At 38.1% G+C, this 72,089-nt stretch overlaps 1 protein-coding gene across 1 annotated transcript; it reads right to left on the bottom strand.

Moving 5' to 3' along the window:
• Window positions 1-53,131: 53,131 nt before the first annotated feature.
• On the bottom strand, window positions 53,132-60,391 carry ADCYAP1 (adenylate cyclase activating polypeptide 1). Its single transcript, XM_070942357.1, has 4 exons — window positions 60,276-60,391; window positions 55,888-56,022; window positions 55,192-55,287; window positions 53,132-53,315 (listed from the first exon to the last, which is right to left on the bottom strand). The coding sequence occupies exons 1-4, from the start codon at window positions 60,389-60,391 to the stop codon at window positions 53,132-53,134; spliced, it is 531 nt and encodes a 176-aa protein (XP_070798458.1).
• Between the last annotated feature and the right edge of the window lie 11,698 nt (window positions 60,392-72,089).

Raw genomic sequence — 72,089 nt, 5'->3', positions numbered from 1 at the left:
AAATAAAATGTTTACTGCTTTCTTTTGGTTTTGTAAAAATGTAAGAAAGGTGGACACCTCACTTGGTCTACAGATAATGGAGTTTATGTGTTTGTATATGTGTTAGATGATAGAGAGAGACAGAGAGACAGACACACATATAGATTTGATTTTTCTCCTTACATTCAGTTTTCTGTGAAGTTAATACAATTTAATATTTATATTAGCATTTTATTTTTTAAAAAATTACATTTTATTCCATGCCTTTCATTATCTGCCATGCATTTTAGCCCTTAATTGTCACCAGTATCCACTGCATCTTCCACTGCTTTTGGGATGTTATTTCTAACAACATTTACAATCCCCAAAAGAAAAGAAACAAATTTTTAAAGCAGCAGAATGCTACAGCTACAGCCATGAAATAATAAAAATATTTTTTAATACAATGAGAATCTTTGTTTAAACTAAAAGCCTGGATCATTGTAGTTTCTCCCCCCCCCCTTTTTTTTTTTTAATTAACTGATATTTTTAATGAGCAGTTAACCTTGTGGGTCCTGCAATTGGTGCTACATTCGGAAGGAATTATATTTTTTTAAAAGAAATCAAGGTGCCAATTAGTGATGGCCTTGGGCAAAGTGGCTGAAGTCAGCTGGGGTTCAGAAATCAACCACCAATTATGTTCGTTGTTGTTCTAGGTGCACAGCATAGGCACAGTAGTCAGGAATCAGAAGAAAGGGATAAAGTCCAGGCAATCACAACACAACCAATAGAAGCCACCAGATTGCTAATGCAAAAGACATCATGGCAAGCTATCCCTCCATTTACATAATATGTCCCATATTATCTGCCTGAAGCAACTCAACCATAATAAGAAAAGGTGACTTGGGTAACAGATCAGCTAAGCCACCCCTGAACTGAACTTAAGGTACAGGCAAGGGCAAGTGCTAACAGAAAGCCTCATACTGGGGCTTGAAGGTGGTGTAGATGTGTCCTGATACTGTAATCCTAGTTTAATAAGTAGGGAAGAAGTTGCTCTGTTGCTACACTTAAGGAATAAGATCCCCCGTAGGCTTTCTTCTGAGTGAAACCTGCTGAAGACATTGCGCTCCACATCTTTCATGTTTGTTGGGAAAACAGTATCTGAAAATAATTGCAAGTACTTAGATTTAATAGAGGAAAGCTATCGGTACTTTCCTTTATTGTTTAATTTGGGTTTATTAGCCAACTTTGAGCCATGATAAAATAAGATTTGCATTTTTATCTGTGCTGCTTAAATGAAATAATTAAATGAAAAATCATTCCGATTGTTGTTTCATAATATGACCATATACCATGAGCTACTTTAAGAGTTTTATTGATCTGGGGAAAGTACACTCTATTACTGGTATAAACATAGAATATTTTTTTAATTAAAAAAGCCACTATTGGCTATTATTTAGTACAGACTTAATGTACAGAATGAATAACCTTAGTTTCTTAGCTCGTGTTAAGGACTATAACACGTGAACACACACACAGTCAGAGCATCTGGTGAATGTTTGAACATGGACAAAGTAGAACTGAGCCAGGAGTTTATACAATTTTTGACAAAAATTAGAGCATAGAATTATTGGAGGACAATAAGTCCTATAGAAACTGATACTCTCTCAAAATTGCATCTGATAAAACAAATAAAACTTCAACTAAAGTCCTCGTGGACTGTACAATTTACAAATTACGTTGTGGCCCTACTGCTTATTATCCAACTGTCTCTAGACAGAGTCTTAGATGTACAAAAGTTCAAAGATATATAATTATCCTCAATAAGGCCATAGGTGAGCCACTACAAATACACTTTTTTAAAAAAAAAAATTAGTTTATAATATAAAATACAAAAATACAAAAGAAAATGGTGGGAAAATAAGGGAGGGAGAAGGGAAGGGAAAAGTGTAGGACAAAGGGAAAAAAGAAAGAAAAGGCATTGACTTCCAACTTCCTTTGGTGCAGCAGGATATACAAACACACCTTTCAAATTGGAAAATATCTAAATATAGAAATGTCCAAGCATCTCAGGAGGGTATTTACTCAAGTGAGATTTAAGAAGCTAGATGCAATGGTTAAATATGGAAGGCTAAACAAACTTCCTTACCATCAATCTACGTGTATTTGTGATGCTCCAGAGAGGACATAGCACATATATTATTTGAATGTTAGTTGTAGGGTAAAGACAGAGATCAATATCTTGGGCCATACATTAGATGAATGGCCCATTAGGATCCATACTTTAACTCAACATTTTATGTGTGGTCAGAAGTCAAATATTATATATTATACCAACTTTTAGCTCAATGATAAAGTACAAGTGAGACCTGCATATATGGATTTGATTGGAATAAATTGTAGGGAAGGTACAGAAATATGAAATGTATTTTCTTTTAGTTCTGCCTTTGCTTTGTTATGCATGGTCCTATTGATGTCTTGTGTGTAGTATTCTGCTATGGCAGGGGTGTCAAACTTGATTTCATTGATGGCCACATAGGGCTTGTGTTTGACCTCAGGGGCATGAATGGGTATGGTCAGGATGGGCATGGCCAGGTTGGTTGTGGCCAGCTCGACATCCTGCAGCCCTCTGCCAGCAAAAACAGAGCCTGCAGGTGGCCCTCCTGGGCTCAACTTTTGGCTGTGATGGCTTCCTGTACCCCTCTGCCCTCTACCAGTGAAAATGGAGCCTGCAGGGCTGCCCTGGAAACAGTGAAGGACCAGCCCATGGTGCCTCTGCCAGCAAAAATGGAGCTCAGGAAGACCGCACAAGGTCCTCCCGAGCTCCATTTTCGCTGGCAGAGGCATGTGGGCTGGTCCTTTGCTGTTTCCAGGGCAGCCCTGTGGGCCAGATCTAATCACCCCATGGAGTTTCACACCCCTGTGCTATGGCTTCAAGGCTTACCAATAAACCTTTATTAATATGGTTGGTAACATAGTCAGCCAGATGTTTAGACTGGATTTGGCTTTTTTATACACCATCAAGTCCTTTCAAAGGATCTGGGATAAACATATATTGTTGTCTGATAATGTTAAAGATATCATTGCATGTTCCAAATAAAGCTGCCTTTTAAAAAGATACTTATTACTACTACACAAAAATGTGTAGTAGTACTACTACACTACAAAATGTGAAATCAGAGCTGCCAGTTATTTAGCTGGTATTGGTCTTCATATGCATTGAGTTTTTCCCAAGAACCAAGGATGTTATAATGTATCAATTAGTGCAGATCCAAACAATGTGGACTTTTATCATTGGCAGATGGAAATTTTATCAATGTGCATATTTTCTAAGTGCCATCCAAGATTTTTTTGGTATAGCACTCAGGGTGCCAATAACCACTGGGACTAGCACAGCTGGTTTATACTATAATCTTTCAATTTTAATTTTCAGATCTTGATAGTTCTCCAGTTCTTAGTCTTTTATTCCACTATGTCTTGGCATTGCCACATCAATTATTCACACTTTTTATTCTTCTTTTTAACCATATTTAAATCTGGTGTGTTACAAGTCAAGACTATCAATTTGTATCTGGAAATCCTACAATATTTTAACTGGCTCATTCCCAACTATTTTTTCAATTCTATGTTCCCACCCATTTTTCATTACTGGCACATGATAATTTTTAAGGATGATCCAGTGAATCATTTTGGCGACCATAATGTTGTGCATTCTCTTGCATGAGCTGAGTGATCTACTGTTTCTTTTGTATCTTTGCATAATCTGCACTTTGAATCATTTGATGATTTTTTTTTCCAATTCTGGCCCTGATTGCATTAGTTTGAATAGCTTACTCTTAAGTTGCCAGAATCAAATCTTATGGCAAATCTTCTGGTTTCCTTTTTTAATGTTCCAGCTGTAAGCCATTGCCAGGTTTTATCTTTATCCACTTTCTCCTTGATTGTTTGTAGAAATTGACCATGTAATGTTGGGTTGTATTATTTCAATATTTATGTTTTGTTTCCTGCACATTCAGTAAGTTCCAATTTTAATTATTTTATGATTACTATGGTTGGTCGCACAGTCAGATGTTTAGACTGGATCTGGCATTTTTATTCACTTATCAGGTCCTTTTACTATTATATTTTTCTTAATTAACAGTTATAAAATATTTCCTTTTGGTACTGAAATATTTGTTACATGTTTTTGCTGGCTCCTTCCTTCCTTCCTTCCTTCCTTCCTTCCTTCCTTCCTTCCTTCCTTCTCATATTCAATTAAATTAAATATACCGGTAATTAGTAAAAAAAAAAAAAAGAAAAAAAACCAGCCATGCATTTGCATTCCAGTTTCAAACTGAGATAAAGGAGAGCTGAGGTAAGACATGGTGAACTACCTTGTAAAAACCTCACAAATAAAATTAATCATGTATGCTGTGGACTTCAGGCCACATTATCAATTTCTGTGGTATTAACAGAGAAATATTATGTTTACTTATATCAATAAAAAATCTATAAACCAAATTTAAATCCTATTTCTCCTTAGAAGTTCAATAACTTTTTTGCCAATGGTAGAACAGAGCCAACTATTGAATTGGCAAAGTTCCTATTCACAGATTTGACATACTACATTCCTAACTGCTATACATTTGCATACTTGGGACACTTGCCAAAGGAGTATTAAAAAAGAATGGGTTTTCAGAAAAAGGAAAATGCCTTCAGTTGTGGAATTCAGCTCATGAAAGAAAAAAGACACTATATCTATGTAATAAAAATAAAAAATGTTTATATTGATATTCAAGAAAAGTAGACATCATATGGGCAAAACTATGGGTATACAGAATGGCACCAAGAAGTTGTCTTCTCATTGATTATATTTTTTTCCTTTTTCAGAAAACTATTGTACATATACAAATAATAATGAATAGAGTTTGATTACAGGTATTTTTTCTTACATAGGCTGATTGTTGGGCAACTTTAATATGCAAATTAGCACCAAAAGAGTTTAATGTTAAGTATACATTATTTATTATTTCTTTTTAAAATTAATTTTTAAAACATATTAAAAATAGTAAAATACAATCCAGTGTATTTAGCATGCTCATACACACACACACCTAGTAAATAGAATGAAAAGCAGAACAGAGATATTCTATGAGGCTCCTTACCAACTAATAAAGTAAATCTTTTAAAGACAGCTGGCTACAGCCTGATTTAAGATCCAGCCCTGATCCATGATCCTTTATTGAAAATAACTATTTGATTTCCAGCTCTTGTGTGACATTCATTTGAACTCTGCTTGAAGAATACTGACCTCTGAACTGCCTGACAACTCTGACTTTACTCTCAGAATCTTGAACTGGATTTTGACTATTCTTCTGCACACCCCTAATAAAAGCAACCATTCAGTCCAGCTCTTTTCAGAAGCTGTTTTAGTTTGCATTCCTTGTCTGCTGTTGTTTCTATGATGTTGAGTAAACTGCTAATCACCATGACACTGTGACAACTGTGTGTGTGCATTTAAAATCAAAAATAGGATAATGGCTTGGTGGATCAAATAATTCTAAAATTTAGGTGTTAAAATACTGCACCATTGGGCAAAAATGGCCAAATGAAATTATTAAGCAAAGCAACCATGGCCTTGTTTAAGAGGGCTCAACACTAAAAAAATTCAAAGTTTCAAACTAGTTACTAGCATTTATAGAGCAAAAGCCATGAGTGTCTAGAAAAAGATTTTAAAATGCCAAAATGTATCAACAACGATCAGAATCATGCAAGTCATGGTATTCCTTCTGACACTCCATGGAAGCAAAAGTTAGACTTTAAAGAAGCAGGATAGTAAGAGTATTGGCAGCTTTGAACTTTGGTGTTGGAGAAGACCTGGGAATACCATAGACAGGCAAGAAAAAAAGCTGATGGATCATCAAATAGATGAAGTCCTACTCAAGACACAATTGGCTAAGCTCAAATTATTCTATTTCAGCATATTATGCAAAGATCTGGCTCTCTGGAAAAGCATGTGGTGCTGGGAAGAATGGAAAGAGAACAAGAGGATCACCAACAGCAAGGTGGAATGGATTCCATTACAGTGTCAATATCTCAACTGTTGAGAGTCCTGAAATAACAAGTTAGGCATAGCTAGATAATCATAAAGAAGATACAGAGAAGAACTAGGGATGACATGATAGCAGTCTTTTAATATTTGAGGAACTGTCAGAGTGGTTGGGTCAACCTATTCTCCAAAGCACTTGAGGGCAAGACAAGAACTAATGATGGAAGCTTAAGAAAGAGAGGTCCAACCCAGAATTAAGGACAAATTTCCTCTCAGTTACAACAATTAAACAGTGGAAAGCTTTCTCCAGAAGTTATGGGTGCTCCATCACTGGACGTTTTAAGAAGATATTGGACAGCTATTTGTTTGGAATAGTATAGGGCAGGGGTGTCAAATTTGCAGCCCGCAGGCCAGATACATCACATACTGACTATACCCACCTCCAGTTTAGCAAAGGTGGGGGGGAGTCAAATGATTACAACGTGACGTTGCGAATTTGACACTCCTGGTATAGAGTCTTCTGCTTGAGCAGAAGGTTGGACTAGAAGATCTCTGAGATCTCTTCGAACTCTGTTACCATGTTATTTTGTAATTTATCTATATAGCTGATAATAGTCAAAAACTACTTGATTGAACAATCAAATTTGTATTCTATAATATTTTTAAAAGTGAGATACGGACTCAAATCCTTCTTGCAAGCTATTCAATTCCTGTTTTTATATTTCCAGTCATACTTCCATCATTATCTCAGTAGCTGATCTGACTTCTAGAGGGTGCCTTGGATGTTCTAATTCAAGAACTTGCACCTCTTTTTTTCAAGCCAAGGGCTATAAACAGATTTTGAGTGATGTGCCAAGTCAAAATTTTCCCCCAAATAAACCATGCTCCCAGAAAGGAGAGCATGGAGCTAGGAAAGAATTAAAAATTGATGGAATTAAATTTAAATGCAGTCAATATGATTACTCCCAGTATATTTAATAGTTTCCCCCTTCTGTCACACTAAAAATCATTATTTGGTAATGACCTTAGGGAGAATCTTTGTTGCATAACTAAAGATTTGGGTAGCATATGGTCCTAGAGCCTCACACACCTTGAATCCATTGATCATTTACCTTGTTACTCATTTATGAAAACATGTTTGCTGCTTGAATATGGCAAACAAAATTTGTATTTGCTGTGATATATTGGATAACGCAGCCCAATATCTTATTATGTATTTCTCCTTGAAGAAACAAGTTAACTTTCCATCAAGTATTTTAAATATTATAAGTTTTTATAATAAGTTTTTTTCTATTCTGATCCAATCAAAGTTGGAGATGTCAGGATAGTTCCCTAGAGTGATTATCCCACTCACTTAGAGCCACCCACAAAAACGTTCTGAGTGCCATCCCTGCAAACATTCAATAACAGCTGTGTGTAGGCTTCTGCATCTGCCCTACTTTACCAACTCCCACTAGTCAAGCATATGTAGGAATACATAGTTCACTTTTAGAAGCTAGGATTGCATGTTTTCATGACCTCCATGATTTTTAAAGAGTGAACTTAACATACATTGAGGTACATAAAAATAAACTAACATACCTTAGTTTCTAACTTATAGCAAATTTCAGATTTGCTTCCATTGAGATAATGCATTCATCACTTGCTGAGACTCACCATGTCTACTTGTGAGTTAAAATTTAACAGCTGCTCACAAATGCATGGCAAGATGGCATACTGTGACAATCTTGACAAAAAATAGCCCCAATTATAACAAATAAAAATTGGATCATGAATTCAAGGCTTTGGGCAAGCAGCATTAATCTCTTAACTTTCCTAAAGAGTTGAGTTGCATCGTGCCTCAAGCTCCATTATATGGAGTATAAAGATCATTATGAATGTAATAAATATTTAGGTAAATAAACAAATCTCTCCAGATATTCTTCCGGTAGTTGTTGCCGACTATAGGAGGCAGTGGTCATATCCATTTCAAGGGCTGTTGAGCCAGCACTTTCTGAAGACATTTCCACAGTCATGTGGCTATCATGATGTCACAGAATGCTGTTACTTTCCCACCAAAGTGTTACCATGCTTTCAAACTGCTAGGTTGGCTGGAGCTGGGGCAAGTAACAGAAACTCATCCTGTTGCACGACACTTGGGTCTTTTCAGCCAATAAGCCCAGCATCTTAACTACTGAGTTCTCATAAATACTGCAAAAACCTAAGCACCTCTCTACCAGTAATCAGTACCCACAGTAACTCCAAGATTAACATCAGACCAACAATCAAATAAAGAAAACCCCAATCAAGAAACTGGCAAACAAGCCAACAGTAGACAGTCCAACCAAAGAATCCATAAGACCATCCCCACCAACACTGACAGGGCAAGCCACTAGAACATAAACTGAGTCCAAAGCCCACTCCTTACTAGCACTGATGATGTTACCTAGTTTGGGTAATGAAATGTCGGCAAGAAAACAATCAAACTCAGAGACAATCAAAGACCTCTCTTTTCAACTCTGAGTTACAACTATTCTCCTTATTGGTACTGTTTATGTTTCGGCTCCCATGAGATGTATTTCATTCATAGTTCTTTAGCAGTTTAGGACATGTTTTACATTGCACTGGAGTTAAGAGCTGAGCTCTTAATATCTAATCTGAATATCTCTATTCAAGCTTTTAAAATCAGCATTGTAGGACCTTGATTATCTTCTCTTCACTCATTTTGAAGGCAAAATTTTACCCTCCCCTTACACAGTGTTAAAATTATCTGTGCCTTCTTGCTCCTAGACTGGGGACTAAATCCATTTGCAGCCTGAGTGTTTAGTGCTTTAAAGTCAGAAGAAAGAAAAATGCTACTATCATGTTGATTTTCCTTGCAACAATGCAATCAATATTTCATACGCAAAAAAGGTCAAGAGATTAATAAGCAATAAAAAAAATAAGAGTTAAATAGATTCTTGGAGTGAGAAGGAAAGAAATAAACGTTATCTTATTGAATTATGTTCTGACCTGAAACAAATTTTCATCCAGGAAGTGAGGACTGAATAGGATTGTAGTAATTTCAGAAACTCTTATTTAGAACTAGGTTTAAAACAAACTGATGCCAGAGAAAACCCCTACTATTTTCACCTTTACAGGGACATCTAAATTTCATTGTGTAAACTTCATTCCATAAAATAAGATTATGGACATTTTTTTGCAAGAAAGTTGAGGATTTTTCCCCCCAAATTGATCATTCTCCCATTTCAAGAAAGATGTAAAATCAAACTTTAAGGCTATGATTACCACCATTATTTCAGTCAAGCTACTTTTTGTCTGCTTTGGCTTTGTGCCAGCACAGCTGTGGGGGGAGGGAATTCTCTTTCAAATATTCTATGTTGAAATTTAAGAGACTGACATAACATTCCTGAGGTATGAAAAGATCTTTTCTGAGGACCTTATTTTGACCTCATACATTTATTAAAGATTATCAAACAATATCAGTTTTTTCTTTTAAAAAAACAATGTACTTCTTAAGAGTACAGACATCATGCTACAGTATTGCCTTACAATAGTTTATTAAATAAATCTCAATATCTCATAAATTCATAAGATGGGGAGTTCTGGGAATTGAATTCCCAAGTCTTAAAGTTGCCAAGGTTGGAAAAACCTACCCTAAACCATGATTCACAAACTATGGGATCTGGTTTTACAAAACACATTAAGCAGAATTAAACAAACTATAATACAGGTTAGCATGAACCAAACCAAACTAAACCAAGTCAAACTTATTCACAATTCCTTTCTGTATCTCAATCTCTAAATGTACAAAATGTTGTTTAATTTTCCTTTAAATTGATTGATCATCTGCTCAAAATATTATCAGAGATAATACTACACTTTCTACTACAAGTGGCTGTTTTTGTGTTGCTTCACAATAGCTGTAACAAGCAAACAAATCACCCAGAGAAGTCAAAAGGCACTCTCTGTTATTTGGCAGATCTAACTGTTGGTGTTAGAGAGATATCTTCTTGCATGTTTTAATTAGCAGTTGAATTTCATCCAGTATAAACAGTCAAGACTACTCGAGGAAAGGAAGTGTAAAAGTACATCTTGAAAATAGCTATGATAGTTACATCCTTCCTTCCTGATGCCAGAATTCATCTTGCATTCAAAGCACTTAGCAAACATGGCCTAAGAAGCATAACTGAAAACATTTAAAATAAATTAATCGAAATATTGAAAGGTACATTTGTCCACAGTACAACTCTATTGCAAAGCCAATATCATTATGTGCCATGTCCTGTGACTCATTGAATCATGGTTTAAATTTAGGGTACCAAAATATAAATCATTCTCATGATTAATATGTTCTAATCAAACCCCATTAAGTATTTACCGAAAAGGAAATAGTTGTATTAGGGGTTGTGGGAGTGAATTGTGCTTGGTTAATGCTAAAAAGTCAAGCTTCCACTTATAATTAATAGCATGGTGCCAGGCTAGAAATTATTTAAGAAATGAAATATTACCTTGCAGTAAAATGCCATGGTGCAATGAAAGCTTCACCAAGAAATGTAAGAACAATTGGTATCTACTGTGATTGGTGCTCAGATTCAGTAAATATATATATATATATATATATATATATATATATATATATATATATATATATATATATATTGTTCAGTATCAATAAGGCTATGTAGGTTTATCAGGAAACCAAGAATTGTGACTTATTAGGTTCATCGCAAAAACAAGATTATGGCATTGTCTAGCTTTAAGAGCAACTTGTATACCTCAAGACTCAATGAGTCCCAACAACTTATTTCTAGAGTTTCTTCGCTCCTTACATGGAAAATTCAATATACTTGGGTTTTGTACATCCAATCCATAAAAGTTGGAAGTAGGGGTAATAGCTGTTGTTTAATTTATTTTCTGCCTTTTATCCAGGAGCTGGCATTCATGACACACACATACCCCTTCCATCTTTTCTCCACTAACAATCCTAAAAAGTAAGTTGGGCTGAAAGATACAGTGTGGCCCAAAGCAATGGAGTGAGTTTTCATGACTGGGAAATGTCTTAAACCTCAGTCTCCCTACCTTAAGGATTGTATCACACAGTGAGTCTCCTTGGTATATTGATATCTATTCACCAGTTAATGTGCCATTTTTCTATCTCTTCAATATGTAGTCAGTAATGTGTTGGTTTGGCAAACAAGGGCAAATATGCATGCAAATGATTTCCCTGAAAACTTTCAGCCATATAAAAATCAGTTTGAAATGATCAGGGACCATGATGTATATTCAAATGGACAGAGCATTTAGCAGAGCTGAAAACTGAAAATCCCAAGAAGGTCTTCAGAATGAGGTGATTTGACAATATATTAAAATTGGCATTACCTTCCACTTTGCATTCTGATTGCTATTTTAAAAACTCAGGGAGATGTATTGCCATATATTTAGCCTTCAATAAGCCAACAGGATTAGAAGTACAAATTGGAAATAAAATCTGTCTAAATCATAATGCAATCCTTCGAATCAAAAATCATTTTGTGCATCCTTTTATTAAGCAAAAGCTAACATTCTAGATACGAAGTCTGAGTGTTTCTGTGTAATATTTAATTAATCATGGTTCAAGTTAAATATTCTGCAATAACCAATGATTCAACCCCATAAAATTTGGCTGCTTGCTTTATTGCATGTACTGTATGTATTCAGCCATAAATTAACCCATTCTATTAGAATTATTCTAATTATTCTGTAGAAGTAAATACTGGTTTTATTTAAATTAATAGCTATTCTATTCTCACAGTATGGCACTGGCTATCTATACAAGTTCATTGCAACCATCGAACAGTCTTAAAAGGCTTATTACCAACCCACTTTATGTCACTTTCTATAGCAAACAGAAACTAATTTAACAGAGAATTCTTTGTCTTTTTGTTAATTAAAAAAAAGCATGGGAGAAAGGAAAGACGCCTATCAATTCGTTCCTTTGGTGGTTTGGTAAAAGATACCAAGGGACGCGGTGGCTCAGTGGCTAAGATGCTTAGCTTGTCGATCGAAAGGTCAGCAGTTCAGCGGTTCGAATCCCTAGTGCTGCATAATTGGGTGAGCTCCCACTTCTTGTCCCAGCTTCTGCCAACCTAGCAGTTTGAAAGCAGATAAAAAATGCAAGTAGAAAAATAGGGACCAACTTTGGTGGGAAGGTGGCAGTGTTCCGTGTGCCTTTGACATTTAGTCATGCCGGCCATATGACCACAGAGACGTCTTTGGACAGTGCTGGCTCTTCGGCTTTGAAACGGAGATGAGCACCGCCCCCTAGAGTTGTGAACAACTAACACATATGTGTAAAGGGAACCTTTACCTTTACCTTTTATCCCACCAAGAACTATTTCCTCTGCCAGATGCTCAGATAAAAATCCTGTAAGAAAACAGGGAGCAACATTTTATGCTGGCAAGTCTAAAAAAAGAAACTTGGGGTGGGGGAAGGCAGACAGACTCCAGCCCCCAGTGTCTTTTTTCCTGCATGCATTAGGAAATATGTCTGACATACTAGTTAAACATCTGGACCTGTCCTAAATAAGATGAACCTTGCTCAGGCTTCTCAGAAGGTCTTGAAGAACTACAGCCCAGGTGTCAAACTTGCAGCTTCATGTTGCCATCACGTGACACATTGCAACGTTTTTTCCCTTCATGGAGCTGGGATGGGCATGGTCTGTGTGTGATGCATCCGGCCTGCTTGCCAGTTTGATACCCCTGATACTACAGCAAAGAAATGCAGATGATACAACTGGCACACACATATTTTATGCATCAGTATTAACAGAAGGAACCATGCAGGTTGTTTTCCTTTTCTTCAATATAGTCATGAAAAAATCCAGAGCTATGATTTTCATTTAAGAATAAAATATTTTAAACATTGTCAGAATCCCAAACTACACTTAATTTTAATTACATTTTTATTTTAATTACCTTTTAACACTTAGGTTATTTAATTCTGATTTCAAGTTGGTTGGTTCCAACATGTTGTAAATCAGAGGTCCAGGCTTTTGCTCTGTTTCAAGATGTCTCCAAGATGTCTCTAAGATGTCTCTCCCAACTTCGTAGAGAGCTTTATTTTTATACAGTTTTACACAAGCAGACAAAAGGTAGAACAGTAACAGTATTCTGATTGGATAGAAGTTATTCACCCCACTCTCAAGTTGCCATCTTCTCTAGGTAGTATATTAGATCATCCACATCCGAGCCAATAATGAGGTAATGAAGTAAACAGGAAAGACCCACAGAGCACAAACCGGCAGTGTGCTGCTACAGCCTGGCACTGAAACCTTTGACCTATTGACCTACACAACAAACTTTAGTTAAAAGTAACAAACGTGTCAGGATTCTTTGGAAAGCTTTCAGACTGCTCTAATTATAACCACAATGTTTACAGCAGTGAGAACAATAAAGAACTCAACAAGACAAGAAAAGAAAAGGAAGAGATTGCTGCAGCTACTCATATCCTACTTAAGGAGCATGGTGTATTGTCTATGCCAAAGTGCCCATCATGGAAGAAGAGGTCACCAGCAAGGCACAAAAGCCATCCTCTCTCTGCTTCTCTGTAGCACTTGGATGCGAATAGACATAGCTCATTAAGTATGAGCTAAATGGTCACCAAAAATAAGGAGACATGGTCCTGTTGCCAGATTTATTGTCTACAGATGACATAGTTTCTTGAGAAGGAAGGAAGAGGGCATGTCATCAAAACTGAAAATGAGTCATCAGAAACTAAAGAGAATGGAATGTGAATAAAGATGAAACAGTATAGACAATTCCAAAGCAAAAATCTCATGAAAAAAAATTGATGAATTGGATCATAGAAAATTTAGTTTTATAAAACATCCCTTATTACATAGTACAAGGGAAATATTTGTCTAACAGCTCTTTGAAAACACATTTTCAATGTTTTGATCCATACATGCTAAATAAGCAATACTTAACTAAAGATTGCTACTTTAACTCTTTGCAATTAATCAACAGTAGTTTTAACTGTAACCCATCAGAAATTACAGAGATAATCAATGAATATATCCTCATCATCGCTATCATAATCAAAATGAATAATGAATGCATCCAAATATTAGAAAAACAAATCCAGAGAGACCAAATCTCTAATTAACAGTGCAGAATTTCATTATACTAATTAAAGAAGATATAAATTATTGAAATAGGAATTAAAAAGACCCCTTTCTAATAGAAATGGCATGAATAGCTAGTCTTAAATTAAGTATTTGATTAATATAAATGGAACATTGTGGTAATTAAGATTGAAAACACATGATTATGAATTATTTGTATTTAAGATTCTCATAATCTGAAACCTAAACATATGACATATAAACAGATTAAATGAATTACATTAATGGGAATAATAACTGCATAGTGATTCCCATGCTTCTAAATCATTTCTAGGAGTTGCTTTGATCTATTCATACTTGAACCTGATCAAACTGAATTTCATGCAAGAATATTTATTTCAGAATAACTTGCCTTGACTGCAAGGGCCTAAAAGAGATCTGGTGAATTTGCAATTCTCAATATGCAAAATGGCCAATGGCCAGTTGAACAGGCATCTGGTTGCTTGAAATGAATATGCGCTAAATCCAAATCCAAGGAGAATATATCTGTTGGATTCAGTAGGTTGGAAATTGTTCTAGGATTATCAACAGTTTTCTCTACCATTGTACAAGTCATGTGGCTATCTCCCTGTTGTTAATAGAGCTTAAGTGCTGGGTAATTTGCCTCTTCTTTGGCCTGTCTCTTTTTTCATCTTCCTTTTTGATCTTCTATTCTGCCTTTTCTGGTAGAAATAAACAGGGAGAAAGAAAAGTTAAGAGGAACAGAATGGAGAAAAGAGAAAAGGCCACCAACTGCTCTGCCATGTATCCTTCCCCTCCCACTGATATGAAGAATTATTCTGTCCAACTTTAGATTTCTAGTTTATTCACTGGGATTTATTATTCCATAATTTTACCAGCAAGAAAGCCAGACACTGTCATGAACATTCATACTGTTGTTTGTAGAGATGTTCTTTTGATTTCAGCAGGACATATTGGTACCCAATTCTATACAGGATCGTAGTCTAGACTTTAGAATCATGTAGTCTAACAAATCAGCTGTAACCTTTTGAAAAGGAAACAGAAAACAGTTTCAGGAATATGCTCTCCCTCACTCAGTAAGGAGCTTCACAGTCACCACTGCACAGGCTAAGAAACAGCAAGATTTTATTTTTTCTATTCATTTCCAATAAAGAAAACAAAAGCAAGGAACATGAATAAATACATTCATGAGACAATGCAGTGATATTTTCGTCAGCATAGACTGTGAAATTGCTGATTTAGCAACACTAGCCCTAAAAAATGGCTCAGTAGACAGAAATCATTACAATGAGAAGAAAGGATTTCAAACAAAACGATGACTTTAGACAACTCATGATCACCTTCGAAAATGTATCAATGTATATTCCACTGTATGAATTCTGGCCCAGAAACTGCTTTAGCCAGTGGGTTGAATCCTTTGGTAAGGCTCTTATTTTAAGACAGAGAACTTTTCCTGTATTTCTTCCATCACACTATCTGCTCTAGGTTGCAGAAGACTCTGAGAACATCTCAATAAGCATTTTCATCTCAGACAAATCAATAACAGGACCCTAAGTGGGTAAATGCTTTCATTGAGCTCCACAGAACAATTACTGATCCTAGCTTTCACCATTTCCTTTGCCCTCATGAACCTAAGCAAAATCACCCACCATTCTCTCTATCCATGCAAAGGGACAAACTTCCCACTGTGCCTATTGCAAACAGAAAGTGCAAAGAAATAATTCTGCCAAGAAAAAAGACGAAGGAAGAGGACTCCTCCTATGTCTCCTGTATTTGCTTGTTTTGTGTTTGCATACCCAAACATTTAAACATATGAATGTTTAATCAGAAATATATGTCTCTTGATTCCAATTTATTATTATAATTGCTAAATATTTTCTGAACTACTGTGCTCTCTCCCAAGCAAAACTGTTGATAGAAGGAAATGGTTATGACATATAAACCAATCGAAATATCCCAAAAGGTTTTCCTGCAGAGATTGCAGGCATCCAGGTCATGACATTAACAATCCTGCCCATTGTCATCTGTATTGTACTGTCGAGAGAAATCTTCTTTAACCTAACATACTATAGATGGGTTGAACTATCACCCCAAGGAATAATGGCTATTTTTTTTAAAAAAAAAATTTATATGGTTGCCCATCTCACATACAAGACTTTGGGTGGCTATAGGACATCCTAACTAGAAATTTTAACGTAACATATTCAGAAGACACTAGATTAGAGAAGGCAAGGCAGTGGCACCTACCAATTGCCCAGACATTTTGCTGCACCAGCAAGTTAATGATGAACAGCAAAGAAGTAAAAAATGGGGGACAGGGCATGTTGTCTATTGCAGTTTTGATCATTGGTTTATACTAGTTGATGAAAGTGATTTTAGATGATGAAAGTGATTTGAGTGTGTCTGTGTATCTGGACATTGCACCTGTTGTGTTAAAACTTCTTCACTGAGCCAAGTTAAGAAAAATCAACGTTAATTGTTGTTACAACAAAGGCTGCTTTTGAGTATTGATTACTTTCTGTGCTTTCAAATTATCACTGCTTGCTTGAGAAAGTGGGTTTGTTTTCACCATTGACTTACTGCAAAGAACACAATGTGATATTTCACATGCAGAATAGAAGTTTCTCTTATGTGCTACCGGATCATTGTAAACTTTTAAAAGTGAGAGAGTTGGGATAGCTGGAGGATGAAATAGCTTCATGCATTCAAGTTTATGTCTTTAATTACGCTTTCACAGTTATGCACTCCATCATATAATTACAGGCCACTCTCTTTTGATCACATCAGTCTCTAACAGCGTCTTTACTTTTTGCTTTAATCCAGTGCACCTAAAATTATTACATTAGATTTCAGACCAGTGAACTCAAAAGAGCTTTTGCTGTTTCCAAAAATATAAACAACAATGGAGCTGCCTAACAAAGAAACTAATATTGGAAGTTATTTTTTAGTGCTCCTTATGCTGTTTTCCAGGGCAACAGCAACCTGGAACTACCCATAAATTTCCAAAGAACCAGGGTAAGCAATACAATATAAAAATGGAAAGGCATTGAAAATCTTAGATATTTTTCAATATATAAATTAATCATAAAACATTTTCTAATTGCTTCTTTCAAAACAATCACATTGTAATTGTTTATGACACTTTACTAGTTATGTTCAGGATCACTAGAACTACTGGACAGTTTCCTACATCACTCACTCTTCTCCTTATGCTACTATAATCCCATTATAGCTGACAGTAGTTGCTATGAAGAAGTTAACATCCTGTAATCTGGTGCTCACAATTTGCAACCTTTCTTGCTGGTTTTGAGAGGGGGGATGGCAAAAACGCCCATTAGGAAAGCTGTATTCACTTACTGACCATATGTTTTGCTCAATGACCACCATAAAAATTGTTGTAAAATATATCCAAATTGACTCTAACGGAAATTCCAGTCCCAACTGTGGTCCTAAATTGAAGACTATTTTTAAGAATCAATATATAGTAGTGGCCAAAATTGTGGAAACCTTTTGGGAAAAGTGTATCTTCTAAAACTAGCTAATACCACCACTTTATTTTTTAGTAGTACCATAAAATTATATATCAATGGAAAGATAATTTAATCAAGAATGTAATGCAATAACTTTTATGAAGGATTTGCTATTAGAATAGCAGTTACAGTATAAAGAAGAAAAGTGAAATATGTAGAAAAAAATGAGATATACAAAAATTATCACCATGTCAGTTAATACTTAGTTGGGTAACCTTTAGCATGAATTATGGCCTAACAACATCTTCCCATGGAGTGAACCAAGTCTTTTAGTTCTGCAGCTGTTCTAATGTGAAACCAAGATTGAATTATTGCTTCTATTAACTGGATTTGATTGCTGGGTCGCTTCTGATTAACAAGTTTCTTTAGTTGGCTCCATTTTCAATTGGGTTAAGGTCTAGGCCCGTGATGGCGAACCTATGGAATGCATGCCAGAGGTGGCATGCAGAGCCCTCTCTGCTGGCACGCATGCCGTCGCCCCAGGTCAGATCTCCCTGGTGTTTCTTTCATGAGCTTCTGTTTCCCTGCAAACAACAAAACAGAAGCTCACAAAAGAAAAAGATCTTACCTCTTGCTGCGCTGCCAGTGTTGGGATGCCCTGCCTCTCATCAGCCAGCTAGTCTTTGGGTCTTTGCTGTGTGTCTGTGCATGTCCATGCATGTCCGTGCATGTCCATGCATGTGCTCACGCATGTTTGCACATGTGAACGTTCTCATGCATGCACCTTTCAATTTGGACATGCGCTCATGCGCAGTTTGGGCACTCAGTGTCTAAAAGGTTCGCCATCCCCAGTCTAGACTATTCCCAGGCCATTCCAGCAGTGGAATATGATTATCTTGAAATTCCAAAAAAAGTGGTGTTATTAGCCATCAAACCTCAAAAATACACTTTTTCCAAAAGTCTTCCACAATTTTGGCCACTACTGTATATTAATATATAGACCTATACATATATATTCATATAAATATAAATATATATTTCATCAAGAGTTGACTTCTGTCAAATATCACTGTTAAGGAAAAGCTGTATTTGGGCACTCATACTGTATTGATATTCAGCATAATAAGGGCATGGTTTGAGAAGTGTCTCCTCTAAAAATGCCATTTCAGATTTTATTCAACTATGAATGTGGCTCTTTCTTTTATAGTTACATATGTAGTCTTTGGTTCCGAAAAGAAATAGGGTGAAATATAATTTTTCATGCTTGAACTTTGTCAGTTTTCTAAGATTAATTTTCTGTCTTTCATTATTTGCAAGGAAGGTCTATTAAGCTGCACAAACAAGTGTCTGGATGATATATAGATATTAGTCTATCTCATTCACCTAGTGCTATTTCTGCCTTAGCAGATGTCTCCTGCCTACCCTGTTAGTTACAACAAGTCATTCGGGATAAGTTTGATTCAGCACCCTGTGTGGTAAATAACACTGCTCAGCAGAGTCAGTGAAACTGCAGCTATAGTTAGAAGAACACATCCTGAAATTTAAATAGGATGTTTAATTTGCTTTTTCCTTGGGAGTTCTTGTAATCCATAATGATTATTTAGCCTTTTGCACTTTTTAATAACTTTTAATGCTTTATGATAACAATTTTCCAGGGTTTATGTTTGTAAGGATAATATGTTTATATTAGTTTTAATTAATCTGTTCTATATTTATTCTTTATTCTTAGCCACTGGAAATGCTCTTTTACTTGTGAAAGGCAAGATATCAATCCAATTAATAATGATCATAATACCACTTAATTCATTGTCCTATTTAATTGTTTTATCATTAGCACTTTAGCAAGCAGATTTACTGAGTTAGCCAGAAATAGATATGAAAAAAATAATGTGTGTTTAAAAAAAAAGCCATAGGGAGTGATGTCTCTTCCTAAAATGCGAGAAACATAATAGACTGCTTTTCTGTCCATTTTGAACAAGAGCACTTCAAATTCAGTGTTTCATTGCTAAGCAGCATATGGTACCAATGTAATTCATGACAAAGTTCAATCATATTCCAGTCTGTCACACCAACCTCTAACCTTCTGAGACTTGTCTGTGACAACTTGTAATTATGAACGAGGTCAGCTTATGCAAATCATGTCAGTCAGTGGCATCATGCCAGTTTACACCATCTGTGCGCACCGCGCAGGCCTAATCCTATGGCCTTCCATAATTGTCAGAAATATGATATTGAAGTGCTGTAAATTGCAAAGATGTAGACATTTTGATACTATATTTTTAACATATTATTATAGGTTAAACCTGGGAAATATACCAACTTCAGCTGAGTCCAGTGATCTGAAAAGCCTAATAAAAGGCTCGGCTGCCTCTCCATTTATGTTTAGCATTGCCAAAACAGAAGGGTAAAGTCAACAAAGACACATCCCCACAGTGTGATATAAATTGAAAAGACTAAAACTGCGTGAAAAGGAAAGGCATTTCTTGTGCTAAGAAGTTTTCCTTGACTTTACTCAAGTGTTTCTATTGTGTCCAATGCCTGCTCATGTCTCTTTGTTGTTGGCCAGCATTCTGCCCCATAGAGTGCCACTGGGAGAGCAACTGTATGGTAGATATTCAATTTAAGGCACAGTGGAATCTTCTCAACTACTATATGAGACAGATTTCATAGCTTGCATTATAGTATGCATTATAAGTATACCAACCATCAAACTTAAACTTCTGCTCCAGATCTGGACCTCTTAAACTAGATTTTCATTCACTGTGCATGGAGAATGTTGTCCTATAATGGAGAATGTTGTCCTATAATTACAATTAGTTCTTGATTTACAACAAATGGTCATTTAGTGACCATTCGAAGTTACAACAGCCCTGGAAAAAATGACTTATGACTGTTTTTCACATGTACAACTGTTGCAGCACCCCATGGTCACATGATTAAAATTCAGGTGCATGGCAACTGATTCATATTTATGAGAATTATAGTGTCCCGGGGTCATGTGATCACTTTTGGTATCCTTTTGACAAGCAAAGTCAACGGGGAAGCCAGATTCACTTGTGTCACTAACTTGACAACTGCAGAGATTCACTTTAAAACTATGACAAGAAAGGTCGTAAAATGGGGCAAAATTCATTTAACAACTATCTTACTTAGCAACAAAAATTTTGTGCTCAATTATAGTCATAAATTGAGGATTATCTGTATGTTAATTCATTTGCTGGCCTGAATTTTCTTTAGTCAGCAAAATTATTTGGGCTGGTCCTGATAAAATATTTCAATTCAGAGCAGGGGTGAAATGCTCTGAAGTCTGCTATCGGTTCACTTCACTGCCGGTTTGCTTTGCGCATGCATGCGTGGTGTGTGCCAAATGCACACGAAGCATGCTGGCACAACACAGGAGCTGCCGCACAGCGCTGAAAAAGGAGGATTAACAAGTCTTTTCTGAGTCTGCAAAGGTAAGTAGAACAGCAAGGGGGGGGGAACAGCAAAGGGTGGGGGGAATATTGGGGGGGGAATTTTCTGTAAAACTTTTCAATAAAAAAAAAAAAAGAAATATCGGTTTGCTTGAACTGGTAGCATTTTTTCTACTACCGGTCCGCCCAAACTGGTAGCATTTCAGCCCTGATTCAGAAAATCAGACAAATATGTCTCCAATATCAACCTGTTCCTTAGATCTAAGGTAAATGCTGCTCTCTAGCATGGTAGGAATGGTAATTGATTTAGGAGGGACAGGAAAAACCACTACACTAAAAGATTTCTTAAAGATAATCACAACTATGCCTGATTAGCACAACAAGGGGTGAGATGTAGGAACCACATCTTTACTGAGTCAATCAAAACAGAAACCAAAGCTCTAAGGTAGGAGCTTTCTTCCAAGGTAGGAATGGTTGGAAAGTGTTGATAGAAATCTCTTTTTCTCCCATTCCCTTCCAGAGACAAAAAGTAAGGGCACAGATAAGAAGAGAAAAAAGGAGCCATCTACAGAGGATTGAACTTTAAAAACATGTATGATAACAAGTCTGCTATCACACATGTTTTCAGGCTGCGCAGCCATTCAACTGTGCCCTAATAGCATTGCTGGATTGGAGAGAAGGATCCTGGTGTCATTCTTAAAGGTGTAATGCATAAAAGGTGGAATTATCATATGTGATCTCACCTGCTTGCCTTAGATAACTATATATGGTATCTTGTCTTTACAATTTCCACAGCACCAGAATTGAGATTCCTCCATATTTCTGTAATTACAAAAATAGAACTTTATAAAGGATTCTGGGACATGCTATTTATCTGCTTTCATCAAGAACAAGGTTCTCCATGGCTGTTGAATCCTTGTTACTGCAATTGCACTATGATCACCTTATTTTATTACCAATAAATGGATGAATGTATAGCCTGTATGCTGCCTGGTGCTTTTTGAACTAGTTTTTAAAACAAAAACTCTGATATGTTTGCATATTAACGCTATCAAATATATAGTATTTTTTTTCTTTTTACGACCCTGTAAGTCTCTTCATTCGGGGTGGAGTCGGGGTGACTGAATAAAGGTAAGCATTTATTGGCCAGATGACTTTCCTGATGCCCAAGTGGAGTCTGCAACAGATATTTTCTCTTTGCGCCCTAAGGAAGAAACATCAGCTGCTATCTAGGATTGAACTCTCAAACCTTCCAAATGGGAGGTGGGCATCTTCACCAGTAGGCAACCATGCCCCTTCTGTCAAATATCTAGTATATTATAATATAAAGAGATATCCTAGATTATATATGCAAAATGGGCTTCTTTGGCCTACTCAAGCAAGAGTCCTCATTCACTAAGGACAGAGAAAAACAAGGAGGAGACAGAAAGGAGAACTGGTTTTTAAACTTTTTTTAAAAAGTGTGAGGAATGAAAGAAGCATGAAAGAACCTGTTGAGACGAATTAAGCATCCATATTACGGTGACTATTGTACAGTTCAGATAAGTAAAAGAATAAGTAGAATTTATACAAAGGTACAGAATTGTAAGAACAATTGGATAAGAGCAAGAAAAGTAATTGTTTCTATTTCGGTCAAGCCAACCTGATTGAACCATCTTAGCTGAAGAGTCAGAGCAGAGATACAAATAGAAATATATATGTCCTTCTTCCAAGCACTCTGATAAGCAGCAATGCTGAAATCCATTGCCGAGAGGGTCATTGTCAAGGATTGAGCCCATCTCTCAAGCACCTCCTTAGCTTTGTGTATATATTGAAACAAATTTGCAACATTATTTTTCAAATTCTTTGCAAAGCCAGAATAGTTTATCAGATTCTTTAAAAGTGCTCCATCAGTTTGATCCATCAAATTGCTTTGACAACTCCAAATGATCTTGCACATCCCACCTACATGATCAATCTTTTTTTTTTCTTTTACATTGGTAGAATCCATCAGAAGTATTGATTTCACTGGCAATAAAATTCCCCAGGCATAAAGCAGTCACCATACTAAATTGTCCTTTCAAGTTTTTTACCGGTATAATGAAGGAGTTTAACAATAATTGTATTAAGAAAATTACTACTTCAGAGTAGGATTACTCTGTAGCACCATCAGGCAACTTCAGCTTACTTAGAGAGGAGAATCTAAGTTATTTGTACCAACTTGCTGTCTTTTGACTAAATGCCATTTCATGCTATTCCCTGCTGTTTTAACACAGATGGTGCAGCATTTAAATATTTCATTGTTTATGACTTTGCTTTGATTTGCTGTATGTGATACTTGACTAGTTTTATCGAGTTCATGAACAAGTGACAAGAGAATATCTGTGAAGTTTCTTCTCTTTTTTTCTGTGGTAGAATATGAAGTGCTTCACTTTGAAGGCAGGTTTATAGTTTTAAACACAACAAAGTAGTTGTTTGAATTCAATGGAATGGCATGAACAGAGAATTGTAATACTGCAAAGGAAGTAAATGTACTATATAACGTCACAGAGAATACCCAGGGGTAATTTAATAATAGTTATTTGTAGATTACTCATGTACATCTTCATAATAATCTAAATATTCTATTATCTATTTGAATTATTATCATGGATGGATAAACGAATGAAGGAACAGATAAGATACGTAGAGGCAGAATCCTTTTTTCAGACATTATCCTTTCTATCTTCCCTGTGATTATAACTTGACACAAGGGACGGGAATGATTCCATAGAGGAATGAATTAGAATGCTGTATTTATAAATGCACTCAGAATTGTAGAGCTATACTATATCTGAAATTTCTTTCTCGGAGGTATCACAATGGTTTCTTAGCATCTTCTATGGTTAAGGGTGTCCTTGACTCCCTTCCAAATACTAGGCCCATGATGGCAAACCTATGGCACACGTGCCACAGGTGGCACACGGAGCCATATTGGTGGGCACGCGAGCATTGCTCTAGGTCAGCTCCAGTGCACATGCATGCACCGGCCAGCTGATTTTCAGGCCTTCCGGTCCCACTGGAAGTTGGCAAATGGGCCATTTCTGGCCTCCTGAGGGCCTCTGGGGGGGATTGGGGAAAGCCATTTTCGCCCTCCCAAGGCTCTAGAAAGCCTCTGGAGCCTGGGGAGGGGAAAAACAGGCCAACCGGGCCCACCATGCCATCAGGTGCCAAAAGTGTGGGCAGCGTGGGGGGGTCATGCGCACATGTATTGTGGGTAAGGCACATTGAATTATGAGTATGGGCACGCGTGCGCGCAACCCCCCCATGCTCCCCCTGCTTTTGGCACGTAACGGCAAAAAGGTTAGCCATCACTGGTCTAGGCTAATCTCTGTTTTCACATTTTTCACTCTACTGCTGTGTCCTTTTATAATGTGGATAATGCCATATCATATCATTTATAGTCATTCAGTCCCACAAATGTCTTGTTTTTGCTTTCCATTTCCTCTTAAGAAAGAGAGAGAGGGGGGGGAGGGAGAGGGAGAGAGACAGGGCATGGATGCTATCAGCCTGTGGCACTGCTGAGGTGTTATGGAAGACAAGAATGCTTCAATAGTAGCCTTCAGCTCTTCTGCATTGTTCGGTCTCATGTCTCTCATCTTTCTCTTGGCAATGCCCCATAGCTTCTCTATGGGGTTCAGGTCAGGTGAGTTTGCTGGCCAATCAAGCACAGTAATCCCATGGTCATTGAACCAGGTTTTGGTACTTTTGGCAGTGTGGGCAGGTGCCAAGTCCTGCTGGAAAATGAAGTCAGCATCCCCATAAAGCTCGTCTGCGGAAGGAAGCATGAAGTGCTCCAAAATCTCCGGGTAGACGGCTGCATTGACCCTGGGCTTAATGAAGCACAGTAGACCAACACTAGCAGATGACATGGCTCCCCAAATCAACACAGACTGTGGAAACTTCACACTGGACTTCAAGCATCTTGCAGTGTGTGCCTCTCCATTCTTTCTCCAGACTCTGGGTCCTTGGTTTTCAAATGAGATGCAAAATTTGCTCTCATCAGAAAAGAGGACTTTGGACCACTGAGCAACAGACCAGTTCTTTTTGTCTTTAGTCCAGGTAATATGCTTCTGACGTTGTTTGTTGTTCAGGAGCGGCTTGACAAGAGGAATACGACATTTGAAGCCCATGTCCAGGATCCGTCTGTGTGTGGTGGCTCTTGATGCACTGACTCCAGCCTCAGTCCACTCCTTGTGAAAGTCCCCAACACTTTTGAATGGCCTTTTCCTGACAATCCTCTCCAGGCTGCGGTTATCCCTGTTGCTTGTGCATCTTTTGCTTCCACACTTTTCCCTTCCACATAACTTTCTATTAATGTGCTTTGATACAGCACTTTGGGAACTTCCAACTTCTTTTGCAATTACCTTTTGAGGCTTTCCCTCCTTACAGAGGGTGTCAATGATGGTTTTCTGCACAACTGTCAGATCAGCAGTCTTTCCCATGATTGTGATTCCTACTGAACCAGACTGAGAGACCATTTAAAGGCTCAGGAACCCTTTGCAGGTGTTATGGCTTAATTAGCTCATTAGAGTGGGACACTTTGAGCCTAGAATATTGAACCTTTTCACAATATTCTAATTTTCTGAGATTGTGAATTTGGGGTTTTCATGAGCTGTAAGCCATAATCATCAAAATTATGACAAATCAAGGCTTGAACTATCTCATTACACATGTAATGAGTCTATCTCATATATTAGTTTCACCTTTTAAGTTGCATTACTGAAATAAATGAACTTTTGCACAATATTCTAATTTTTTGAGTTTCACCTGTACATATACATATACATCATATACATATGTATACACACACACACACATACACACACACACACATTGAATCCAGAACTTTTCTTCCTTTTCTGCCACAGGAACCCTTCTTCTGTTAGAAAAAAAGGAAAACATGTGAAATAAGTTAAGTGGAGTTGTCCAAATCTTTTAGAGTAATGGAAGGCAGCCATCTCTCCTAAAGGATCATCACAGGAAGGATCTCAAAGAGGCCCAGTGAAAGCCTTCCAGAGGTGCAGCCTTTCCAAGCAGCATATTCAGAAGGTATTTTTGTTCATTTCCTAAAGTGGTTCTCCAAATGAATTCTACTGCGAATTTCAACATTATTGGTATTGTCTATAAGGCTTCATTCTTTTTCCTTTACTTCTCTAAGTTCTCATTCACATCTGTGTTTGCTTGCCCATTTTCTTCCCTCCCTTTTCTGCGAAGCAACCTCTTACTCTTATCCTATCTTTATCCTAGTTTTTCATTTTTTTTCCCTGCTGAAACATGTGTGAACGTATACACTTCTATATGTTTCCCCACTCTATTTAAAATTAGACAGCATTAATATACAGTGCATTCATTCCCAATATTGTCTTAATAAAGTTGTCATATAAAACGTGAACAAAATCCTTCAAGGAATGACACTAAAATAAATGCTACAGAATCCCAAGATCAATGTTACAGGTCTGGGAGGGATACCACTACAAAATCATAACCTTTTCAGGGAATAAAAATAAGGTATTTGTCAACAGAATGATGTACCAAGGAGAATAGAACAATAATGTAATTCTAATTAAATTTAATTGATCTAGTTACTATAACGCAAGCAACTTTCTAATTTTGTTCATAAGATATCAGTGGACATTTTATTAGATCAAATTTTCCTTAACTTGAATATCAGACATCTTTCTTATTTTGGATCAGTGGTGGGTTGCCCCTGGTTTGCACCGGTTCAATAGAAAACCGGTGGGAGGCTCCCCCACGAACCCCGACATCATCAGAACACTTCTATGCATGTGCAGAAGCTTCTGAGCATGTGCAGAAGCTTCTGCACATGCACAGAAGAGTGCAGGCGTGTGAGCGAAGCAAGCGTGCGAGCACGGCCCCGTTGCAAACCAGTAGTAAAGATTAGTAGAACCCATCCCTGTTTTGGATGTGTTGCTCAAGTCCTTTGTAATACACAATGTTGTCCTTCTTACAATTATGATAACATTGCCCTTGCAATTCATTGCAATATGAAATGATAATGAATAGAAGATCTTGCATGCAAATGGGTGAATCTCCCTTATGGCAAAATATATAGTTTCATCTATGAAGAATTATATAAGGGTGGAACTTTTTCTTCATCATCTCCTAACAGATCTTGCCATTTCTGTGTTTAACTCTACTTTCCAGGCTTTTGTTTTTTGTTTTTCTAACATTCTCTCAGAATGGAAGATTTGCTCCACCCTTTTCCTTCAGTCCTAAAACAAAATTTTAAGGCCTTAATTTTTTATCATCTGACACCTTCCAACTGACAAGTTGATGTTTTCTTGGTTTAAAATCCTGGAGACAACATTTGACCAGTTATGATCTTTATGTTGCTTCTAACCACCAACCCAAATTAACTCCGTGGGTAATCCAAGTTTTAGTTTATTATATATTAGACATTTGTAAACTGTCAGCTTGAAAGCATGCTTCCATAGCAACTATAACCAAAGCAGCCGGATTGTTTCATGCCAACTATATTGTAGCAAAATTGAGCTTCTGTTAAATTACAACCCTATTTGGAGACCAGTCACAAAATGCAAACATCACCATAATAAATGCAGAGGTTCTTCATGAAGGTCAATTCCCATGTAGCCTTATTTAGTTGTTTCCAGATGTTTCAGATTTACCCTCTTATTAGACAAAATGATTAAATCATGTCATGAATTTCTACATTCAGGAAACTGCTGTACCTATTCTTGTTGCATTCCATTTTTTTAATGAATTACAGTATTTATTGACCTTTTGTTTTTTTCCCTTCATCCAAGACAATTGTCTGATTGTATATGCAAGCATTTTCTCTGCTACTTAGTTGACTGCTATCAAATGCCAAATAACAGAATGCAGAATAGATTTATGCACCATGAGACAGACACTGCTGGGGTTTTGTATATGTGTGTTTTGATTCCAGTTAAACAATACCCAGAGGGCTGCCATACTAACAAGCTTTATAATGATTGACTTCACCAGCCACTTTGAGACCTTGGCTTCAGTTGAGTAGCTCAAACCCTCAATTAACATGAAATTTATATCTGAGACAGGACGCTTGCTTTGAGCAGTGATGCATGTCTTTGATTTTCCCCCACAATATCTGACTCTTCCTTATTTAGATATACTTTATCTGCAGTATCTACTCCCAGCAATTTCAGACTGCCCAAAAAAAAAAAAGCAATAATTCAGTTAATGTAGTGTGTGAGTCAAGAATTATGTTTAACTTTGTTAGATGATATCTATTCTAAATAGTTTCTTTTCATTGTTTATAATGCTTCACTAGCCATTGTCATATTAAAAGCTGAGATGTTCACTATCTTCTTTACCCTTTATATTTAATAACTTTTTTCTCTCTCCTGAAGCCAGTTCCTGCGATTGGTGGAGCATAAAGCTTTAAAAGCATATCACCACTTCCTGACAAAGTTAGCTCCCCATGCAGGGGTGAAATCCAGAAGGTTCTGACAGGTTCTGGAGAACCAGTAGCGGAAATTTTGAGTAGTTCGAAGAACCGGCAAATACCACCTCTGGCTGGTCCCAGAGCAGGCCACACCACGCCCACCAAGCCACGCCCACAGAACCAGTAGTTCAAAAAAAATTGAATTTCACCACTGTCCCCATGTGATAAGTTTCCCCACCATCATGAATGGATTCCTGGTATTCTTCTTCTCTAAAACACTGACATCCCAGAATAGAACAAAGAGGTGTAGCATTGGCAATTATACTGAGAATAAATCTAATATGGTCACCCTTTTTCTTATAATTGTGTTTTCTTTACAGGTAGTCCTTGACTTACAACAGTTCATTTAGTGACCAATCGAAATTACAGTGAGAGTGAAGAAAATGAGTTATGACAATTTTTCACACTTACAACTGTTGCAGCATCCCCATGCTCATATGATCAAAATTCAGAGCCAAAATTCAGCTTCGCAACTGACTCATATTTATGACAGTTGCAATCTCCTGGGTCATGTGATCACCTTTTGCAACATTCTGATGAGCAAAGTCAATGGGGAAGCAAGATTCACTTAACAACCATGTTACTAATAGCAATAGCGCTTAGATTTATATATCGTTTCACAGTGCTTTACAGCCCTCTCTAAGCTTTACAGAGTTTACAGAGTCAGAATATTGCCCCCAATAGTTTGGGTCCTCATTTTACTGACCTTGGAAGGATGGAAGGCTGAGTCAACCTTGAGCCGGTGAGACCCGAACTGCCAAACTACTAACTTAACAACTGCAGTGATTCACTTAACAATTATGGCAAGAAAGGAGGTCGTAAAATGGGGCAAAATTCACTTAACAAAGGTCTCACTTAACAACTTAAATGTTGGGCTCAATTGTGTCATACATTGAGGACTACCTGTATTTTCAGTTCAAAAAGGCATTTTCCTATGTTCTTGAAACAAAAGTTAAATTGCATGCACAACAGTAGAAAAATGCCTAAACCATTCTTATATGTGGTTTCAATGTGATTCAGCTCTTTCTGTCCATTGTACAAATATGAAGTCTACATCATGTCACAAGAATGTTTATTTCATTTAGTAAATTGCCTTGTTTTACTTGAATACTACATTCATTTATTTTTTTATATGATATATAGGCATTTTTCCTTTCATTAAAGTATTGTGTACAAAAGTAGTTTAAGGTCTACTTATAAAAAAGGCAATAGAATTTAACAATCTTTTCTTCTAGTTGCCTGATATGTTAGAACATAGCACCATTAAGAGACATATATTTTCTTTTCAGATTTCCTGCTTAACAATCAGGATAGTTTGTAACTTAAATATAACCACTGTAATAGAAACAAGGAAAAATGAAGGTAAGAATGAGGAGGAAGAGGAGAAGGAGGAGGAGTGAGGAGGAAGAGGAGGACCAAGTAAGAAGGAAGAATATCAATAAAGTTTTATTTGCTGGTCTAATAATAAAGATACTAATTAATGCCTACTTTTTCACATTTGCATCATAGACAATCCAACTTTTTTTGTAAACATTTTGGCACCATTCAATTTTAAATAGGAGTGTACATTAAAGCAAGTTTCTTTTCACACTGCATTCTGCAGAGGCCTAGGCTTCTATGAGATATTGGTGGAGTTCTGTGAAAGGCTAATAGGGAAAATAGTTTATCTAAACGCAGGTATTTTTTATCATTAGCTCTGTACTCCTTGATCTTAGAATCCAGGCTTTTTTTCCCTTTAACTGATAAGTTCTGCAGACTGAAAAGGCTCGAAAACCCTTGCACTAAATGCACATTGAAAACAATGATTTTTCTAGTCTAAGATATTGAATCTGGATCAGAGGTGGTATTCAGCAGGTTCTGACCAATTCTAGAGAACCGGGAGCGGAAATTTTGAGTAGTTCAGAGAACCGGTAAATACCACCTCTGACTGCCCTGTCCCCATTTATTCTCTGCCTTCTGAGTCCCAGCTGATTGGGAGGAAATGGGGATTTTGCAGTAACCTTTACCTGGAGTGGGATGGGAATGAAGATTTAACAGTATCCTTCCCCTGCCATGCCCACAAAGCAACACCCACAAAGCCATGCCATGTCCACAAAGCCATGCCCACAGAACCAGTAGTAAAAGAATTTGAATCCACCACTGATCTGGATGGTAAGTATGGGAAGGATAAGATCACTTTGAGAATTCCATGTCATATTCAGAAATAAAAACAAAAAGAAGTAACCATCAAAATGGCAGGAAAAAAAAATGAAACTATGAGAAAAATCTTGCTATGTCCCTTTCTCAAGGTTTTTATATAGTATGTGCATTGGAAAACACTTTCTTCTGCTTGCATTATTAATATCCCTTCCAGAATATAATATTGTGAGTGGTCCTGAACACTTTTTGGAGTAACAGTTGGAAACATTAGTGTAAATGCAAGGAAGAAAATAACAGGATTTACATGGTGGTTTGGGAATTGCAGGATGTGTCAGTAGAGAAAAGTGTGACTTTGCAAGCTATTGCTCTCAGCTTCTGTCTCTAAAACAAAAAGCTCTTGAACTCCATTTCTCTCTTTGTCTTTAATTAAAGGGAAACAGAATAAAGTGTTACTTGTTTGAGAAGATACAGAAAAAAACTAGTTCCAATGGTAGATTCACCATGCTTGCATAATCAACTGCAACTCATTCAGTGTTAATTGGGTAAACTTTATTCCAAAGGTTTAATGAAAAATACTCAAACTGTCTTTTGCTTTGGCATAACTCATTTTTTAAACAAGCGGTTAGACAGCAGCATCCAGTCAGCTAGTTTTCTACTTTAATATTAAATCAGAAAGAGAAGGATTGTTTTTTTTTTAATAATAATAATAATAATAATAATAATAATAATAATAATAATAATAATAATAATAATAATAATAATAATGGTTTTTTTGTAGAGTCAAAATGTTCAAGTCCATTTACCGGACTTGAACATTTTGACTCTACAAAAAACCACCTTACGCGGAACAGCTTACATCCTCCAATGATACCTTAACAGTTCCTAGGTCCTTGGTTAGGACTCGAGCTGCTGAGCTATTAACCAGCCTCAAAGGCTGTGAATCTCACTAAAGATTAAATAATAATAATAATAATAATAATAATAATAATAATAATAATAATAATAATACATCTTATTCAACATATGAGCAGCCATACAATCCCTTAGAAAAGGAAATACAGTATTACATAGAGACAAGCAAATAAGTGTACATCACTATCTTCTGCTGTTAACCCCAGTCATGAACATTTATTTCATCTTCCAATTTCACCCTTCCCCATATTACTCATTCAGCTAAACTTGAAAAAAATGAGGAGACACAACTTTCTTATTCTTTGGGTACATGCCAAAACATGGCCATGACTAGGAGAAAAACTAAATATGATTTAACTTATATCTAAATCTAATTGAATTACAATTAATATAATTTCATCTTGTGTAATTAAATTTAGTTAAATAATGTATTCTTTTAGCCTAATGGCTGGCCTGCAGTGAATAATAACAGGGTTAATAATGAGCCAGGACTGAAAAAATCCTCCCCTCCCCTCATAAAATGCTAACATTTTATATTATCTACAACATCAAAACAATAAGCCAAAACACAATTAAAAGTACATCAACAATAAAGATGTCAACAATTAAAATCCAGTAGCAAATTAAGCATAGTTAGTACGAAAGAAAGCTATACAGCAAAAACCGACCCTCAGTCGGTCTTAAGATTGACCTGACCAACTGAAGGAAGGAATTCCAGAATGCTGGAACCAACACCAAACACGCTGTATGTTGATGCCATATAGTCATATTATTGGAAGAAATGTCCATCTGGGTTCAATTCCAAGTGGGGACACTGGAAACATGGAGAGTGCTTGGAAGAATGGTTTTAATGTTGAACAGGAACACATGGTTTGAGGTCCTGGGCAGAAATGAGCACATGGAAGAGAGAGTGTCGAGGAGAAAATAAATCAATGTATCTTAAACCTTTATCTCTATTAAGATCTACTTTAACAAATGAGCCTCTGAAGCAGTTAACAATAAATATTTTTATTTACATAAAAATAAAAACAATATATATTCAAATATTAAATAGTATTTCATTACTTTGCTTAAATATCCTGTCAGATATATATGTGTGTGTGTGTGTGTGTGTGTGTGTGTGTGTGTGTAATTGCTCTAAGCGATGTTAGTTCTGGCTATTCTTCCTCAGAAGAAAAAGTCTTGTAAACCATCAGAACTGCATCAGAACTGCCCTTCTAACTGACTTCCAAACTGCCCACAGTTTTCTAACAGAAGAGTTGAACAGAACTTTCCAAACTGCCAATTGCCTTCTGAAATGACTTCTGAACTGCCAACGGTTTTCTGTCAAGAATCTCCTTTTATACTGTCAACTGTGACAGTTAGGAGAGGGAACATTAAAAGCCCGGGAGATTCAAACCCATTAGCTGCTTTCTGATTGGCTTACCCACTTGTCCATTCCAAAAGCCATTAATAGGCATAGCAATTGAGAAATAACTTTTTTCTCACAGAGAGAGAGGGAGGGAGGGAGGGAGGGAGAGGGAGAGAGAGAGAGAGAGATTTATACCCTCTCTTGGGGTCCGCCTTGGAGCTTCCTGTTCCGGTGAAAGAAATGTATTCTGACTGGTTGTCAGATTCCCATGGGGCCATGCAGGGGTAACTTTGTAGGTTGTCTTGAGTCCCAGGCTTGGTTGAATCTTGCAGGGTGATGTAATCTCCCCAGGTGCCAAGTAGCTAGATGGGTAGAGGGCTAATCCTATCATATCCTGAGGGCCATGTCTTAATCCCATCACCCTGGTGCTGAAGGGGGAGCTAGGAACTGCAGGGAGCTGCTTTGCCTTTAAAACGTGTTTCTCTTTTTCTCATCCAGGGAAATATAATATTCTGCCCTTTTAATATTTCCTAAAATATTTCATTCTTCTAGGAGGGGGGTGGATGCTAACTTTCTTCAATATGCTCAGGGCAACATACACAAAAGACTGCAGGTAGTCTTGGACCACAACTGATCCCAAAATTTCTGTTACTAAGTGAGACATTTCTTAAGTGAGTTTTGCCCCATTTTATGACTTTTCTGGCCACAGTTGTGAAGTGAATCATTGCAATTAAGTTAGTAACGTGGTTGTTAAGTGAACCTGCATTTCCCGTTGACTTTGCTTGTCAGAAGGGCACTAAAGGTGATCACATGACCCTGGGACACTGCAACCGTCATAAATATGAGTCATTTGCCAGGCATCTGAATTTTGATCACATGACCTTGTCCGTTAAGTATGAAAAATGTCACTCCCTTTTTTCAATGCCATTATAACGTTGAATGGTCACTAAATGAACTGTTGTAAGTCAAGGACTACCTGCACAGAGCTGGGCAGCATTGCAGCAAGAAAACCTTACTTCAAGTAAGAGGTGCTTAAATCATGTAGGGATTTACATGTGCTAAGAACAGATTATTGGATTTGGCTCAAAAGGTAACTGGAATGTAACTATAACAGCATGTAAAAAGAGGAGACAAGGGTTCAATTGCAAAGCTTTGGCAAAGATCAAAAAAGTGAAGATCTTTGGCAAAGATCTTCACTTTTTTAAATGTCCTTGCTCTTTTAAACTTACCTGCTCTTAAGAACTTGTGAATGTTCTTAAAAGTAGGTAATAATCCATAGTTACTTGAATAAAAAGGTTTTATTTATGTCAATATAACCATAAAATTGCCTTATGTTTTAATGATTGCCAAACAATAACAAAAAAAAACCGATTATTGTCATACTACAAAGTTCTCTTGCAATCGCAAATTTGAACCATCATCATGACTTGATGATCAATAGGAGAACCAGAGAGTCCCTGGAAACAGCCTTAGGGAAAAAGATCAAATTGATCCAAGTTGAATCACCAAATTCTAAATCATTACACATAGTTCTCATAGGCAGTATCTGTTAAATCAGAAATAATGTCATAACCATTTTCTGTCTTCAAAGGTGGTAATTGATTCCACACTTCATCACGAAAACATTTGAAGCTCATAATTTTTAGCTTTTTATTATTGATTCTCTTCCCCCCAGGTCCCAAACATATAGATTTTTTTTCAAATTTGTGACATGTTGTTGCTATGTGAATCCATTGAGACAGGTAACTGTAAATCTATAAAGGCCCAGTGACTGCCAACAACATCCTTTTGATTCATTTACAACATTTTCTTCTGAAGACAATGCTAATAAGCAGATGAAAATATAAAGTCAAACCTATTCAAGTCTGAATTGTAAATTTTAGAAGGCCCATTAAATTCCAAGAATGTATAAAAAGTGTCCTTTTTCTTATTAGACTTCTCTGGGTATTTAAAGAGCATGTAGACTGTTTTCATGTGCCCCAATTCTGTATATTTTTGTGGAAATAAAAATATATGTGCCCCAATTCTGTATATTTTTGTAGAAATAAAACAGTCCAACAGTGTGCAGAACTCACAAACCTGACAATCTCTTGATGTTCCTAAAGTAAAATTTTCAACACAACTTTTCTAATAACCATTGCTATTGCATGCAAAAAATTTAGTCATCACAATCAAAATAAATGTTTCAATATTCAATATTCCATAGGTGTAAAGAAGCTGACAAAGACTTCTGCTCTATATCTACATGGTAAAAAGTTAAATCTTTCTGCAAGTGTGAATGTATAGGGTCATTTTTGTGAGGGAGATGGGCAATTTCTAAATTAAATGAATAACAAATATTTACTGTTTCTATGCAATGTGTTACAGATTCAGACTAAAATAAAACAGAAAGCAGTGGGTACCCTACCAGTCACCTGTAACACCTCATTTAATAGACATACCTCTAGCACAGGAGTCACCAACCTTTCAGACCTCAGGGACCACTAAATTCATAATTTTAAATCCCATGGACCACTAATATGATCTGCTTAATGACCGGCTGGGTTAGCATGGCTAGGTGGTCATGTGACTTGGTGGGTATGGCCAACTCCTCGCCTCCCCGCCTGGGCTCCTTAGGGCCCCAACAGGAAGCAGTTGTTGGAGCTAAGCAGCCACCATGAGAAAGACTTGGCAAAACAGGTGGCTCAGTTCAAATTGGATCTGACCGAGAAGGAGGCTCAGCAGAAGCACCTCACTGAGGACTATGAGCATAGGCTTTCCAAGCAGAGAGAAGACCTGCGGAAGTCCAAGGCCAGGCAAATTGCAAGCAGCCGGCAGTCAGCCGAAATACCCTGCAGTACTGCATTCTAACCACTGCGCCATCGCGGTTCTTATGGAAGTTTGTGACTAGTTTGTGACTGATAATAATTTTATGAACAGCCAAATCCTGCAAAAAGCTTTCTGTGAGAACATTCACAACATTCTCCCACCCCAAATGAGGTGTTATCATAAGTGCAATTAAAAAAAAAAAAGAGTGGAGTTTGTTGTATGGAGTTATGGGGAATAGCCAATGGTAGGATTCAAATAATTTAACAACCGGTTCTCTGCCCTAATGATTTTTTCCAACAACCAGTTCACCAAACTGCTCAGAAGGTTAACAACCAGTTCTCCCAAAGTGGTGCGAACTGGCTGAATCCCATCACTGGGAATAGCTATACCATCCTATCAGTTCTACAGAACCAAGCTTTCTTACAGTTCTTTCTTCATTGCTAGTTAATCACACAGGAATTCAGATTTGTCCTTTCCTTGATTTCAATCGTTTTCCTAATCAGGATCCCAAATTGTGCCTTCTCTTCCAAAGTGCCTGCATCTGGGATTAGATTTTTTTAAAAATCCTCTCTATACTAGTCTGTAAGATTCAAACAACCCTCCTAAGATGCAAACGGCCCTCTCCATATCACTATTTCAAAAGCCCTGAAAACTGGCTCTTTGCCCAGGGATTAGGGAAGTTTGATTTTTTTTTCTTTTCATGTGGGTTAGTTATCTTTACTATCTTTGCTCTTTTTTGTTGTTTTCTTGTTTTAATTTTTTAAACATTTTGTTAAACCACAGAATTGCTCGAGTCAGCATACAAATTAAATGAAGAAATGAATAAATCTTTGTTGTTTTCTTGTTGTCCTTTTTTAAAATTAAAAATAAAGGCCTAAATTATATTGAGTGCTATATTCTTTGCCCCTTTACTTCTGAACTGTTACATTCCACATCTATTTGGATTCAGCTTGTATTTAATTGGAGACTGAGCTTGAGAGTTACTGCTTTAGGGGTACTCAGAAACAAAGTTTTAAAAAAAATTAGGGAAATGTTATTCATTACTGTGCTATTAAATGCCACCAATTCCTTGAATTAATTTGGTCGGCAACCATTTAACTTAAATTGTTCCATACTGTATTTTTAAGTATATCACCAACAAACCAACCAAATTAACATAAATCCCAGGAATTTATCAATGTGCTTATAGTTGTACTATAGCTAATCATTAATAAGCCCAAACTCTTCAAATCAAACTTCAGCTTGTATTTATTGTCTAGGACATCTTAATTCTTGGAATATACAGTTATAAGAGAACTTTGTATCTGCTATATATTTTCATTCATCCATGCTTGTATTTGTGTGAATTTCATTATAAACATACCTTTTAAACTATTTATTGGCTCTAATTGTCCATATTTTAGCAGTAATTATTGCACTGTAAATAGCCTTTATTTACAAATAAGTATTTTTAACAGGGCATTTTATCCCTTCTGATGTAGCAATAAGATGTCCACTAAAAACTCTTTTTGATCTTTCTTTCTCCTAGAAAATTTGATGTTCCTATCCCATATCTAACAAGCACCAGTGATACAGATTTCTCCATAGGTGAGTTCATTGTTTCTGTATATCTGTTGATGCCTATAAATATGTCAGCTGTGAACCTTCCCTAATCAAGTTTAGATGACAGGAAGATGCTCCTCTCATTTGTTTGTTTGATTATTTATTCAGTATTTTACCCAAGTGGAAAATAATGTAAGATTGATTTCCATGCTTTGCATTACAGACAAGATAATTTTCTCTTTGGTTTTTGTGGTGTTTTTTTTTTTTTTTTGTGGTTTGTTTTTCACATCACACCAATTATGTGCAAGCTGCAAACATATACAGGTCATTTCTCAGATGTGAGTTAGGTCTAAAGTTTTTACAATCAGTGATAATCTCATACATCTTACACATATGCATTTACTATATGTGTAAAGACAATATCTTCTCTGCTTCTCTTATGCTCAGGTTCCAGTTGTTCATGGACTGTAATTCCCATTATCTCTAACCACTGGCCATGACAAAGGCTAATACGGATTGGAATTCAGTAGTACCTGAAGAGCCACACCTTGTCCACCAATATATTAGGATTTGCCGTTCACTTTATGTTTTTGTTGGATTAATGGGAAAAATTATAATACAATGTGTTATATATACATTATTGCATACGTATATCTCCCAACATTATTGCACGGTTTGATGGGAGTAGAGTCACAACAAAAGGCTTGTACTTTACTTTCTGTATAACTTGTAAATTAGCATCTTATTAGTTTCTTCATCATGAGTATGTCAGACGTGCCCCAATAGAAAATTGTACAATTACTTATATTAAGTGTCATTAGACGTCTGACAGTCATGAGTCTGTCAGATACGGGTGTTCTCATTCTTCTTCAGTTCTGAATAAAATCCAATGTTATCCTGAAACTAGCTGTTTTCTTACTGATACCCCCACTATAAGAGATCTCCTTTTGTTTATAAGAGATGGCAAATCTATTTTTATAATTGAAGCAAGGAGATGTAAACACCTTTTGTGAGGCAGACAAACCCACTACCATATTCTAATTTTATCAGATAACTTCCCCCTCCCCAAAAAACACATCAAGAAACTGAAAGTAAGATACTAATGTAAGATATTTTGTCCTTTTCTTAATTCTCTCAATTTAAGACTTACAAGAACAGCCCTGCAACACAGAACAAACTTGGAAATCATAAATTCTGGAGCTAATATTTCTTTTATTATAAGATTATAGCAGCTGAAATTTTGTAAGTCTGAATGCACTTTCCCTTTACCTTCGTGAGAAATAGGGAGGGTCGTGCCTGAAACACTTTCTCAAATAACATTTCTGCTTGGATTCAGATTTCTTTTATTTGACCATAGTCTTGGTTGCAGCTCTTCCTCCTATACCTCATTACATTTACAGAAAAGAATCTAATAGAGCTGGCAGGATGTATTATAGAAAAATCTGAAAATATACTGCCCTATGCACTACATAGATCCAATTCAAAATACTAGCCTGTCAAAATGTTGGTCAAATCCAAGAATGGTAACAGGGATATAATCCTATCGCTGGAATTCATTTAAAAAAAAGTATATCCTAAAAACACCTTTCAATTATCATCATCAAGATTCACAATGCTTTTACACAAACTGCTGAAGCCAGCATGTTTCTTTGTCCAGTTCTTTCTTTCAGGAAATGTGGATTAAACACTGGTTAGAAAGCTCAATAAATACTGTTAATCAGCCAGGGTCATGTGTCCCAGCTAAAACCCAAGAGGAGAAGAAAAGTGGAGATCACAGATCACAGGATGAAAGAATAGAGTTTTTAATAGCATGATGAAATATAGCTGTCACATATGCTATCAGCCCATCACTGAAGACCACAAGCCTGATTGTGCCTGTTCTGAGGTTGCTCCTACAGCAACCAGCAAAAACAGTGGCAATGATTCATTATGATTCATTCATTATCATAAGTGCATGGGACATCCAGATTATCTCATCTTCCAGGAGATTATGACCCTTTCTTTTAAAAACTCTTTTCTGTTTTAACAAAGATCATATATTTTGCTAGAATGACCTGTCTCAGAAATCCAATTCTCCAGAATTATCCCTGTTCCAGACTGCTGTTGCTTTGGTAGTTTCAGTTTATTCAACTACCTTCTCCTGCCTTCCTTCAGGGACCTGTTTTCATACATTTTATTTGTAAAACATTGCACCATATTGGATTTTTTTTTTAAAAAAAAAAACACCAAGTTTGCCATATTAGTATTATCACAGGGTCTTTTCTCTATTTATGCTTTCCACTACCTCATCCAGAACAATCCATCAATCGATCAATCAGAAGAGACCTGGAAAGGACCTTGTAGGCCTTTTAGTCCAACTCCCTGTTCAAGCAGAAGACCTTATACCATTTCGGCTGCCTTGTGACTGACTACATTATTCCTTATGGGAAAAATTTCTGGAACCAATTAATGATGAGTACCTCTGTATGCATATATATAATATGCAACCTGTGGGTGAGAGAGAGGGAGGGAGGGAGGGAGGGAGAGAGAGAGAGAGAGAGTGAGTGAGTGAGTGAGTGAGTGAGTGAGTGAGTGAGTGAATGGGACAGGTATGTCTGAATGCAGCCTGTCATGGTCTGTCCAACTTTGTGATTGGGATGCAGTTGCTGTTTTCACACAAAAAGTCAATCTGCCATCAATTTACAATCTGCCTGCAATTTACAACTCTGGTCAGATGTACTTTTTCCTCCTGTCTTCAGTAGATCTTACCAGCAGATAACAACACTGCTGTCTTCACCTGTTACAGCTTAAAGGGGAGAGGGGAATCAGAAAAGACTATCAGTCCACCAGATATTATCAAAAATGTCTTAAAAATCTAAAATTATCAAAGCAGAGAAGGACTGCAGAGTAGAAAAAGAAACATTTTTGAATCCATAATTTTGAAATGGATCATTATGAAAATTAATTTCAGAGTAAAACATTCCATGGACGAGGATGTAAATCACCTTGCTGTTACACTATGGGAAAGAACAATATTGCAAGATTCAATCTGGGTTGGATCTTGCAACATTATCCTGTGACACTTATATTTGCCTTCGTTCAAGCAGAATATTGAAAATTAAACCCTTGTTATCTTACTCTGGACTATTTTTAGTTGATGTTCTGTTTTAAAAATGTATCTTATGCACTGGTTATAGTAACAGAATGATAGTGTTAATACTGTCAGGGTGAAAGTAGGTTTAGAAGCTTTGATACAGAATACAGGTTGGTAAATTCCAAGTGTCAAAAGGAAATTTTAAATTTTGGCCATTTTAAATTAGCACTTCCTTTCAAACCTATGCTTATCTGTTTATACTTGTTCCATATCCATTATGTTCAATTTGCCTATGGCCACCTAGAATTAACGTAATTAATAATAGAATCCAAACTCAACCTCCATGGCCTCAATTAAATTCACTCCCATAAATTAGATTGAAAGAAAACCTGTCTTCCTATCTCTCTGAGGAAAGAGATAAATAGTAGGCAAGCAAAATGTCAGGATTATAACCTGGAAAAAATGAATACAAAGACCTCCTTCTGGATTAACAAATCTTCTGAAAGATGATGTGTGCCTGCCAAGGCCAAGCCTCCAATTGCTAAGTTACCTCAAGGCAGCAACTCTGGTGTAAGTACTTTGGTCTCTAACAAGGAGCCAGTATAAATCAATCTTCACCTTATGGCACTTCTGAAAAAGTTAAGATTCAGATCAGGATTGTAGACAGAAGCTCTGGATCCTTCGCCTCTCAGACATTTAGCTAGCCATAAAATAATTCTTGGAACATATGTAAAAGGTAAGGAATTTATTCTCCACAGATATGCCTCGAGCAAAACCTTCAATCAGAATGTGACACATTGTTAGAGATTTATACCTATTAAAAACAGCAGCAGCACTTAATAGAATAGTGGTCCTCACATTTTCACAACCAAACCTCCTGGCTTGCCCCATGGATTTCTGAATGCAGCTTTTTCTTCTGCCCCCTTTTCACTTTCTCCCTCCCTTGCTTCTTTCACCTTTATAGAAAATATAGTAATGAGACCATTAGACTGCTTTTGGATCCAATCCGACTGCTTAACAACCAATATACTAAGAAAGGCATAAAGTTACCTGAAAATTCTTTTTTTACTTGCACATAAAATTTTCTGCCTTGTCATCTAATAAATTTTTGTCTATCTGTCTGGGAGACAGACAAACTCTTAACACCTACAAACTCTTTAACACCTACATGTTTCTATGTTGCATTAAATGTATTAATATAAAAACTAAATTTTAAGAGGAAAATGCTATATAAAAATAAGAATTAAAATTTGTTATTGAACCAAACTTTATTCTGCTAATAACGGATTCACTCTGCTGTTCTGGACTTAAATCATCCTTCTCCAAGACTTGTTAAAGAAGGATACCAAGGTGAATTAAATTCTGTCTCTTAGTTTAGCTGTGGCCAGCTTCTAAATATTTTAACTTTTATGAGCACCATTTGGAGAAATGGGTTACAAAGAAAGAAATGAAAAGCAGCTATAAACCATTAGCTTGAATAATCATTAAAAAAGTGAGAACAATATTGCAGCCTGCATCCACATCTTTCATTCTTGATCAGTCCACAACTGATTAAAGCTTTAACCCTTTGGAAGTCCTTCCACTGCAGCCCAATCAACTCAATGGTCATTTTCACTGCTTTTCAGGCACTGGTTGATCAAAATATTAGCCTTCGTAGTTTGAGTATTCCTTTAAACACAGCATTAAGAATTATGTACACATGGCCATCTTTTATATAAGTGTTTATATGCCTTATGTAATATCAGTGCTGTTAACAGAGGCATGAATGAAATATCATGAAACAAGCTCTTTTATTCTCTTCCATGGCTCATATAATCGGAAAGGCTGTTTCTGAGACCAACCTGCAGTTTCATCCCTATGAAAAAGTTTTGATTTTATTTAAATGTGTGTGTTTGTGTCATCCAATATTATCGCTGCTAAAAACAATTCCAAAGTAGATAGCATCGATTACATGTATCCTAAGAACAGATAAAAGCAGCTGGTCTACCCTACTGCAAGGCCAAATTCTAAGAGTTATTGCTAGTAGGTTTATGCCTTTTATCTTCTGGTTTGTTTGAGATAAAACAGTCAAGAAACGAAAGAACAAAAATAGGAATAAACAAATGCCAAGGTTTCATGCTATATAGGAATTGCTCCTTGGCAATGGATTGGGAACTGCATGGCTGCTCTTTACTTCTTTGTGATAAATAGTATTTATGGCAAGAGATACTGAGTAAAATATACCCAACTAATTTAAGTGATTAAGCACTACCATATGCCAGATAAAGAGAAAGGTGGGAACCAGACAACCTTGCACAGAAAAATAATTTCTTCATTTCCAGACCAGAACTAGTGACATCCCCTTTTCAGGTAGGTGTCATCCAGATGTGTTGCAGCACATGGTCATTCTAAATGGGAATGATAGGAGTTATATTGGAGGCCAGTATATCTGGAGGGTTCTGCATTGCTAAGAAAGGGCCTTGGTAGTACAGTTGGTCTAAAGCAGCCTGTTATTAACACAGCTGCCTGCAATTACTGCAGGTTCGAATCTTACCAGGCTCAAGGTTGACTCAGCCTTCCATCCTTTCTAAGGTAGGTTAAATGAGGACCCAGTTTGTGGGGGCAATAAGCTGACTTTGTATAAATATACAAAAGTATGAAGGCTAGTGCTTAACGCATTGTAAGCCGCCCTGAGTCTCCGGAGAAGGGCGGCATATAAATCAAATTTAAAAAAAAATTTAAATAGATACAGGAACTAATAGCAATGTTTATTTACTGAGCCACGAAAAACATTCCATGTTCAACAGGTATGACTCCACAAACATATTCAAATTCTTCCTGACTTTTCTGAGGTACTTCTGGCTGAACCATCATTCACAGTTCCTATATTCAGAAGACTTCCTCTAAGCAGAAAAGAACAAAAGGAAGAGAAACTCTATTGGTAGATCATGAGAAGGTTTATTTTACACTGGCTAATAATTCCAAATATTTTAAGGAGAGCAATAATAAAATTATCTTCCATTCCACACAGTTCCTCTATAAATATATTGTTTTTTGTGGGGGGGGGAGGACCTTAGAATTATCAAGAAATAGGTTTTTCTGTTCAAGTTATGTAGGCTTGAGTTGTTTCCAATATTCAGAAATCCCCTGAATTTCATCTCTACATGTCTCCTGAGCTAGATAAAACTGGAAACCTTTGAATCCACTAAAAAGCAAATTAAATTGCTTTTAATGTTTGCCCACATGGTTCTACATTAGCAAAAGATGACAGTTCCAGGTCTTACTACTGTATCAGCCATTTCTATTTAGAAATTTAGTTCAAAAGTTGCTTGAGGTACAAAAGTCTTAACGTATTTAATTGTGAAAACTATTTTTTAAAAAATCATTTTGGAAAGGTGAAATTTGGAAACAGGAGGCACAGATGCTTAACTTCCATTTCTAAACAACTCATCTCCTTACTGGAATTTTAAATATTTTCTCCTAATACTGTAGAGCAGGGGTCTCCAACCTTGGCAACGTTAAGCCTGGAGGACTTCAACTCCCAGAATTCCCCAACCCTGCTCTATAACAGCAAGTTAAATTAGACATCAGTGTTTGTCTTGCAGTCATCATTAGGACTGTCTATAATTTGATGTTGCTGAATGGAACCAAACTTTTAGCGGCAAAGAGTACACAATCCATCAGTTTAATGCAGGGGTGAAATCCAGCAGGTTCTGACAGGTTCTGGAGAACCTACAAATACCACCTCTGGCTGGTCCCAAAGTGGGGTGGGAATAGAGATTTTGCAATATTCTTTCCCCAGGAATGAGGAGGGAGTGGGGATTTTGCAGTATCTTTCCCCTGGAGCCACGCCCACAGAACCAGTAGTAAAAAAAATTGGATTTCACTACTGGTTTAATTATTATCTGAATACTGCACAAATTATTTTTCAGGACATGTAATCTGCTTCTGATTTTTGCATTCTGTTGGGTATAAAGTCACAATGTAAAATTCACCTAGCACATAACTTCATTAATGTTTTAAAAAGAATCACACATCCTCACTGCAACTTTCTCAATTTTTGTCTATAATGCTGGCATAACTTTGCCATTTAATTTCATCATACTAATCCAAGATCAGTAGAAAGCTTTTATTGTTGGTGAAGCGAGTTCTATGATGCATGCCAGCCAACATTAATTAATGTTACCTGCCAAAGAAAACCCCCATGCAATCAGTCAGCTTCACTTGAGCAAAAATTGGCCCATTTGTTCACTGGGCTTTAATTATGAACTTATTTATTGTTTGTTAGATTTATACCTCACCTTTTCTCTTTTGAACACAAGGCAGCAGCCATAGTTATACCTCCTTCAATTTTTTCATAACTTATGTTGACCTAGGACAGTGATGGCTAACCTTTTTGCCTTCATGTGCCAAAAGTCAGAGGAGTGGGGGGGGGTCATGCGCACGTGTGCCCATACCCATAATTCAATGCGCCCCATCTCCCTACGCATGCCCACATGACCCAACTGAGCTCCCCCGCTTTTGGCACGCGATGGCACGGTGGGTCCAGTAGGCCCATTTTTCGCCCTTCCCAGGCTCCAGAGGCCAGATTTCTTTTTTCGCCTAGGGAGGGCAAAATGGCCTTCCCCACCCCCCAGGAGGCCCTCTGAAGGCCTGTCTGTTTGCTGATTTCCAGTGGGACCTAGAAAGCTTCTGGAGCCTGGGGAGAGCAAAAAACAGGCTTTTCCTCCCCTGGGGGCCCTCCAGAGGCTGGAAACAGCCTGTTTCCCGACCTCCGGAAGGCCCGAAATTCAGCTGGCTGGTGTGTGCATGGGCACCGGAGCTGAGCTAGGGCAATGCTCGCGTGCCCACTGATATGGCTACGCGTGCCATAGGTTCGCCATCACGGACCTAGGAGAAAATTATTGACCCAACATCAATTAGTGAACTTCCATGGCTGAGAATGGACTTGAACCTAGATCTCTCTAACCTAAGATTTTTAACCACTAGATCATACTGGCTCAATGCAACAAGAAGCTTCTGTATACCTATTTATATGGTACATAGTGATATCCAATGTATTTGAGGTGATTCTCCAGGACTTTCTTGATGTTAATGTCAAGTTTCATGGTATGTTCCTGTACAAGATGGGTTCTTCAACTTCAGTATCTCTATCCATAATATGACAGTCACAGGGACTTACATGGCCCTCTAGATCTATATGAAATGATCTGCTCTAGAAATTCAGGAGTCTTCTACTGCAGAGTTAGCACTGGGTTGAGGACTTTAAGGAAGAAAGGGGACAAATTCCACTGCACAAGCAGAAGGCTATTTATACAACTGGATTTCATCTTTTCCAAATGAAAAAAAGGCTTATAAGATGCCATACTCTATTGTAAATTGTGTTACATTTTTATAATTTCTCCCAAAGTCTTAATTCTCAATTCTACTACAAATGTTAATTATCATTCTGAAAAGTATATTTAAGAATGTTAATTATTATGTTGTTTTCTTATTATTTTTTAAAGGTAATTTCATTTGTATTTACTACTTGTTAAGTACAATGTTGTAGACCAGCAACAAAAATCAGGAGGAATCCGATAGTATTTTTTTTTTCAGCTAACACATTTTCATGAATGAAAGTTTATGTCCTTTAATAAAATTTGTTAATCAGAAAAGGTGCTATCTGACTTGGGGTTTTTTATCTCCTTTGAAAAATATTTCATCTTTCTCCCACATAAAATGGTCATTTCACTGTAATCCTCCTGATATATATGGTACAAGAATATATAAAGCTGAAATGTTTGACTTCAGGTGTTATCAGAACATGAAGACCTAAGACCAATGTGTCCATCAAAGGTCATATCAAGTTCTATAAAAAAAAAAAAAAAGAGCAGCTGACTTTTTATCTGGTACTGGCTCTTAGTAGCAAGCCCTATCCCAGTATTGCCTTCTTATAATATAAGCATGTCATGCTTAAAATGATGTGTTACAAAAATAACCTAGCAAACTGGCAATATTCTCCGAACTAGAAAACTAATTATGATAGCACATGTGAACTAAAGTTTTGTTCTTGATAGGACTTTTGTGTGTATATAAAGAGCCCAGTGCAATAAGCATACTGTATAATATTGTGTGGATATTTTTAGAAGAGGACAAATAACTATAATTTATTAATATCCTTAAGATACCAATATGTTTGTCTTTTTCAGCTAAAAGTACAGTTTACAGGTATTGTAGAACTTCCCTTAGGATGTAAATTGCTAATAATTTCAGATTATAGGTATCCTCCCAGCTATAATTCCATAATGTTGTTTCAAAAATACCTCATTACACATACACAATGCCCTATTCTTTCCACAATTAGAGATCAGTCCATCCAATCAAAATTATTTACATACTTGAAATTCATTGTTTATGGGTTAACTGCTTCTTAACTGTAGAGTAAGGAAGATGACTTTGATGGAAATATGCAGAATCTGTTGCCTAGGCAAAAAGGACTGATGCATTTTTTAAAGTCCAGAACACAGTCAAATAACATCCAGAAGTGCTCAGACACAGATCTAATTCACTGAATTGTAAGGAGTAGGTGGTATACAGCAGTCAGACTTGCAAGATTCTGTTATTATAGCCAACTTCAGTAAAAGTAATTATACCCTTCCCATGGAGTTGATGGTTATGGTCTGGTGTACCTTGGTGCACTGACATTAACAACTCTCCTTGGCTCCTGTTTAGTAACTCATGGGATTGAATGGATTTAATTCCTCAAGTCAATTAATCTAAAATTAACAATCACTGGACTTTCTTCCAAGTATTCAGCATCATAGTGTCAAGCCACCATCTCTATGCATAGGTTTAATGATGAATTTGCCTGTAACAGGATAAGGCTGCAGTTCCGTTGCCTATTTTTCACTCCAAGCTTTGTAGCATGCAGTTCTTGGGTGACTTGATTACTCGTTGTCTTGAATATTTCATACAGTATAGTCTTCTTAGGAGAAGAATGGCACAGCTGTCTATTCACTTTTTAATAAAAATTTGTAGGGATTTTAAGAGACTAGTTCAATACAGCTCTTAATCTACTTTAGGAATAGCAATCATAGTCATAATGGAGAACTGGAATGTTTCCAATTATACCTGAAACATTTAACTGCAATTTCCCTTTAGAATACTCTGCTATGAATTCTTATGCTGTCAAATCAACAGGCAGCCACATTTTCCTAAGGAAACTTTTTAATTTTTTGCATACTGATGGCGCTGAAGAGTCACACTGCAAATTTGAGGAGATCCAGTGACAGACCAAAAGGCAGTACAGTCATTGTTTTGTGACTTGAGATAAAATAATCAGGTCTAATTTAAAAGTATTTAAAACATGTTATCACAGTATATCAGAGGCCACAGAATCAAGTGTATCCTTTTTATTATAAAAAGTATTGTGGTTCAGTGCTTTTTATTGAGCAAAGCTGATTTGTTTAAAGCTACGAAGTTCTATTACAGCAATCTTAATTGTGATTATTGTGAAGCAGGATTGTGAGGCTAAAGAAGTGCATACAGGTGAAGTCTGGCTAACCACCTCAGGGATATCTCTGAAATGCCTCCAGAAAGAAAACGGCAAGTTTTACTCTGGAAGCAACCCACTGGTTTCCATTTGTTTTGCTCCAGAATAAGTATGAGCTCATTAGCATGTAATCCATAAAAAGGTCATGCTTAATTCCTGTAGAAGTGCAGGATATTGTTCCTCAGTGCAGCAGTAAGATCATTTTAAATTCTGAATTTAACCATTTAACCAGGTGGCCATTCCCACTGTTCTCTTCTCTGCTGTTTGGACAGTGATGTGCATGACTTCATTCAGAAATGGGATAAACACCTCTACTGCCTTAGCTCCTGCATTCAACCCACATTCCTATCTTGAAGGCATCACTAATCTGGTTTATTCAGAATAAAATCCCCATGAAAGTTATTTTGTTTTAGTGAACTTGCTTAGGATAAACTAATGCCCAGAACAGCTTTCTGACTTGGTAGGCAGATCTAACCACAGTTTCCACAATTCCAAGCCAGATGATCCTGTAAATGGTGAAAGCAATCATCCATCTTTTCTATCACTATTTAAATATAAATTAATATTTTTGAAAATGCATGATAAAATAATGGATTGATCAATAAATATTAATATGTATTTAGATAAATTTAAATTGGTTGTGGATTCTAAAAAAAGGTTGTTTTAAAGGCAGACAGCTGAATATTTATGTCTTTTTTTTTCAAGACAGCTGCAATTAAATATCTGGGCATACTCTCATCTTTATTAGAAACCACAGTTCGGGGACAGTTTTTTTAATGAGTTTTCTGATACCTACATGTTGCAGTGGAACTAAAAGAGGGACAAGAGAAACAGGCTTTTCCATAAGGTCAAAGAAGGACTTGTCACTTGACATGTAAACTTAAAAGCAAGACTTACTTAAATGGCTCTTTTGCACAGCCTCCCCCAAACAGTAGACAAAATTGCATTGTTTACAAAAATTTATTAATACAAACTTTACACACTTTAAAATAACAGTGCTCAAAGTCCCAGCGGAGACCATGAGTGCTTATAATCATTTTTTTTTAATTCTTGCCGCAGTGCTTTTGTGATACTCAAGTTGCTACACAGAAAAAGGGGAGGAAAAAATAGATATATAGATATCGATATAAATATTTCCAAAAGACTGACATCTAACCTCAGTGATCACTGGATTTCCAAAGGGGATCCATTGGATTTAAGGCTTTTGGCGATAGCTATTCTACAAACAGGCGATCACTGGCCCGGATAGAAAAACGTACCCAGGCGGACTGGCTGCAACTAACTAGTTCTCTGACCGGCGGGGCGAAGTTGATCGCCACAAGCAAGTCAAAGGCAGAGCCCGCGAGGTCGCCCTCTCCGCACCAAGCACGTGACGCGCGCGCGCGCGCACAAACACACACTCACACAGCATTTACACACAAACATACATTTAAAAAAAAAAAAAAAAAAAAAAGGACCGCGTGCGGGAGGAGAAGTCCTGCCCGCTGTTTTCGTCAGAGAAGCGGCTCGCGAGAAATTCAACCCAAAAGAGAAAATAGGATGGGAGGGTGGGGGAAAAAAAGGAAGGAAAGAAAGAAAAAAAGAAAGGCAAGCGGATGTCTTGCAGCATTGTAGGGCCACTAAATAGCCATCTGTGATCTCGTGGCGATTTTAAAGGCGAAGGGAAGGCACGGAAAGTTGCGTCCTACGGCACGTGGCCTGAACGGGAGGCGAAACTCCCGAGGGAAGTTGAGCTCAGCCCCCCACCCCACCCCGCTCCGTCCTCGGGTCGAAGGCCCGCGGGCTGCAGACGGCCCCTTTGGGGCCCCGAGGAAAGCTATTCTGGCTTCAGTACTCCGGACCCCGGCTAGGCCCAGGGCAATTCCCTGCTCTAACGGGAAGTGGGGGGGGTTCGAAACCAAGCCTAGACCGGGTTTAGGATCTGCCCTGTTTTTCCAAGCCCCGTTGCACTTGCTCCAGTCCCTTCCCAACGGGTGCCCCAGGAGGGTTGACCGCGTTGATGGGATAAGGATCAGGGCGCCAAGTTCCCAAATTATCAGCCCATGTCCCCGCCGACTGAGCCAGGCAGCTAGCGATTCCTATGGGAAGGGTTATTGGGGTAAAATCAAGCGGAGCGGTCAGTTCAGACTAAAGTTCCACTGGTCATTCAAGATCACCTTTGGAAAGGGAATATTTAAAAAAAAATACATGCAGTTTAAGAGAATTTGTTGTGGTCGCTCGTTTATGCCTTATAACTAGAAGCTGTTACACTCTGAAACAAGGAAGTGATCTCTTGGACTGGAGGAGCCTAAAAGTATTAAGCTGTTTGAAATCATTGTCACTTGCTAGGTAATATATAAATATTGAGGAAATCAGCTGTAAGTGGCTGGATATACAGCCAGTCTTTATCAAGTGTGGAGGGTGGGGAATAGAGCTTATCTTTCCACTAGCTTCCCTCTTACCTCTCCTGTTTTGGGAATAAAATTCTCAAGGTTTCAACCCATTTTTCAGTCATTCAAAAAAAAAAAAAAAGGAATGAGAGTATCAAGTGTTTCATATCCAGTAGGTCATTTCTCATTCTGGCCACCCCAATTCAATCAATTCAAAGCAATCTCACAAAAGTGGATTAACTCCAATAGACCTAGTTTAAAGGGGGGGGGTGGTAATATGTCTAAATAGGATTTTTTTTTTCTCATTGAAATGTCTTAAGAAATTCTCCAGAGAAAGTACAATGGTTTTCCAGAGAGGCGGCCATGTAAATCTATCATTTGAAACCACAAAAGGTCTTGTGACACCTTAAATACTAACAAATGTTGTCGTTGGTGTTGAAGGTGCCTCAACCTTTGTTTATGCTGAAAATAGTGCTGGTATTTAAAAAACCAAGTGTCCTTGATTCCAGTGGAAACCAAATGATTGGTTTACTGCTCATTTTCCTAGTTATTTGGATGACTTCGGTTTATTCATATCTGTGAGTAGCATTGTGCTCAGGCCCACCATAGTCTAGGTAGGTGAATGAACAGGAGTTTAGCTTGGTTCCAATATAGGTAGGGAAAGCAGCTTTAAGCTTTTTGATTGCAGCACTTTTATTGGATTAAATCCAAATTCTGCCAACTGAATCAGGAGATACATTTAGCTGTTCATTCGCCAGAGGAGGGAAGGGGAGAAAATAAGTACCTTCATAGTCAAATTTCTAAATCATTCCACTCCACCCCCACCCCTCACCCACCTCCCCGTCACATTTCCAAATCCCCATCCATACAGAAAGATGATTGATAAATATCAGAAACTGAAGCGCAAATGGACACTACACATTCTAGTATGACAAAAGTTGATTGTATGAAATAAATTTTACTAAGCGGTTAAAGCCATGATGTAGAAAAATACATTTTAAACCTCCAAACTCAATAAATCAACAAGGAACCAAAAGAATTAAAATATATATTTTTAAAAGAACCTTTTCTGTAATAGTGCGTTAAGTATTTAGTAGTAGATATAGAGATATATATAGTCGCTACAACAAGGGGGAGGGGGCCTGAAACGGTCTTACAATCAGAGCTCGCGTCATAACAAAACTCAAAAATGCCTGAGGCGTTCACAATATAATTTGTTCGTTGTTGTTTTCAAGCCAAAACAAACTGAAATGACCCGGATGGAAAACACAACATTGCGAGAGAGGCCATGAGGGGAGGGATGCGTAAAATCTACGGGCAACACCGAAGGCGGAAAAGGTGGCTCCCCCTGGCCAGGCCCGGAGGGGCTATTCCAAAGAGAAAAGGCCGGCCAATAGAGCAAGATGCGAGGGCGCCTGGGCAGCACTGGAGAGGTGCACGGGATCCTTTGTGGCGCGCGGTGGCCCTAAATCTCTGGGGAGGGCTCGAAGATAACACGGTGCGAATTTGGGGGTTTTCCCTCGGATTATTTCGTGCCTTACTAGAAAACGAGTCCAGCAAGGCGAAGCGTCCCGTCTGGATTCCCTCTCCCTGATGAACTGGTTTTCTAGCAGCAGAGCATTTCTTTCTGCCCCTCCTAGCCCTAGTGGAAGTGGCGCTGTCCGCTATATCGCGCTCATTGCGCGGAAGCGAGAGAAGCAATTTATTTGACTTGGAGCCTGGACTGCGTCAATCCAAACTCAGAAGGGTTGAGGAAGAGACATTTCTCCCGTTCTTTAAGGGAAGCTTTCTAACCCCTGTAGTTATTTCTTTAGAAAACGAAAGTATGAAGAGAAACCAACCTACTCTTATGGTTTGGAGGAAGGGCTTCCCCCACCGTATCCTTCCCTGAAAAATGCATATGGGTACATTTTCTCTTACTCACTGAACGGGAGCAGCTGCAGTACTGTACAGTACTGACCCCTAAATCTTTAAGCGAAATGGGTTGGTTCTCCCATAGTTTCTAAGTAGCAGGAAGATCTGCTGAGTGGGAGGAGGAGGTCACACCAAAAAAAATGACTAGAGGGCAGCAGGCTGGTTCATGCTGCATATTGTGCAGCCCCGAGTAAACTTACTCTTCATGGATTGGGGGGGCGGGGGGTGCAGACTGATTCTTAGGAAGTAAGGCAACGCCTTCTCTAGCCCGAGATGGGGAGAGGAGTAATGGCCAAGGGCTTTTCGGGAAAGACTTCCAGGGGCCAGAGATGCTCTCTGCTCAAGAGCATCCTAAACCCCTAGGAACAGAATATATATATATATATTTGTGAATGTACAATAGCAAGTGGAGAACAGCTATTCTTTCAACCCTGTCATAAATAAAAAATACTTTCCTTTATTTTCCATTACAAAAATAGGAATCATATTCAAAGCAATGATTGTCTCCCTCTTACTCTCTATATCTTCTATTTTATATAAAAACATAAGCTTAGAGCCCTCGTTTTTTGTGTGTGTGCAAAGCTAACCACTAAAGGACTATTAATCGGGTCTGTTTACTAATCCAGAGTTTTACCCAAATCACTACCTTTCAAACAGTAAGGTAGCTGTCTGGGGATGAGAGGAGTTGTAATCAAGCACGTTTGAAGGGAATCTGGTTGGGGAAAGCTCTATCACTAATGCATCCTTATTCAGTATTTATTATTTTATATCTATTTATTTAAAGGGTTGGTCCACAAAGTAGATCTGTGCGTTTCTCTAGTGCTTACTCTTAATTTAATTTTTTGTACAAAAGAAAAACAATATTATTATCAAAATAGTCATTTAATGGCTTTACTTCATACATAAATACATGTTTAGATAACATAGGAGAGTGGTGATTGATCAGTCAGTTTGGAAATGACTTTGGGGGTGGGGTGGTCCTCTCTCAGATTTTTTTTCCCGGGGGGGGGGGGGACTCTTGTGTACACAGGAGTGGTTGGGAGCTCATCGCTACAAATAAGCTACTCGCCGTCCTTTGTTTTTAACTCTTTGTTTATACCTTTTACCCAGGACTGCTGCCAAGTATTTCTTGACAGCCATTTGTTTTCGGTAGCGGCTATAACTGTCTGTGAATATGCCATCCGAGTGCCTTTTGGAAAGGGGTTCTGAGTCGTCCTCTAGGCTGCTGGTCCCACTGCAAGACAAAGAAAGAAAAGCAATCCATGGTTGGTGCAACATTGGGATCAACAGACAGCACCAGTAGAAGCAGAAGCGAAATCTCTAGGGAGGGCAAAGAAGAAGAAGAAAAATGTATAGAATGGAAACATCTGACAGTCACTGACAGGCAGTGAAAAGGGCAGTGACTAAGATCCCAATAGCTGGGTTCTGGAGAGGCATTTTTCACACCTGTGTGGATTCTTTAAGCAGTTCTTGAACTCTTAACAAGATCCTTTTAAGCTTTGATAAGCCTGCTTACTTTGCATTTTAGGTTGCAATGCTGAGAGTCAGCATTCCCTCTCTTTCTTCCAGGCCAAATATCCAAACCTCCTCCCAGAAGGTTTGCCTGCCTTGATCGCTCCTGTTCCCTTTTTAAAAAAAAATTCTTTTTAATAACCTAAGGATTTTTTCCCCAATCATTATTTGTCTTCACTCAAACATATCCCAAAGAATTTGGGCTGCGTGGGAATTTGAGTGTTGTTTTTTTTCTTCTTTATGTGGTTGGTTGGTGAACAGCTAAAGCAACACGTAGACTGTGGGGTAGAAGCAAAAGGAATCAGTGGTAGCTTCTTCCTTGAGGAGGAGACAAAGGATTTCTCTGAACATGCTGCGGAAGTTGGAGACTGATCACAATGCAAGCCGACAGTCGGGAGACCAGTTCGCCAAGTTCTGCATTATTCATGAATAAATTGTGTAATTCATTCCCCCCCCCCTTCATTAAAATGTTGCCTTCTGCTGATAGGTACAGTGACACATATGAGCATGATGGGCTCATATCGCCTGGGAGATTTGATTTCAAGCCACTAAAACTGGGAGGTTCTATTCCCAAGTCTTTCTCTTGCCCAATCCATTTAATTTTCACACCACAAAATTCTTGATAACTCTATACCTGGATCAATGGAAATGTGATCTTTTCTTCCTCTGAGACAGAGACCTTTAGCATTGATTCATCACAGAGCAGGTTGGGGCAGCAGGGGCAGGATCCATAAAGGACTGAAGTGTACAGTAACTGAGGCTGTTTTTAATCAGCTGAACTGATGCCAATGGTATCATATTAAACAGCATTTAGGAATAATAGTGGCACAATTCAGAGTTGCAAATCAGAAAACTTAGTCTAACTGATTTTAATGACCCGTCCAGAATATACAACAGATTGCACACTAAGGATATTCAGATTGGTATCCCAAGTGTAACAATAAAAGGTTATGGCATCTGGGGAGGGGTGTTAAATATTGTTCTGAATTTTGCATCCAGATGTAGAGTAGAAAAAGAGCAAGGAGATTATTGGCCAAGGAAGCAATTTTATACAAAGGACCTTATTTTTGCATTCAAATCAATACTCCTGTCAAATTTGTCCAGAAAGAAATTCCACTGAGACCAAATGAGGGAAATTTATTTCCATAAAAATACATTTTGGATTACAATCTTACAGCCCAAGTCTTGCACATTGCACAATAGCATCCAGGATGAATCAAGCTATTGGACCGCAGGCCAGTTAGGAGGCTGGCAACTCAAATCAAAAATTCATTTGTATGAATGAAGGAATGTGTGTAGTGCATAGATTAAGTACTCTGATGCAAAAGGCATTTTTCATTTCTTCCACCAAGGACGAGATTCAAGCACACGCCTAGTGGAAAGGAAGTTCATTTTGTTTAAAGCACACATCTTTAGGAGGAAGAGAGAGGGCGAAATACACTGCTGAGCATCTAATGATATGTTAATGGTGTTGAATACATTTAGCAGTCCTGAGGATGGAGTTGTCATTAAGCCTTGTTTCTTTAAAAGCTGCTTGTTTTGCTCTCTAACACAAACACAAACAAACAAGAATCTACAGACGAGAGATAACATCTTACCCCACCCGCTTGGCCATCAGAGAATGCAAATACTTCCTTGCAGATAGCTGGCCCAGCACTTTTCTGTACGCTTTGTTAAGTATCCCATCTGTACGCCTAAAAGTGGAAAGAACACAGATTAATAAGCAACAAGGGGTGCTGATTACCCAATTCCCATAGACACCATGGACATCCTCTCCTCCCTCCCCCCCCCTGCAAGCCGATAAGCCACCGAAGAGCAGGGAAAGACCCCTGGGAAGGCGCCGGCATCAGTCTGGCCCCTACTTCTCCTTGGTATTCCCCAGGGAGACCCGGCCGCGCCTATCTTGGCAGCGGCGTCTGGCTGTCAAGACCAGCTGCCTCTCCCTCCCCCCCCCCCCAACCTCCGGTTGACTTCAAAGGCTGGACGAAGTAAGCTGATGGCTGCCGACTCCCGATTCTCGCTTTACCAGAGTGTAGGAGAAGCGGTAAGTCTGATTTCGTCTGCCTTACTGTATCGACCACCCCTTCCCCCTTGCTTATTCGCCCGGGCTGCCTCTGGACTCTTCCCGAGGGATGCCAGTTAATTCTGCTCTCTCTCTTGCCCCCTCTTTCCTTCAAGACAAAGCACGGAAGCGCAAGGGAAATCCGCCCGCCACACCCACAGAGATGGGCTGAGATGCGAGTGCCACCACCAGCCCCGGACGTTCAAAATATATAAATGCAACATTAAATCACCTTTTTTCCGGCGGGTAATACAAAGTGTACATGTCGTCCAGCATGGAGGAAGGGTCGGCTATACTGAGGGGTTCGCTGTCAAAGGCATAGTCCGAAAGAGTGTTGCCCTCTTCGTCGTACATTTCATCTTCCAGCCTACTGAAGGAGAACAGAGGCACAAGCGCCGCCTTAATTTGTGGGGGGGGGGATGCAGCGGAGGGGCAATTTGGGAAGGGGACGGATGAGAGTCGGTAAGAAGACGAGCGCCCACCCGCAAAAACCCCTCTGGCTGGTTAAGTGGGGTATTCCCGGGAAAGAGAGAAAGGGCACCACCATCCCCGTTACACACACCTGCTGGCTGCTCCAGAAGCCCCGCTGTCCATCCTGACAACCTCCAAATGAGAGAAATGACAGTTCCCTGTACAAGCTGGGAATTTGGAACCGGTTGCCCAGCTAACTCTGGGACAATTGCCCCTCTTTTGGGAAGAAGGGCCGGGGTAGAAAGATAAAAATCAGCCCAAAACCCCCGAACAAGCGCCTTTCCCTAGGCTAGCTCCTTGTATCGCCCTTCCCCTTTCAGTCTGCCAAAAGACCCCTTCTGCAAAGGGACAAAGGCCGATCTGAGAGACCAACGCACTTTTGGGCTTTTTTCTCAAATCCAAAGACGCTCAGTTGCACTCCCGACCCAGATTTCAACTGACCCGCGCTGCTTTCATTTAACCTGCGGGTATATTTCTTAGCCCCCTCATTAGCAACAATGGAAACCCAAAAAAAGGAAGAAACGGGGCCTTGGGCTGGAAGGGCAACGGAGACAGGGGCTCTATCGGGTTGGCCTGGAACACCAAAGCTTGCCACGGAACAAAGAAATGCAGACGGCGTGGCTGCTCCCGGCGGACTTGCACTTTCTGGCCAACAAGGTTGTTCCCTTTCGCCCACCAGCCTCCTACGGCAACGAAGCTCTCTCGGGCGCCTCTGCGCGTTTCTTGGCGAGGCGGAGTTGACAGACACAGGATCCCAACCCTGAAACCATTGCCTGGGGGACACAAGTGAGCCGGCTTGGCTGCCATTGTAGAGCTTCTTTCCTTCCTACCTGAGTGCATCCACACGGTGTGTCACCCCACCCACCAAAGGTCCACCCAGAGGACCTTTTCCTTCTTCCTCCCTTCGCCTCCTTGCAGCCTTCCCTTCCTCCCCCTACAAAGACACACCACGCCTCCTCTTCCCTCCGCCGGTTCCCTGCTTTTAGGTCATTGTGCATCTCCGGCAGTTATTTTCGTCGGCGGAGCTCTGGCAGGAGCGATCAATAATAGATGCTCCTCAAGGGTTTCGCGGCTGCTAATTCGGGCGCTTGAAGGCTGCCGGCGCCCTCTGAACCAAGAAGGGAAGGAAAGCCCCTCACCCGGTGCGGGCCGCTGCTTTCCAACGCCCGCCCCATCCCCACCCCCCACTCCATCCCATACAGGTGGGATTCGGGGAGAAGGAAAAGGACAAGCGGGGATAACCGTCCCGAGAACCGGGTGGGTGTGGACAAAGCTGGTTCGTTTCAGGACAATCTCGGAGTCTGCGCAGCAGCGCAATTTGCGCTGTTTGGCCGCTCTTTCTGCTATTGCCAAGAATGCGCCGCAGTCCCCCCCCCCCTTTCCCGTGGGAGGGAAAACCTGTTTTTCTCCCCAGGATTGGTGGAAGGGGGGGAAAAAACCCAACCTCCCCCGCCCCTCCCTTCTCTCCTCGCGCAGTGGCGCCTCCCAATTCGTCTGGACTAGAATCCAGCAATGCCTTGAACTTCGTAAAGCTTCCCTAAAGGACTTGGGCAGCTCTCAGTGCGGGGAGCAATTCGAGTGCGGGCCTTTTTCCTCTCCAGGTGCAACGCTTAGGACAAAAGCTGATTTCCCTCAAGTAGCTTTGGGAGATTTTCCGAAATGTTCCAACTAGGTCCGCATTCTGCCCCTTAATTTGATTAATTTTGGCTTTAGCTGGCAATTAATGTAGACTGCCCCTGAATAAGGAGGCGTTATTCAACCATAAAAATTTAAATAATAATAAATAAATAAACCAAATAGCGATTTTTTATTTTTTCAAGAAATTTGTATAAATCTTATTAGCTCTCCTGTGGTCTCTGCTTTATTTTTTCAGTCACATACTACCTTGGTTCTCTCCTATCGCTGGAAGTTACCAATTTTTTTATATTAAGAAGTGCAAAGGGGATACCACAACCGTCATCCTTAATTGACCCCCACTATGGATTGTGAAATAAATCTTACGGCACATAACATTAACTGGATTCCCACACTAAATCCTTCTTTGCATCTTTGGGACCAGTCTGGCAAACCAGCCAGAGTTTGAAATTAATAGTATCAAATCTTCAAAGTAATGTGGGTTTTCTTATTCAATAGACTGTTGTAAATTTATTTTAAAGAATTTATTGATTTGGAATTTATTGCTAAACAAATACATTTAAATTTTGGGAAGAAATTTTGGGAAGAAAATGACTTCAAGAAGGTAGTTAAACAACAGTCCTAGAAGACATTATTATAGGAGAATCATGTCCTTCTAAGGCATGTTGGTGTAAACCTTTTGGGTGCTAGGAATTCCAGAAACAAATTATATATTTAAAAAAATAACTGACACGCCTGGAGGGAAGGAGGAGTCTAACAGTCTTCCTATATTTCCTACAATGACAGGAAATAAGAAACCAGCTGAACTGAACTGAAAAGCATTGGGGATCAGATAACTCCATTGTGAGAACCTGTGTTAGCCAATCGTTCAAATCTTACAAGAAAGTCAGCAGACAGAAATCATTCCAAACGTCAACCAATGCTGACATTTGGAAAAGATTTGGCCCGATACCATGTACTACCATGTGCTTGTACAGTTTGGACTACACTTCAGTTAATCTAAATTTCATAGAATTAAAAATGGTGGCTGCTACAAAATTAAGACACCAATGAATCTATCTCAGCTTCTGCGGTATTTATTATTAGTTACAGAAATGTTTTGCCACTGCTTTCATCCAAGACAGGTTTCCATCTTCCCATGCTAACCTACATCCCTGGGATGACCGGGATCAATCCTCTTTCAAATTAGCCGATTTACAGGCATCTACTGAAATAAATAGGCATTGATCAAGTAAATCAGATGATTTGGTAATTCTCTGAAAAACTATCATGTACAAAAGGAATAATTACATTGTGTATTAGATATGATTTCAAACCTTGATTCATACTACCAGAAATGTAATAGATGATGCAGTGTTTCAACTGCAGCCAAATACCTTCCTCTCGTAACTTCTTTAATGCCTGCCAGACAAGATAATAGGCTATGGGCAACCAAATTCCAGATCAGAAATAAATAGAGTGCTAGTGTATACATGTATAATTATATCCTGCAATCTACAGAGATATTTACATAGTTTCATTGTAAGGCTGCTAAGTAACACACTGATCTAAGAGTAATATTTATTAAACGTTTTAGGCTAACTTCTGGAAAATTATGTACATACATTATGTACAATGGAATTTATTTAGAAATAAATTCCATTGGTATAACTGGAACTTACTTCTGAGTAAGGATGGCCATCATTAATGCCTAGCATTAATAAGAATTTCTACATTGTTTTCTTCACGTTGGAGATAAGCTCAAAGATAATTAAATAACACTTACAAAGGAGTTTTAGCCATTGTGATCCTAAACATACAGCTCTAGAGTATTATTCTAGGATTATTTAGGATGCTAATCTGAAAAGGGGAATCCACTAACTTTGTGTTTCAATCAGGGATTCCCAAGAGACCGTGATGGAAAAGCCTAGTCCGAAGGAACTCCCCCACCCCACCTCCTTCCCCAAATCAAAATTATTGCTCTCTGGAGGGAAACCAGAGGAAGAATAAATCTTGCCAATTTGGGGCAAGATGTAAGAGATGGAAGTTTCCACTGAGCAATTAATTAAACAAAACGCACACATACACACACTTACATGCATATGCGCTCAAGCACGCACGCGCGTTTTCTTCTTCCCTCTCTCACACACGCATATGTACACACCCCGGTCAAAATACTGTAACCTCGCACGTTTTCCTGGCCGTTCCGTTTTCCCACGCTCCTAAAGAATCACCGCCTGTCTTGAACCTAAGAGTCCCAATGGACTTCTACCCCAGGTAGGACATACAAGTGGAAACCCCTCTACGATCTCAATTCTTCCAGCCTGTCTTAGCAGAAGTTGCCCTCCCCCTTTGCCAGATGTGGCGAAGTCGCCTTGGACAAGGGACTAAGCTCTCCAGCCTTAACCTGGACAGCTGCGAGGGAGACGGCCGAATCGCAAAGGAGCAGACGAGTCAGGAGTGCCGGGCGGCGACGGCAGCCAAGGCTGGGTTTTGGCTAGGGGGCGGGGAAGGCAGACAGAATAGGGCACTTACCTCAGCGTGGGGTACTGGAGTCCAGCAGCAGCGGCGGCAGCAGCAGGTGAGCAGTAGACGCTGCAGTGCATAATCAGCCCATAAAGCAGCAGGGCGAGAAACGCTTTGCTGCACATCGCCACTCTGAGAAGGAAGGAAGGAAGGAAGGAAGGAAGGAAGGAAGGAAGGAAGGAAGGAAGGAAGGAAGGAAGGAAGGAAGGAAGGAAGGAAGGAAAGAGAGCGACTGTCACAGTTGGGTTTTTCTGGGGGCCCTGGTCCCCGCTAAGAAAGAGGCTCCGTAAGCTTGGCCCACCAGGCGCAGAGAAAGCTGCCTTTGGGATTGCGCCTTTCCCCTCCCCCTCTCCCTCCTCCATTCCTTCCCCTCCCTTCTTGATTTACGAGCCATTCATCCCGTTTAGCTGTCCCCAACCTGGCGCCCTCCAGAGCTGTTGCACTACAACTCCCTTTGCTCTTCCGCTGGCAGGATGAAAATTGTAGCCCAGCGCACCTGATCTAGTGTAACTTACCATTCAACTCGAGAGAGTGAGGACGAGACTGAGTCTGGATCCCAAAGGCTTTCTTCTGAAGTTTGGCGGCTATAGTTTAATCCTCTTGAAGCATCGCTGTCTCTCTCTACTTCTCTGTCTTCCGTCCTCTGATGGGCAAAAGGGAAACCGCAGAAAGGGAGGGGGCGTGTGGGATAGACAGCAGAGCGACTGGTTGTCTGCCTAACTTAAAAGGGGGGGGAGAGGAAATCCGCTCAAATTACCAAAAAAAAAAAAAAAAAAGTTTGCAGAAAGTAGAGCCTGCCAGGGAGTGTAGAGACACGGGGAGCAAGGGAAATAGAAGAAGAGCGGGCTCTTTAGGTGGGAAGAGCCCCAGCCGATCAGAGCAGCAGCAGGTGAGAGCTAGTTGTGTTCTTCCGAGGTTTCAGAGCTTCTGTCTTCACTGAGCTGCTTCTGTTGTTCGTTGATATTTTCACCGCTCTTCTTTTCTGTGTCTTCCAAGTTGAGGAGCCTTCCGCTGTTTGCCGCTGACATCCACCCGCCTTCTCAGCTGTCAGATCTTTTGCACACTTGGCTTTCTGATCAACAGCTCTCGGTTGCACACAGGAACCTCTCTCTCTCTTTCTCTCTCTCTCTTGTTGTCTTGCCGAGTGTCTAGCTTATTTTCCTTCGCTGTTGATGTGGCATTCGGATTTTTATTTGCCGATGACTTTTCATTTTTGTTGTTGCAGTCACGTAATAATCGGTATCAGAAAAGACGTCACCACTCCAATTCCTCAAGGGACATAACGACTCTATGTCCAAGATGATGCGAACAGGAGTCATAAGCTTCTCATAAGCACTTGCTTTAAGTTGCACTTCCTCCCTCACCTCCCCCCCCCCGCGACCCCTTCCGTAGCCTTTTCAAACTAAAGTTTCAGTGGCTTGCCTTTCTCAAATTTCGCTTTTCTTCTCGAATTTCATTACATTGAATTATATATTTCATTTTTTAATTTATTTTTAGACTCTGTTTTTACTGCCTGTAAGCCGCCTAGAGTAGCCGAGAGCGAGAGGGCAGCCATATAAATGTTCTAAATAAAATAAATAAATAGAAATTTAAAGAAACTCTCGTGCTCCCAAACTTCTTATTGAAAGCAGGATGGGTGGAGAGGATAGATTTTAATAGAAATTAGTTTCAAATAAAATTCAGATAAATAATAAGGGACTTTTTTTTTCTTTTTAAACTGAAGACCTGCCACAATTCCTAAACACTGTATTCTTGATTTCAGAATCAAAACATCTTGGAAACCATTTGCTGGTTCAGTTAAATACTGTAAAGAGGATTATTGGTCTTGTTCTTACTATAATCAGTATTATTAGTTTGCAGAAAACTGTTTGAAGCTATAGATTCTTAGGATATTTCTAATTACGAATGGCAATGGACAGTTTCTAGCCAGAGGGTGCATTTATTAATACACTAGGTAGGAGAACAGTTTCTGCCCTGGTGGAACTGTCCAAGCACAGTGGTGCTGAACTGGCTTTGGCAAACAAACAAGTAGCTCGGGGAAAGAATGCCTTACCGAGATCCAATATTGGCAGGCAAAGCAATGTTAGAAATTTATCACCTAGTCTGTAAAGTCCATAAGCCTAGTCCGTCTTATTGAAATTATATTTATTTCAAATTCTTCAAAGTGTTTTGAAAAAATATTTTTTAAAAAATATATTCCACGTGGTACTCCAGACTCAAAATAGATTTCATCCTTTTAGATGTGAGGAAAATTGCACCAGATTTTATGCTTTTTTTAAAGACTCCATCATAACACATAATGCAATACTTTTAACAAGTAATTATTTCTATGTTTGAAATCATAATGTCAAAAATATGGAAATATGAACAAGAAGAAAATTATTAGAATGATATGAATGCTAGTTTTAAAAAATCTATTTATTTTCTACACAAAAGCAGTTTGGCAGTTTGAATACTTTCCAAATCAGCACACAGATTTTTCTTAAATTGTCAAATCCAGAAAAAATTCTTCAGGAAACCCTTCAAGACTTCATGATCTGTTGCTTGGTCACCATCCCTCAACACCAACTATGAGCAAACATCCTTTTGAATCTAATTTTTAAATAATTTCCAATTGTTCATTTGTTTCCCTTTCAAAAGTATACATCCAGATTTATTTTAAACTTTAGGAAAGTGAGAAAAGGAAGTTTGATCATTTTAAGATGATGAAAACCAAGAATGAAATTAGCCATCAGGCTTTTATTTTCTGATTCAATTATTTGGTTTACAGGGACAAATAGGGGCCTCTTGGAACTTAAAACACAATTTTCTATTTTCCAGTAGTGAAAGAAATATAACAGTGTAGCAATAGTAGTAAAATAATAATAGTAATAACAGCAAAGATTAACCAAAACAATCCTCTAATTTGTGTTTAAGATTTGTGTGCTTCAAAAGATTATAAACTTTTTTCTTACGGGTGTACCAAGAGGTTTATGCAAATCTGAAGTTTTTCTGATAAGAATCAGTGGAATTCTTGTGCCATTGCCCTAGCTTTCTTTTCAAGGATTTGTATAGATGAAAATCTATATGGAATCATGGAATCCTTCATGGAATATTTCACTACCAAAAAAGCTCTTGTAAGCTGCCTCTGCCACCTTGTGGGTAATTTAAAATCTGCATGGTTGAATACTGTGCTTCAAAATCTGTTATCTCCACCACCACCACCAAGGTCTTAAAGTTGCTTAAGTCCATGTCAGTTCTGTTCATGCTTTCTTACTAATATTGTTCACCATTAATAATTTCATCACTCTTGTATTACTCTTGTACTAGATATCTGGAATAAAACTGTAGGATAAATCAGAAGTTCAAAAATCAAATACAGAGATTTTTTTTTTCTGAGATTGCTCCAGTAAACTTTCCTGTTTGGGTAAATATTTGGACTATGCAATTATTGTGTTGTTCATAAGTATATTCATTTATATTGTTTATATTTTTATGATTACTTATCAAATTTTCACTGCATATAGTTTTTTTTCCCACTTTCAACTTGAAAAGTTGATTTTCTGGGGTCTATGTCTTATTATTTTTAGTTAACCTGAGTACGATTTATGAAAAGTGAAAATGTCTAATAAAATTAATAACATAAACTATTCACAAATATTTATTATAAAAAGACAAACGTAAAATCAAGATCAGTCTCTTACATAAAACAATACAATCAAAAATAACAATGATGAAAAAAAGATCACAGTCCTAAATATGCTCATTTATGAGCAGGTCTCACCGAATACAGTAGGAGTTCCTATTTAGCATAAAGCTATAGATATTCAAATTATTTTTAAATAAGCTTTGTTTCATGTGCACAGAAAAAGATTTTAAATCTGGAAGAAAAAAGTCAAAGCAGAATAAGGATTGCTCTTAAGAAGGCACAAATTTATATTTAATTAGAAAGACATAATCGTTAGATATACATAATCATATGTTTAATTAGGCACACATGTTGTATCATTAGACATTCATGGTTGTTCAGAAATTTGAATGAAGATGCCATTTGAAATCACAGTGAAAATTCTCTTCCATTTCTTTCTGATTATAAACTGTCAATTGAAGCAATATCTCTTCGGTGTTTCATTTCATTTTGTTTCATCTACTTTGTTTCATTTTTGTACAGGCCTTTTAGAAAACTGAAAACAAAAAGGGATTTTTGGAACAGACACAGAGGTGGTATTCAGACAGTTCGGGCGAACTGGTAGTGAAAATTTTGAGCAGTTCAGAGAACTGGCAAATCCCACCACTGGCTGGGCCTGCCCCACCCACCCCCACCCACTCGCCTCGCCCAGAGAGCAGAGATGGAGGGAAGTAGGCCCTGAAAGGCTGCTCTGTCGAGCCTCACTGCATGGCGGAGCCATACGTGCATGCATGCGTGAAAGCCGTGCATGCGAGAAAATCATGCATGCACGCATGCACAGAAGCGGTGCATGCACCCATGCACAGAAGCCATGCGCGCACATGCACAGAAACCACCCCTGGACAGACATAAAGAATGAAGTAGAACCTTTTTGTCATATTTGTACTGCAGTAATCATATATGAAAAGAAGTAGTAAACCTGGCCCCTCAAACAGATTCCATGAGCTTCCCTTTAATAAGACAAATCATGAAATGAAATGTGACATGTTAAAAGACATAGAAAAGCAATGCAGAATCATCTAGATCAGTGGTCCCCAACCTTTTTATCGCCGTGGACCAATCAGCCTTTGATAATTTTACCGTGGCCCGCTGAGCGCGCGCAGGGGTGGGGGCTTTGGGCCACACGTGTGTACCTGCGCGGGGCTCTCTTCCCTGGAGCCTTTGCGCATGGCCCAGGAGCTTTTGCGCACGGCCCAGGAGCTTTTGCGCACGGCCCAGGAGCCTTTGCGCTGCAGCGTTCATGTCCCCCGGCCGCTGCGCGGCCCGGTGCCAGGTACTCCACAGCCCGGCACCGGTCCACGGACCGGGGGTTGGGGACCACTGATCTAGATCATAGGTGTCAAACTCACAACATCACATTGCCGTCACATAATGTATCATGATGTTTTTCCCTTCGCGGAGCTGGGATGGGCGTGGTCAATGCGTGACACATCTGGCCTGTGGGCCGCCAGTTTGACACCCCTGCTCTAGAGGTATCTCAGTATCTTTCTCTGTTTCTCTCTTTCATACGCACTCACACACACACACACAAAGTCTCACAGTGCTTTCATATCCTTTTCCTTAAATCTTGCCCTATCAAAACATTTTCTTTTATCTCAGTCTGCTCACTAATTCACTGGTCTCTTTTCTCAAAAAATCCTGCTACAAGCCTACTATTAGAAGTACATGTGGTCTGCATAATGATATTACCACCATAAGAAAAAATATATATTGTTTTTGTTTGTTTAATATAAACCAATTTTCAGAATAAACAGTGGAGCTCTGTTAGGCTAACTCTAGGTTCACGTGTAGTGGTCCCCTATATTTTCCTGTAAGCATTAACCTGGTATCTTGACTGAAGGTGGAAAAAGCAGCAGAAATGAAAGCTTGAACATTAAAAATAATAATTCCCAAAGGAGTATAGAGATATCAATCTCATTATTATTATTATTATTCCTACCATTTTTTAGAGTAAAGGAAGTTGTGGTCAGGGAATTCTCGTTCAGCCAAATGTTTGCTGGGTTGCAAAGTCTTCACTTTGCTAGATAATCCATGGTTATTCCACATAAAAATGCTTCAGCCATGCACCCTTCTTTCCTTCAAGATAGATTAGAAGTCAGAGTATCATCTGAACAATCATCATGACTTGTTATGTTTGCAATACCAACATTTATTTATCTTTCCTATCCTTTGTAAGACTGAATCAAATTATGAAGTATTCAAGAACCTCTTAGAAATTTATTTTCATTCCAGTAAATCAGACTATCAATACCCTTGTTCTACTTCATCCTAAATGTATCACAATACTACTTCAATTTTTGGTTTTTGTTCTGAACTTTTGAGGCCAAATTGTTTTTCCTCCTATCTCCTATCAGTTTATGATCCTACCTTAGCTGTAAAGCAAAAAGGCATGATCTCCAAAGATTACGTTCCTTTTTAAAACTGACTCCTCACCATTTTTCCTATTCTGCCAAGTTCAGACTGTCTCATATCTTTTTTATTTGCTTCCACATTAAAGCATCTCATTGAATCCATATTTTGGTTCTCTATATTACAGGATGGATCCAGTGGTGGGATTCAAAAAATTTTACTATATATTCTGTTGGCATGGCTTGGTGGGTGTAGCATGGCATGGCTTGGTGGGCATGGCTTGGTGGGTGTGGCAGGGGAAGGATACTGTAAAATCTCCATTCCCACCCCACTCCAGGGGAAGGTTACTGCAAAATCCCCATTTCTTCCCGATCAGCTGGGAAACAGAGAATAGATGGGGCAGGACCAGTCAGAGATGGTATTTACTGGTTCTCCATACTACTCAAAATTTCCACTACCAGTTCTCCAGAACTGGTCAGAACCTGAACACCACCTCTGGATGGATCCTATCAAATCTCTACTTCATTTTTTGGTATCTTGAAAGTAGCAGAATCCTATATTTGCCTTGCTTTTGAATGCAACAGTGATAGTGAAGTCAAGAATTTAGAAAGTTTGGAAACATAATCTTTAAGAAAGTGCAACCACTTAGATATCAGCACCTTCATTTGTCTCCAGTTGTTTGAAATATGATTCTTTACAATGATAAGAGATCTCTGTTTAGTCCTGTCATTATTGCTTCAAGTACTTATGTAACAGAACTTTCTTTATATATACCATCTATTGAATGTTCATGAGCAATGATAATCTATAAGTAGTTAAGGCCTCTACTTTTTGCAAATCATAATTAACATTTAGTGTTTAATTTTATATTTTAATTTAATGTTAATAGTTTTCATTTAACTATGTGTGACCAAAATGGAATTGATAATTATGAATTTGCAGTAAAATGTTCATTAAAACATTTGTTCAAAAACTTTTCCTTGTTTTTAAGCATCAAGATTCTATGTATCATGATGCCAGCAATGATAGTACTGCCAGGAACTGAACCACTGAGCATTGGATTTATAATTAATTACTTTTTATGTAATTGTGAGGTTTCTGATGCACTTCCTTGAAAGATACTCTTATTTTTAAAGTCTAACAATGGGTTGATGAGCACTTAGCCAGAAAAACAAATGGCCCAAATTTTAATAATTAATCAAAAGACCATTTCATCTCATCAGAGTATCTATTTGCAAAAATTATATCTCTGAGAGTATTTTTGCTCCAAAATGCATTATGTATGTGAGCAGAATAGCCACTTCCTCTGCTTTTTCTTGTGGTATATTTTCTTAAGAAAATACTGAAGGGAAAATAGATCCTTGTTTTAAAATGTGAATAGTTTGCAATTTTGGTTTTTTTCAGGTGGGATTAATAAAAGCCTTGGCTTTTTCTAAAAGTTAGAACCTTTCTGACAGTCCAGATTTACTATACATATCAGTCCAAAGTTCATGACCATAATAGCTGTTGTAATTGATTGTAGAATCAAATTTCCTCTAGATTTTCAATATAACTTTGAACAGATATGCTCTGAAGTGCTTCAAATTAGAAGATATTTTGTCTTAGAGGCAAGGAGTGGATGTGGCTTAAAACCAACTCATGAAGAGGCAATATTTTAAAATTCTCATATTGGTTTTATAAATCTATGATAGTATTTAAAAACATTTAATATATAGTATAAAATGAACTCTTTAAAAAGGTAACATGTTGCCTTGTTTTGACTTCAGAGATATTTTTTATTATTTCAACTAAATTGGAAATTTGGTTGCATTAAAAATGTATAGGTGCTTTCCAAAAATTAAATATTTCCAGATAAAATGGATGTTGATTTAGGTTATGGTACTTGTTCAGGAAAAGTGAACACAATTGCATTGCACCTTTGTCAATGACATTTTTCTGAACTATGGGGAAAAAATAAAACTTTGCATTTCTGAATATTCAAGTTATTAGCACAATAATTAATCATAGTTATAAAATTACTCAGAATGTAAGAGTTTAAATAATGGGAAAATAATGGGAAAATATTATATTCAAGCCCTTAGTTCACAAAATTTCTTAGAACAGTGTAAAAAGAATATTTTGTGACTTCCTGAACAAATGGCAGGAATACATTTAAGGTTTGAAAATGTCCACTACAGAATAGCTATTAACTGTGAAGCTCTTAAATAAGGGCCTTAGAAGTCCTCGTACAGATCACGACAACTTTTAATTTGTGTCTAATTTGATGAAGAATTCAGTTTTGGTTTAACTATATAATATTTCACCATGGCAGTTTTCGTGGCATAGAAATTTTTTTGCTTTATGTCCAGTGTAAATCTGTGCTTCCCCACTCCATAAAGAAAAGGGCCATGGAATAAAGTAACTATTTTACTGAAAAGTCATTACCTTTGCTGTTTCTTCACAGTCAAGGAACCAATCTGTTTTCCATGGAATGCTTGCCATGCTTCCCATCACCTCACTCCTGCATGATTCAGTCTTTCTTTACATTCCCCATATTGTCACTAGGCTATCATTTTTCATTTCATTTTTTCATTGAGTTTCCTTTGTGTAAGCATTGTCTACAACATATTGCCCTTCTTCAATAGCAATAGCAATAGCACTTACACTAAGCAATAGCCTTCTCTAAGCTGTTTAAAGAGTCAGCCTATTGCCCTAACAATCTGGGTCCTCATTTTACCCACCTCAGAAGGATGGAAGGCTGAATCAATCTTGAGCCTGGTGCAGTGGTGGAATTCAAAAAATTTTACTACTGGTTTTGTGGGTGTGGCTTGGTGGGTGTGGTGTTGCTTGGTGGACGTGGCTTTGTGGGCATGGCAGGGGAAGGATACTGCAAAATCTCCATTCCCACTCCACTCCAGGGGAAGGATATTGCAAAATCTCCATTCCCATCCCATTCTGGGGCCAGCCAAAGGTGGTATTTGCTGGTTCTCTGAACTACTAAAAATTTCTGCTACTGGTTCTCCAGAACCTGTCAGAACCTGCTGAATTTCACCCCTGGCCTGGTGGGATTTGAACTGCCAAATTGCAGGCAGCAGGCAGGCAGCAGAAGTAGCCTGCAGTACTGCACTCTAACCATTGCACCACCGAGGCTCTATCTTTCACTGGTCTTTCACCAGTTACCATTTAGAAGGGTTCCATTAATGTAGGCTAGTACATAATAGTATCACTCCATTCCAAAGAGTTTACATCTGAAGATATGTTTTGGTGGTGCTGTATCATGATGGATGGATGGATGGATGGATGGATGGATGGATGGATGGATGGATTGACGGATTCATTCATTCATTCATTCATCATTTCAGCAGTTAGAAGTAGAAGAATACATTTAGACAAATACAGAGGCAAGACAGGAATACAGAAATTAACTTTTTTTTTTGAAAGAGGGTAAAAGGAAGTTTGTGCATTAAGAGTCTAATTAATCCATTGAACTTTGACTCAGTGAGCTCAAGAAACACTCATAGCCAATTTTGAGGCAGCTACAAACTTTACATTTATTAAATAAACCCAATGAATATCAGCATTAAAAATAATAATATCTCAAGTGTTGTCATTCATTGAAAAGAGTGGAAATAGATAGGCCTGGTGTCTCAAAGGCCAGTATGAAACCTGATTAGGCAAATATAGTCTCCTAGCCACTAAAAAGCAATTATTGTCACTAGGTTATCACAATAATTTTGGATACGAGAGGAAAAAAAATCTTTATAAACAAAACAAGTCATTTCATTATACATTAAAAGCTATTAATATATTTGTGTATCTCAGTGCAATGATCTAAAAATATTAATATCACATTACTAATTCATAGAGGACAAACAAATGAAGATGATTTTTAATATGCCCTTCATCATATTTTCTTTTTCTTGTTGCTATCATTCAACAATGCTTGTCATTCCATTCAATGGTAAACCAATACAGCTGCAAAAATGAGCAAATGTTAAGACATGATAACAGCATTGTCTAATACAGTGTTTCTCAACCTTGGCAACTTGAAGATGAATGGATGCTATGCTGGCTGGGGAATCTGGGAGTTGAAGTCCACTCATCTTCAAGTTGCCAAGGTTGAGAAACACTGGTCTAATAGGACAATACAATATACTGTTATTTTAACAAATTGCACAATATGTAATCATAAATAATTTAAAAACCTGTTAAACATAAAACTGTTTAATTTTCTAGAATTTTGTGCTATAAAAATGTGTTGTTAAAGGACTGTCAAGTTCATCTTCAGGATGAATAGGATAGGTTTAGAGTTTGTACAGAAACACAAATTTACCTAACTCCTTATAAATATTTTTCTAAATTCATTTGATTTATTATTCAAAACTCAAGAAAGCGCTATGGCTGATGACAAGAAAATTATTATCTTTGTAATTGCTTTGTGAAAACCACTAAAAGGATCATTTCATACCGCAATGTATTTTGAAGTCAGCTTTCAAAAAGAAAGATATTTGGCAGGAAATGTTTTCGAAAGATTCAGACTTTCAAACTCTGGGAAAACCATTTCCTTGAGTTTATATTTCATTCTCTAGCCATTATTTCCATTCATTGTGAAGAGGAAATCACAGTAATCATAATTCTTTGTTAATATGGAAGCATTTTTCAGAAAACACATTATATTTCCAAAAGTTAGAAACAGCCTTTAATATTTTATACAAAACAGTGCTAGATCTGCTAACAACATGGAACCCATTTTCATTATGGAAAGTGGAGATACACTATATTAAAGAAAAGATGCAATGAATTAAGATATATTAATGCAGGGCTGTCAAACTTGAGGTCCGTGGGCCAGATGTGTCACACACTGGCCATGCCCACACCCAGTTTAGCGAAAGGGGGGAAAGTTCTAATATATCAGGTGATGCCGCTATGACAATGCAAGTTTGACACCCCTGCATTAATGTAAATATATAAACTCCTACAGACAAGATATACAATCTAAATCTAAATCTAAAGGTTAACAAAACATAATTGCTACGTTCACTTAACAAATTGATCATATTATTGATCATGATGGCTTGGTTGCCACAACATAGTTTGGATTTGCATACCAAAGGAAACTTAACTTCAAGCCCATTTTAACCTTGTAAACAGGCTGTGAAATTCAGAGTTTAAGTGTGAACCTAGTGGACTACTATTTATTATCTCTAATTTGCATGCATGATATTTCCATATGGTTCGTTCTTTATTTTTTTATATTTACTCTTTTTTAAAAAAAAATTACAAACATTTTCTCAAGAATACTGGATGCTAAATTCTTAAACCTTCGGCTGCATGTGTCTCTCTCAACTTCCTATTTTGCATCTGCCTAAGTAGAATTTGGTAAAATGTAAGACTTTGAAACCTTAAGTTTGTCTGTCACTCCTAGAATGGCTTATTTGTACATTCAGTAATCGTAAAAATATTAACCTTCTCCAAGCTCTTTAGATGAAAAAGTTCTTTGTTTCAATAACACAGTACAAATACCTATCGGTAACTAAAAAATAACGGAATACTTTTCTTCTCTCAGGCAGAGAGAGCTTCTGGAATAAAGTAGTTTGGTTCCCAAAAGCTGAAATGGTTATTCACCAAGGAATGGTTCTTCCTCCCTACTTCCTTGCCCCACACTATTACTCCCCTGCCACCTCTTCTTAGCTGCAAAGACCATGAAAGTAATTTGTGGCCTTTTACATCTTTAATGCAGGAGAGAGCTTAGTCATTTCAGAAGAAGACAGATGAGTTCAGTGAGGGTCAGTACCTTACGGGCAAGTTGTTAATTAGGAATCCACATA

This window comes from Pituophis catenifer, unplaced genomic scaffold, assembly GCF_029215685.1.
Source record: "Pituophis catenifer annectens isolate HBS135680 unplaced genomic scaffold, rPitCat1.0.hap2 SCAF_3, whole genome shotgun sequence".
NCBI lineage: Eukaryota > Metazoa > Chordata > Lepidosauria > Squamata > Colubridae > Pituophis > Pituophis catenifer.
This window is presented reverse-complemented; position numbering and strand designations above follow the sequence as displayed.

What these genes read in the sequence shown, in the direction of transcription:
- ADCYAP1 (XM_070942357.1), bottom strand. Translation starts at nt 60,391, where the DNA reads ATGTGCAGCAAAGCGTTTCTCGCCCTGCTGCTTTATGGGCTGATTATG. An exon ending in TATTACCCGCCGGAAAAAAG is followed by an intron (nt 55,288 to 55,887) that starts GTGATTTAATGT and finishes TTCCACTTTTAG; the next exon opens with GCGTACAGATGGGATACTTA. An exon ending in CTGATGGCCAAGCGGGTGGG is followed by an intron (nt 53,316 to 55,191) that starts GTAAGATGTTAT and finishes TTTGTCTTGCAG; the next exon opens with TGGGACCAGCAGCCTAGAGG.